We start from the raw sequence: 72089 nt of genomic DNA on the forward strand, positions 1-72089 counted from the left end.
TTTTGACCAGGATATCTTCAACGTCCACCTGAACAGGTAGAGACCAGACCTCGGCCTTAACGACTTCCCTGAAGGACAGAATCTCCAATTGCTTTGCCAGGTCCCTATCTATTGGTATCTGAGCAGAGACTTTAAAATGGGCTGTTGTGTCAACATAACGTAATAACCTAACAGATTAGATAAATGGGTGGCCTGAGAAAAATAAGATAAGCAACAGATTTTATTGTTGTGTGATCCTTTTATCACCGCAGATTGCTTGAGGTGGAAAAGCAAGCAACATCTCCCACTGCCTCTCACCCAAAGTCCTGGAAGGTGAGAGTGGAGTAATGCCCAAATACACCTTGTCATCTGTCCACAGCCACCTTTGGTTCATGGTTACGGGATAGACTCAATGTGTTTTGGGGATAAGGCTCCAACAATGTCGTGTTCACTTGCTACCAGGTTGCTTAAATGCCTCCTCAGTCACTGGAGCTGTCTACCAGTCAGAGGCTCAGTGTGTTTCTTCTTTTATATTCAGTCGAAGCATTTATTAGCAACACCAGTCAGCTCACGTATCATGCCACTGGAGAATGCCAACATGCTCCCGCACATCAGCAATATTTCCTTGGCTTCAAGTTAAAAGGGAAAACAGTTTTGCGTCAAAATCGTCTCTGTTGGAAACACAGGTTACATGTCTCAACCCTGGGAACTCACAGCCTGACAGGGAAGGTTGCGGTGAGTTGTAAGACTAGCTCTTTACGGAATAGATGGAGGGAATAATATGATTCATCGATACTAGTTAATGCGGGGATAGTGCTAAAGCAAAAGACTTTTTGGCCGATACATCAGGGAATCAGAGCGAATCTAATAATCCAGCACTTTCGGAAACTGTCTTATCTGATATTCAAGACAATTGCTTTTTGATTATGTATTTACGTATTCACTTGTTCCGACTGAGCTCTTCTGCCATGACCAATGACATGAACCTTTCTCCTTCTAACCTGCCTCCGAGCATCCATCAAACCTACCCACGAACTCAACCTTTATTTCTCCCAAGAATTGAACCATTAGGTTTTGTTCCACGTAAGGGCTTTTATTTTACTGAGTGAGCCTTGTCATTCTGGTGCGGCTGTAAACTCGGCGTTAATCTGACTCAGTTGTTGCAGAACTGGAGGTAATAGGGCTGCACTATTGCAGTGGCATTCGTGGTGTTTTGCAGAAAATAGGAGCTGGAGGAGAATAAACCGTTTAGTTCATTGGACTCGATCGCAGACCGTGTAAAATGTACTGTGCTGGACTCTGCCACAAAACAAGTCAACTAAATGCAGAGAAAACCTTACAGCCCATCCCACTTAAATCTGCCAATGTCACTCCATCAATGATACAGATACATTCCCAGCAGCAAATGAGCCCTCTTAAGAAAATAAGAAACAAGGATAATAATAATGGGAATAATGCTTCCAAACCTCCAACGTATGATTGTATTCCTTTGATTTAAGTTTTGAGAATTGTTTTCTGAACAAGAAAGGCTCGCAGAGATGTTTCACAGGTGCATAAAAACCAAACTAGATAGAGTTTTGTCCTCGGATCAGTATTACTTTGGTCTGACCTTCTCATAGCTAACATAATAAACACGATTTCATTGTGGAACTGAGAAGCAGCAAATTCTGAACTGATTTATGTGTTAGACTATCAGAGAAAGGAACCTTTCTGCCAATCCTACTCCGCGATCAATGTGTGTGAAGGACTCGGCTGGAAGCAAATAGCACAGGATTAAATAAACAAACTCCTACATTTTCAAAGTCTGAATAAGCGTCGAACACAATGTCGATTCATTTAAATAACAACTTAACAACTATCCATCAGATACTCCAGGGCAACCCCCAAAAATAGAGGGATTAGGGGATATGGGGATAGGGCAGGTAATTAGAGTTAGGTCTGAAGTTCAGCCATGATCTTATCGAATGGCGGGGCACAGGCTCGAGGGGCCGAATGGCCGACTCCTGCTCCTAATTCTTATGTTCTTATGTTCTTAACCGAGTATTTCTGCAAACTATTACTTCTGCAAATTATTTCTCTCATCTCAATACCATCAGAAGTTTCAATAAAGATTGAAACTAAGGCACATTTGAGAGTAAAAATATAGCATTGGCTGCATCGGCCACTGTGCCACTGCTCTCTGAACCTCTCTCCCCTGATCCCATCTTCTTGCTCCTTCTCTCCCCGCCTCAAGACCATCTTAAAATCCTAGCTCTTTGACCTAGCACCCTAAATGCTCTTTCTTCCTGCGCTACAATTCGTCAACTCACTCCATGGCCGTTGGCGGGGCATTGCTGTGTGCAAAATTAGCTCTTGCCTTCGCCACAACTACACAGTCACTACACTCATCGGCAAATCCTGTGAAGCACTTTGAGTGGTCTCCTGAGATGAGGTGCTACGTCAAATGGAAGGAGCGTTTTTGTAAATGAGTTGTTGTTGTTGTTGTGGTGGTGGTGGTGGTGGTGGTGGTGGTGGTATCTAACTCAGAGTGCTATCGTTTGCATCTCGCTAACCTAGTGAGTAGATTAGTTCTCCTGGAGGCCAGCTGCTCACCAAGAGCAAACTGTGAAAACAACCGTCTCTTATTGCTCTACGGGGCAGTTTCGACCCTTCCCTCGCACTCAAAACGCTTGCGATTCAAAAGTTATTTACGACTGTTATTTCGCATCGTATTAAACCTATTGAAAATAAATTCCGACAGCTGAACCTTTTAATGTTCGGGCTGCAACACGACGTTGCCCTAAATCATCTGCTTGGATTTGATTCGCACGAATCAGCACTCTTGACCGCTTCAATATTATTCCGTTGGCAGTTCCGTCGGGATCAATGACGTTCACGTGTCAGCGTGAAACACCACGCCGAAAGAAATAGCCTCAACCTCAAAAATATTCAATGCGAATTCTGTTCACTGATGTCTTTCCGTACCTCTTGACCAAAGCTGAGGAACTGTGATACATAATGAAGAAATGTGCTCTGGATATTCTTCTTCCTCATAATAATAATAACCCTTGCATTTGATACAGAGCCTCATTACGTCTACGGGACGTCTCAAAGCGCTTCACAGGATATACTGTAAAGTGAATTGACTGTATATATTTTGTGGGCAAACCGCGGAAGCCAATCGCACACAGCAGAGTCCCCACAAACAGTCGTGGATTGAGTGACCCAATTATTATCATTTTTTTTGAAGGAAATGCGATCCATCAATCGACTAACAACTGGTTCCCTACTTACTGCTGGGTAAACAGTGTGGAGTAAGGAAACTTGCCCAATCCAACCTCGTCCCACTCCCCCATCCTTACCCTATCAAATTCTTCAGCAGGGTGATGGGTTTCTGCAATGGCCAGACATGTCCAGCTGACCCCCAAAGGGTGGGTTGTGATGATATAGTGATTGAGCATCAGGATGCAGTGTCCAGTTCACATCAATCTCGATGTGAAAGAGATTCGATCCGACGAATCGTGAGTTCAAGTGCATGCGTTGGAAACGGAGTGCTCTTTCCGGGAACGCACGTCAGGAAAAAGAAGGAAATAAACTCTGCAGCGGATCCAGAACCGAGCGATGAGGTTAGCAGCGCCTATCGTCTCGTCTGCTTTATCTGCCCCGGCCCTCCTGCATAAGATTTCCGGACGTCAAAGGTTTCAGCGCATCGTAAAGAAATACCTCGGCAAAGCACAAAATTGCACAAGAAGAGAAACGCAGAACCCACAGTGTAACATCTACAAAACGGTTTAAGGTGTAAATATCTGTTCACTTTGTTCTCAGGTTGAACTAAAATCTCACATGTTCTAGGATAACCCAGATAATAATAAAATGAATAAATAATAATCCTTGCGTGTGACACAGCCCCTTTAATGTAACATCAGTAGGGTACTTCACAGTGCTTCACAGGATTTACTATATGGCAGTTTGTGGGACATTGCTGTGAACAAATTGCTGCGTTCACCTACAAATAATACAGTCATTACAATTGATAATAAAATTCTGTGAAGACTTTGGGGCTTCTTCGATTGACTATCTCACTCAGTCTTGCTCTTGAGCTAGCTCGGGTCATTAGATTGCTCACCAAGTTAAGTTAAGTTTCCTAACGCCAAAGGAGAACAAAGCAAAATTCCTGAAATGTTTTTTACGATTGAGATTCTCAGAAAGTTTTGCGGCTTTGCACACTGACTAGAAAGTGTGGCCTTAATCGAGTGATGGGAAGGGATTTTTTTTTTAACAAAAAAGCTAAAATAATCATGCATTTACCAGCCTGAATTCATGACAGCTTCCTTGTTGGCGAATGCATTGAGTTGTGTGGAATTCTGCCAAATGGAATTGACACAAGCCATTCACGTCAAGCCAAAGGTTAACATATTACACCGCCCAACATAGAATGAATCTGCATTCACCAGATATTTTATGTTCTGTGGTCTACAGTCAGTGTTAGTTATTTCTCTCTGTGTGTCCACATTTTCCGTCAATGTCACAATAGTTTCTGGTTCTAGTTTGAAAGCCACAATCAATCATTTTTCCCTATTAAGGTAATTGAATGCAAATTCAACCCACTTCCCAGGTACCTGCCAAGCTTTCCACTGAGTTGATTGACATGGCTCAGAGTTCAGTATGGTTTCAGTATCAAATGTTAACAACCTGAATAAAACTGAATTGCAGAGCAAACTCACCTCAGACCAATTCACCTCCCAGGTATGGGCGTCAGTTTTCGAGTATAGCGTTACTCCTTCATAAGCCTTCAAGGGAAGTGTTGTTACTGAAATCCTCAGCTTTAAGCGCTCTGAGATGCCGTCTGGCGTGAAGGGCGCTGTATAAATGCAAGTTGTTGTTGTTGTCTGTTTCGCCACTTGTACCAGTCGTGTTATATTTTCGATAGTCGATTGGCTTTTCCGGGGCTAATAATCCCTTCAAAATTAGAAAAAATAAAACAAAATAATAATAATTTGGTCACTTCAATCCACGACTGTTTGTGGGACGCCGCTGTGCGCAATTGGCTGCCGCCTTTCACCCGCAAAACACACAGTCACTACATTTTGCAGTGTATCCTGTGAAGCGCTTTGAGTCGTCTCGAAGACGTGATAAGCCGCTATGTCAAATGCAAGGATTATTATTATGTTACAGCCGCATTATCCCTGCTCCATGGAACTTCCTCTCTCCCTTCAATCCCGTTAGCTTCCACCCTCCCTCTCCACTGTCAAAACCCATCAGAAAAAAAATGATCCCTGACTGTGCCTTTGGCAGCCTCCTGCCTGCCCCCTCTTCCCTCCACTTTCCGCTCAGCAGAGACCACGCTGGGCCTCTGTAAAGCGTTTTGAGATATCTTCCGACGTGAAATTCACAATCTATGTGCAAACTGTCATAATTTGTGCCAACTGACTGCTCTGCAGATAGATCGCTTGTCCTGTGATTGAGATTCTGCAGCAGTGCCCAGCAACAGATCCCTAAATGTATCCTGTCCCGTCCCACATATCTTTTGCCCGTGACAGTAAAACGACGGGCTGCGAGACAACATTAAATACAACAAACCCTTGATTTTGGTGTTCTGCCTTGAACACGCTCCACTATAAGCGCGGGCTTAAATTACGCAATGATGGCCATATTTTGCTCTGCCTCCAAACAATGCTAAGTAATGGGAGAAAGGCACTGCAGACTTCCAACAGTCTGCATTTGACCCTTTCCACCTTGTCTCAGCCCGTAAAGACCGTTCCACCTTAAGCTTTAAAGGTCGCGCAGAATTGTGGAACACTTCTTAAACTCTTGGTCTTCATACAGAAGATGGTGCTGTCCAAGGCCGCCTCAGAACAGGACAAATTTCTGGATCGAAACTTTTTCCATGTGTTTTCTGACAATTCTACATTCGATTTTACATTCGCTCACAAAAGACACAGCCACTGCACTTTACCGTAAATCCTGCAAAGTGCTTTGAGACATCATCCCGACGTGAAAAGTGCTGTATCAAATGCAAAGGATCATTTATTTCTTGAAGACAGAATGCTCTTGTAGGCTATGAATATTTTACGGCTGAAGTCGGGAACTGAAAGCAAAATCGCGAATATTAGTGGCAAACGACGGCAGGTCTGTGCTTTTATTTCAACGTGAAAGACTTTGTGTCTCCCTGACAGCTTATATCTGATCATTTTTTGTCTCCGGTTTAATATAAGACTCCGGTCTGTCACACGCTTGACAGATTGTTTCACTTCAGTTAAAATAACTTCAATTAGAAAGAAGCAGTGATTTGTTTTTAGCGGTAGCTTCAATTTTGAATACAGGGAAGCCAAGAGGATGGGAATTCCCTTAATGTAAACACCAAGGGAATAATGAGTGAGCATCACTTATTACGGCAGCACAGATAGGCTCTATTACACGCCTGGAATTTACAAAGGCGGCACAATTATTGGCGAGGAACGGTAAACCTAATGGGGAAGCCGGGCCTGGAAACAAAAAGTAATTTCGACGGGATCGAGGGAAGGATGTTTGATTAAAGCATCACATTATCTTGACAGCGTATCGCAGCAACGGGTAAAATCCGAGATCAGGTGTGAAAAAGTAAATCATCTTGTTCACGCTCTGATCGAAAAGCTATTATGTTTGCGTTCAGCGCACAATTTTTGTTTTATTTCTTTAAAGGTTTTTCTTTTTTTTCCTCTCTCTTTTCGAAATCCCGACCCTCTCCGGCGTTGTTTGTCAGTAAAGTATCGGGTTTTATTCCGCCTGAGGTTAATTGATTTTTTTTCCCTTATTCGAAAAGAGAAAGGAGCATTTTTCTCTCTCCCGGTGTCCAGGCCAACAATCCCCCAAATGAAATTGGTCACTCACCCCACGGCTGTTTGTGGGACGTTGCTGCGTGCAAAACTGGCTGCTGCTTTTTTCTCGCAAAATACGCCGTCGATCCACTTTACAGCGTATCCTGTTGAAGCACTTTGCGACGTCTGGACGACATATCGCGTAAGAACATAAGAATTCACTGAGCAAAAGAAGACTGAGGTCCATCTAGTTTGCCTTCCTGGCAGTCGCTTGACATGTCACGTCCCCAAACTAGACACTGTACGTGTCCTGAGATATTATTTTCGAGCAGAAATCTATCTCATTTGATCTCAAAACGAAAAAATGCCAGGATTATTGTTATTATTAGTACTAGTATGTTTATTATTATGTGTTGGTCCAGGTGCCACATTCATTGTGTCAGGACTGTATTCACTAAAGTCGGGCCAATGTTTCTACTGTCCACTACACAATATACTGTAGTTGCACAGTTTGCTGTGCACTTTGTTCTGATGGTGCAGAGCTCTGTCTCCTTCAGCTCCAGACGGTCCCAGTACATCTGTACAGAGAAAGTGAAGTGCACACCGGCAGCAGATCACACCATCTCCAAACGCTCACCAGCAAATTAAGGCAACAGATTTACCGACAAGCAATTCTGTGCCGAAATGAACATACGCCAAAGGTAGCGCATATAAGGAAGTTCACCTGCTGATGATTAGAGTTCTCTGATATTGGGGTCCTAGGCCAAAACTTCCTCCGGATTCATTAGTTATTTAGTCAATCACCTCCTGACTGTCTGTGGGACCCACCGAGGCAAACTAACATCCGCCTCTCCCTGCAACAAGTCACTACACTTGCCAGGAATTACTTCTACAAGAACGATCCTTGCGTTTAATACAGCAGCTTATCGCGTCACCGAGATATTCTCAAGGCCCAGGTTCAGAGGATTTTTTTTTCCTGCGAGGTGTATTGACTGTGCATTTCTGGGCAAACCCGGCTGGCAGTTTGCGCACAGCAATATCCCCGCAAAGTGAATAACCAATTGCGAGGTTGTTGATCGAGACACAGTGAGAAACTCCCTCCTCTTCTCAATAGTACGGTGGGATCTTTAACGTCCGCTTGAATGGGTACATGGGACCTCAGTTTATCCTCTCATGTATCAAATGCAAGGATTCTGACGATTGCTTAATTCCCAAGCGAGTGTTTTTTGTAGGAGTTTGAGAAGAACGCCTTAACAAGAACAATTACCCCCGTCAGTTATCATGTAATGACTGTAACTTACTGAAACGGAAGACTGATTCGCAGCTCAATTTTCTCGTGCTGTCTTCTTAATTCATTTCCACCATAGTCAAAAGGGTCAACTTTGGATGAAGCGGTTTTACCATGCTTCTTCATGCTGAAAGCATTTTGGACGATTGGTCTAATAGAAACTTGGTCCCAAGCTACGGTTCAGGCGAGGGTGAAGGATTTGCTTTGTAAATGAACAGGAAATGGCAGAGAAGCAAAGTGAACAATCAGTCGACAAAAATTAACTGGAGGCTCCCTTGTTACTTTCGCTGTTGACATGTCCTCTAACAATCGGCTAAAGTACAAAATACTTCAATAACTTACGTGATACAGCACCCGTGCAGGAGAGAGCTTTGGAGGGCTGCACGGTGTTGGGGTTGGAACCCAAGGAGCAAGGGAATTGGAGGGGTGGGGTGGGGGGTGACTGTAGGTGCCGTCAAAGAGTTAAGTCTTAAAGAGTGAGGTGGAGGGATTGAGGCAGGGGAGTTCCAGAGGCTAGTGGCAGAGTGACTGAAGGCACTGATGGCGAGGAGGATATGGGTCAGGAGGTTGTGTTATCTGAGAGAAGAGGGCGAGCAGAGGAGGGGTGTCGGAACAGGTCAGAGATAGAAGCAGGTGCTTGGGTGTGAAGGGATTTGTGGGTGAGGATGAGGATCTTGAAACTGATCCAACAGAAGAAAGTGCAAACCCAATGGTCCGCCACACAAATGTCCATTAAATCTTCGTTAATTTCCTTGAAACCAACGCACGGTCTTTTATTCCAACACAAACTCCGAGTCAGAATTTTTATTCTTTTTAAGCAATTCAATACCGGCAAAGTAAGCGTCAGCCCAATGCTCCTCAAACTGCCTTCTCTCTTCGAGGGCAACTGTAACGGTCAACTGAACGGTCATCTAACACGAAAAGCATCACCTCCAGCAACACAAGTCACACCCCAGCACTACACTGGAGTGTCAGCCTTCGTGTCACGTGGGTTCAAAAGTCCCGATGTGGGGCTTGAACCCACAAGCTTCTGACTCAGGGGCGAGAGTGCTACCAACTGAGCCAAACTGACACACAGCACAAAACGGATAGATAATAATAATAATTATAATCCTTGCATTTGATGTAGCGCCTTATCACGTCTTCGAGACCTTCTGAAAGAGCGCTTCATGGAATATACCGCAAAGAGTAGTGACTGTGCATTTTGAGGGCGAAACGCAGCAGCCAATTGCGCACAAGATACGAATCAATTTAGATCAAAACCATAGCAGAAAAAAAAAGGCAGCACACAGTCTCTCAGGAGGCAGTGATCTATGACCCAAGTTGAAATAAAATGACAACCCCACCAAACAGATCTTAACCACTGTGTCCCTTGAAACCTATGGCTCAGTTAAACTTCAGACACAGATTTTGACATGGTGCCAGCAGTAGAGATTTGAGATCCTTTACGCTGAAGTCACACTGTTTGTTCCCTTTGAATCTATCCTTGCCTGATCTGAGTACAAATCCAGTTGGGCTGTTTGTTCACTGCAGCAGTAACAACAATAATAATAATAATAATAATAATAATGATAATCCTTGCATTTGATGTAGTGCCTTATCACGTCTTTGAGACGTCTCAAAGCGCTTCACAGAATATATTCTGAGGTGGATTGACCGTGTATTTTGTGGGCGAAACGCAGTACCCAGTTGCGCAAAGCATAAATTGTATTATATTCCCGTTTGCCTACGAATACACTGGACAGCAATTCCCTGTGAAGCGCTTTAAGGCATTTTGATGTTCTGTATCAACATAAGGTTTATTACTGCATCGTATCACAACATTAGTGTAAGTAGTTTCTGGAATAGAAATACACGTTTAATATCACAGTATTTGTTATTTGTTTCCAGGCAATGGCGTGTCAATTTCCCCTTTAATGGCAGAAGATGTCTAGGACCTTTTCCTGCCTCACCACTTTCCGTACTCATTGAGACTGAATATTAATTCAAACGATAGCTTATTTAATGTTTCTACGAAAATTGCTTCCACAGCTATTTGAAGAAAATGACTACCAGGTTAAGACACAGTTTTAATCCTACAAGTCTTAGCAAGGCAGCATATTTTGCACAACAAGCGACAATTAAAAAAGAACAGAAAGAAAGAATCTGTGACAAATCCACTTGTAATTTTACTTAGGCTTGAGCTCCTTTTCAGGTAATAGATTTATGCACAGCGTAAGGTCTGGTAAACCCATCAATCCTTTGGTCAAAACATTCCTACTCTGGGCCCCAGACAAATATACCTCTCAATAATATATTCATGAGAGTAATTCTGATGTTTGAAATTATTTTTTTGCTTGATTTTTCTCTTCCGAGCAAACGTCTATAGGGTACAGTCCAGGCGACTGCACATTGCGTTACGTTAATTCTCACCCGAGAGAGCCTTTCTTCTCACGCCAAATCTAAACCGAGGCACAAGTCTCTAAACCAGTGGAATATAAGATATTTAACATCTCTGCATTGCCTTTCCCATGTGGCGTTAACCTTTTGAACCCCTGGATTCCTGGAGTGAAATTTCGACATCACAAGTGTGCATAAGTGGCCCCAGCCGTGACATAAATTTGTTTAATATGCGCTCTCGCCAGTTCGTATAATGCGGGAAAGATTCCTCAAATCAAGCATTAATCTCAGAGCTCAGACACTTTCAAAGTGTTCCGCCCGATGAATAATGGATAAAAGAAAAGATTGGGTGTGAATGGCATAAATCTTTTTTTGCAATTAATAAGAGGCAGAAATCAGATCACAAGAGGGATCGAGAAGGCACTTTGACCTGTTTGATCTCATCCTTCCAAGAAGACCCACCTTACCTTCCTCCCACGCACGACACTGAACTATCATTTTAAATGAGTTCAATGTTGTGGCCTCAACTACCTTTCCTGGTCATCTTTTCCACTGTTTAAATTGTTGGATATACAGTCAATTCACTTTACAGTATATTTCTGTGAAGCGCTTTGAGACTCACGTCTCGAAGACGTGATAAGATTCTATATCAAATGAGAGGATTATTATTGTTATTGTTATTGCTATTATTATTATTGCGGTGCACAGTGATCTTTGCATCTCACGTGAGATTCCTTTGGTTTGAATCTCGCAACACAAATCCTACTTGACTTTAATGCCTCGAACTGAATGAGGGTAGATTGTTATTTTTAGGGTTCCCATTTGGACGGAGGTAATAAGAGTCGACCTTTATCAAAGCCTCAAGACCGCAGCCATGGGAAATTTTGTAGAACTCTTTCCTTCAGGGGAAATAAAAAAACACACACAGACAAATGCTTGTACCAGGAAAAAATTACAGCATTCTGGTCCATACGTTGCTTTGAAACTGCTTCTCTATCCTTCAGAGGACAGCAGAATCTTTTTTCCGGGGGTTAGAAATATTGTCATGGTAAATTTTTCATGTACCTTGACAGTATTGTCCTCACAGCAGACTCTGAAATGACTCTGCTTCCAGGTTGAAACCTCTGTTCATCTCTCCTCGCTGTTGCAGCAACCAACAATTCAGAGACGATTAACACTTCTTGGTTTGGGGCGAGATGTTAATTCATTAAGAACACGGCTGGAAAATGCTTCAGAAAATGAATAGCACCTCCATAGCTGTTTAGATGTTAAAAGCTTTGTGTCTGAACTGAAGACGTATTCACTGAGTTGTTCCCTGCGTCGCCCGGTAGGGGGTTAAATTCAGAACGAATCCGTGGAAACACTACTTGAGTGAAGCAGAAAGTGTTGATTCACGTTCAAGGACAAATGAGATAGATTTGCGTTAGGAAATAATATCTGGGGATACAGTATATAGTTTGGGAGACGACATGTGTAAGAGACTGCCCAGGATGATGGAAGGCAAACCGGGTGGACCTTGGTCTTCTTTCACCCGGCAAATTCTTACGTTCTTATGTCCTTAGGATAAACAAAAGCTGAGTACTTTTTTTTGCACTAAATTTTTTGTACTAGAAAGTACTCCTCTGCTGACACATTGCAGCCCCGTGTCACAGATTAATGATCCCTTAGCTCAAAGCTGCTTTGTCGAACAAGCAATTTAGTTTGGTTCCTAAACAAATAAAAGGAATCTTTTAAAGGAACCCCCTTTATTAAAAAAAAATGCCTCCTTTCGCCAGCCATTGGTAGCATCTGGTTTGCAAAGTGCCCTCAAGCTTAAACGCTTTGAGACGTCTTGAAGTCGTGATAAGGAGCTATACCAAATGCAAGGATTATTATTATTATTAAACAAAACATATCTTTGGAAGTTTGAATCCTTTTTCCCTCCCTTGGCTGATCTCCATTCTCCTCACTACCCAATAAACATAACCGCTGTGTAATAACAATAATAATAAATAATAATAATCATCCTTGCATTTGATATAGCGCCTTATCACATCTTCGAGACGTCTCAAAGCTCTTCACAGGATATACTGTAAAGTGAATTGACTGTGGAAAGAAGCAAATTAGGAAGTTTGAAGGCAAAGAATTAAATCAGCAACATGTGACATTCCCAGAACCAGAAACCATCCAAGTTATTGACTCGTACATCTAGGATGGGTGACTGGTTAACAGATAGATGAATGAAAGTGAGCTTGACTGTCCCAGCAATCAATTTCTTTGATCAACAAAGTAAATTGAGTCTGTTTTTAATAGTTCCTTGTCTGCAGATGCCTATCATGATACAAAGGAACATTTCCTTGTCTGCCCTGTGTCACCCTGGCTGTTGTTATCAGTATCTCATCCAAATGACTGCACCTCTGACAATGCAGTGTTAGGGAGTATTGCATTTTGTCAGAGGCGCAGTTCTTCAGATGAGACGTTAAACTGCCACATGGCGTTACAGTACATCGTGCCAAGCGCTTCGAGACTTTTCAACAACACGAATAAGGTGCCACATCAAGTGCGAGGACTGTTAGGATTCAATGCCTAAAACCCTTTAAATTTCGTGCTGTTTTGTAAACCTTAGCGCAGGACAGAGTTCTTTTTTTGGGGGCTCAGCCATTGCCTGAAGCACGAGGAAACCCATCACTATGCTGAGAGTGTCCCACATGTAAGCCACTCACTTATTGAAATGTACCTGTTTTTAGAATGGAACGGGCTCTCTCTCCCCCACCCTCCTACCAAAGGGTATCAGGTGCAGAACTCCATTCCACAGTTCCACCGCCTCACCCCCTCCCTCGCCTCCTTCACGACCCATCTCAAGAACCTCCTTATCGACCGCAAGTTCAATCACCCTCCTTTACCCCCACCCTTCCCACGCTTCGCCCTCCCCACCCCTGATCCTAACCACCAGCTCGGGTGCAGATCCCTGACGATCCACGACCTTGGGATGTCCTCATGACCTGAAAGGCTGTATACAAATGCCATTCCTTGCCGCTGTTGTAACGTTTTGCCGACCTAATAATTTCTGCCACCAGTATTTGATCGCTCGATCACTTAGGAGAGATAATGGACATTCTCTGTCAGAGTCTAGACTTCTTTTGTTCCGTTAAACACAATATTGCATCATCAAGTACGTTCTCCCATTTGGCATAGCGGAAAGAACTCACAAATAAGAAGTCTCCTTCCCCTATTTGCTTCAAAGGAGAGAAAAAAAATGATGATGATCTTGCACACATGCACTTTAGCTGCAAAGTACATTAGCGCTATACACACCTTTCCAGCAATTTCTCTAAAGGTAGAGAAATGTAATCAAAGAATCTACAATAATGACAACGCATTGCACTTCACACAAAGCCTCTCAGGCAGGAAACATGAACACATCTCAAAGCACTTTGCAGAGACGATAAGGTTATTAATGGGAGAGAGGGAGGGGTGGAGGGAGTGAGGGAGGGTGTGACTGGAGGGGTTTTGGGAGGGAGGCTCAGTGAGCTGACAACTCTTCTGCTGATGTTGGGGTGGATGGAACGAGGGGAGTGGAGTCTGGAATCTTCGGACACTTGATATGATAGAAAACCTTTTGTATTTTCCCTTTACCCTGGGCGCAAAGCTATCTGCTCTGGTTTACCCGCAAATTACACAGTCACTACACTTCACGGTACATCCTGAAAGAAACATTTTGAGATTTCCTCCCGACGTGACAGGCGCTATATCAAATGCACGGATTATTATTTATATGTTGATAGTGCTACCGTACAATATTAGGACATGTTATTAATGGCATTTTCGTCCCTGAGTAATGCAGCAATAAGTCATTCATCCGCTACAACTGAGACTAAATCTAAATGCAAACCTGTTCACTAAAGACTTTTCCCTTGATCGGTAGTTTTAATCTGGATTGATTTTCTTTTTACTTGTATTTTATCTCTCAGCGTTACACTTAATGATGCGTGGAGGTCATACGTTAGCAATCACCTTCAATAGTCTTCTCTTTCTAATTGTTCATTGGCTTTTCATTGAGAGTGAAAGTGACTGTGTAATCACGGAAACTTTTCAGAAGCACCCCAGCGCAATATCAAATGCAAGGATAATTATTATTATTGTTATTTATAATAATGTGGCGACAACATCTGCGGTCGGAAACAGCCTCGGAGAAGTTGTGATGAGACAATTCAGCACTGCAAAGATGTGGGCGCTCTACTCCGAAAAGCTGTAGGGGCAGAATCAATCGATATCCTTCAAAGAGAGATACTTGGATAGCAGAAACATTAAGGGCTATGGCAAAGGGCTGAGGCATTGGGATTAAAAGATCTAATAAACTGGTGTAACTGGCTCTCGAGTTTGAGCGACCTCCTCATCGTTTCCTATGCTCCGATTTCTCCTGGCCAACATTCCCTCAGATAAAACTGATCATTCCAATTACTTTGAGGCTTTTTTCTGCGACGTTAAAGTGCACAAATTGGCTCCTGCAAATAAACAGTTGCTAGATTTTGCAATAGATCCTGTGAAGCGCTTTGAGACGTCCTTTGGATGTGAAAGCGCTTTGGGACATCCTCCCGATGTGAAAGGCACTATACAACAACAACAACAAATTACATTAGTAAAGTGCCTTTCATGCTGGGAGGACGTCCCAAGCCGCTGGACAGACAGAGTTTCGGACCTGAGCTGGGGGTCTGGAGGTGGGGGGGAAGGGTGGGGGTGGGGAGGGTGGAAGACGGGGGGGAGCAGGGAGATCGAAAGCACGGTCGAAGAGGAGGGTCTTGAGATGGGTTTTGAAGGAGGCAAGGGAGGGGGACGAGGTGGAGGGACTGCGGGATGGAGTTCCAGAGGGTGGGGGCAGGGTGGCGGAAGGTCTGCCCGCCGATAGTGGGTCAAGCGAGGCGGCGGCCGTGAAGCCGGCCGGAGCCCATTGAGCGGAGGGAGCAAACAGGGTGGTAGGGGGTTAGGAGGTCGGAGAGGTTGTGGGGAGCAAGACCATGGAGGGCTTTGAAGGTGAGGACCAGGTCAAATGTAATGTGGTGTTGTTGCTGAAAGGCTTTATGTCGAATACGAGAATAATTTTGACTATTATTATGCAGTCACCTTAGTAAATTAAATTAAATTAAAAAATGCAAAGATTACGATTATGATTATGATTATTATAACAAGGGGGGGGGAAAGGGATCACAGACAGACAGACAGACAGACAATACTGACAATACAAACAAGTGGCAGCTTTTCTGTCCTTGTTATGTTATGTTGTTGTGTGAATGTTTGGGGTGAATATTTCCCCCTTTGAGTCCAGCAACCAGGCAACAGGGCAGGGCAAGGCAAAGCAGGGCAAGGCAAAGCAGGGCAAGGCAGTCAGGTGCCTGGGGCTGGCAGGCAGGCACTGGTTTACCATGTGTTAACAACGCCTGGAGATGATGATGCAGTGCATTGGGGATGGGAAGGCTCCTGCAGGCAGATAGATACCTCGACTCCTGACTGCCTCTTGGCTCATTCGGTCTGGGTTTGGTGGTGGGACAGGTATATTACTGCTGGGGAAGGAGAGAGAGAGGAGAGAGAGAGAGAGGGGTGTCTAGAGAGGAGGAGGAAAAGAAGACACATAGAAGGGGGAGATAAAAGAAAGAGAGGGAGAGGGAGAGAGAGAAAGGGAAAAAGAGAGAAAGGGAAAAAGAGAGAAAGAGAGAGAGAGAGAGAGAGAGAGGGGTTATAGCCAGAGATGGTTTAGTGCGTTTGAGATGATGCGACTGATGTGCATTTAGTTATCAGTGCATTTGCTGAGGTCCCTCTGTGTGTGTGTGTGTGAGTGTGGGAGAGAGAGAGAGGGAGAGGGAGGGATAGAAGATGCTTTAACCTCAACCAGCCACACACTCACTTGTTATTTGACTGTATTTTTTAAGAAGCAAACAGCAAAGGGGGTTAGGTAGGGAAGGGAGGGGAGGAGGGGGTTGGGGAGGAATCTAATATGCTGTGTATATGCATCTCTATCTATTACCATTTATGTATCTGAGCATCCAGAAATGAAGACCACAAGGAAATGCAGAGCTTTGCTGGCTGTGACCTTAAACTTAGTGGCTCTGTTTTTCTCCACCACCGCTTTCCTGACCACTTACTGGTGCGAAGGCACCCAACGTGTCCCCAAACCCAACTGCAGCCAAGCCAAGCAAGTCAACTGCATCAACTTCAATGGCAATGGTACCACCACCAACAGCAGCACCAGCTCCAACCTGGTCCATTACAGCTGGGAGACTGGCGACGACCGCTTTCTCTTCCGCCACTTCCACACGGGCATCTGGTTATCCTGCCAGGAGAACATAGATGGCACGGGTGAGTTGTTTCCTAACAGTAATAATAATCATATTAATCATCCTCCTCCTCCTCCTTGCATTTGATATTAGCGCCTTATCGCGGCCTTTGAGACGGCAAAGCATCAAAGCGCTCCGCGGAATATACTGTCCCGTGAAGTGTAATGTGCTGTTTAAAAGCGCACGGGGTGGGGGTGGGGTGGGGGGGGGCATATAAAAATGCAAGTTGTCGTCGTCGTCGTCGTTGTTACCTGGATTAATCGTTTTATTTTGTGGGCGAAAACGCCGGGCGTGTTTCTCTCTTGAGCTTTATTATTATTGTTATTATTAGTAGTAGTAGTATACGGTGTGTGTGTGGGTTTGTGTGTCGAAGGCTTTCTGCAGCTTTCCTGGTTAAGATTCAGCCCCGTCAGTTCACTTGACAGCATATCGCTTTGAGACGTCTCAACGACCCGCTGTAGCAAACGCAAGAGTCATACATTATTATGCGTCTGTTTCAGTTAATACAAGTGACCTGTTAGCGAGGCATTGCGAAACTGCTCCAATGGTTTGCACCAAAGTACAAGTTGATCTGCTCACACATATTGTTTCCCACCTGCCGGCACATTTCACACATTTCAAGGCAAATTTGCACTTTCAAAGAGGTTACGTGTCTCTGTTGGGTCAATAATCTGTTCGTGCTACTTTCCCCATTAAGGGGTGACAGACAGGCATGCCTTTTAACTGTGCAGGGTGTTTTTCTCGTGGGTTATGGTCGCCAGGCAAAGGGCTGGCAAAGAGTGGGTAAGTGGGATCTCGGTTAAGTGTTTAACTTGCTCTAACTGCCAACCTTTCCTAGAGACTGTGAGGTTTAGTGAACTCTGGGTTAGTCTGCAGCTCCCAAACTTCTTTACCTGCCTCCACTGAGTCCAGTCTAAGATTCTAAGTACTCGGTACAAATAATGATAATAACAATCCTTGCTTTTGATACAGCGCCTTATCAGGTCGTTGAGACGTCTCAAAGCGCTTCACAAACTGCATTGCAAAGTGAATTGACCGTATTTTGTGGGCGAAACAAAATTACGTGTTGAGTGTTAACAATCAGAAATATCAGACAGGGATTAGACGACCAGCCTAGGCTTCCCTACCCATCCAATGTGTGACATTCGTTGTGATATGCATCAAGTGATTGGGCTTTCCTTAACGCAAATCTGTTGAAAGTCTTCATTAAAACGACAGCTGTTTTCACGTGTTGCTACGGAGAGGAGGTCGACAGGGATTGTGAGGGGATTCAGGCTGTTAACCAGTGTCTTAAAACAACGGATGATTGGAAGCAATCTCTACAATCGTGGAGAGAGTCAAGTTAGGGAAAGAGTAAAATATCCTGCTATCGTATTTGGAAGCTCTCTTAATTTAACATTTGTAATTTTTCAGTACGTGTTAACTAGCGTCCACATTCCTTAATTTTTCCTTAATAACAATGCATCTAATCCTACAAAATACCTGCAAGATACACAGTGACTACAATTTACCCTAAATCCTGTGAGAACTTTGAGATGTCCCCCTGATGCGAAAGGCGTCGTATCAAGTGCGACGATCGATGATTAATCTAAGTGATGGCCATTAAAGCAGTAGTTTTGTTTTACTCCACGCTAAGCCCTTTGCACTGTTTCCTGTGATTATTGTCCTGATATGTTTTCACCTTGACAGGAATCTATAAGACTGACTGTACTGGCTCAGTGTGGTTCCTGACTGCTGTGTAATGTCATTGCCCTTTCATACAGCTACATGACTTTAGCAGTGCTTGGAAGATTTGCTTTCCCTCTCTCTCTATGTCCTTCATTAAGCTCTCATGCTTGAAAGTTCAAGATGGACAGCATTTCCCTGCGTTAGCAATCAGATGAGAGGTGCTCTCATGGACAACCTCTTACTGCGTCGTTGCAAATCATTTATTTTCTGCTGGATGCCACACACCAGGACATGTTATTGCAGTTTGATGGAAATAGTGTGTGTGGGGGGCGGGGGGGGGGGGGGGGGGGAAACAGCATGGAAACAACATCAAACATGCATAAGAGTAGCATAAGCCTCTCTGCCCCCACACTCTGGAACTCCATCCCACAGTCCCTTCGCCTCGTTTCCTCCCTCGCCTCCTTCAAGGCCGGTCTCAAGACCCTTCTCTTCGATCGTGCCTTTGGTCGCCCTCCCACCTCTCTGCCTTCCCTCACCCCTACACTACCCCTGCCCCACGCTCGGGCCCCGACACCTGAATGTTCAGCGCTTTGGGTCGTCCTCCCATCGTGAAAGGCGCTCTATAAATGTCATTTTGTTGTTGTTGTTGTAAGGCAAAACAAACCCCTATGAACTCAAATTTAGTCTACGGACTCACTCTGAAACATGTCATGTCTGGACCCAGGCTACAACAAGTGACTTCTACTCCTGCCACCATCCATCTGTGGGTTCCCCAAAGATATACAAACTCCACAGTGAATTTGTGAGAGAGATCTGGATCTAGTGACTGTGAATTTGTCAGATAAAACCAGCAACCAGTTTGCGCGCATCAATGTCCCACAAACAGCCGTGAAGTGAATGACCACTCTTTTGTATCTGGGGAATTGTTAGCCAGAACCCCAGAAGAAAGTCCTTTCTCCTTTCGAGTAGTGTCATGGATCTTGGACATCCATCCGAACAGGCAGACGGGACCTTGATTTTATGTCTCATCCAAAGGACTGGTGTGCCCCGCCACTGAATTGGAGTGTCAGCCCAGGCTATGTGAGTTCAAAGTCCCCACTTGTCACTTGAACCCCCCCCCCCCACCAAAAAAAAACCTGACTCAGAGGTGGGAGTGCTATCAACTGAGCCAGGCTGACACTGTGAACGTGCAAAAAACTATTCTTAAGCCAGAATACAGACCGGCATGTCCCACAGGGGAGATGACAAGTTACAAATTCTTTATTAGAATTCCACACGCGTAAAAGTTCCCGGTAAATAACCTCTCTGATATGAGCCCGAGCATCGAAATGATAAGATGGCTTGCCTTTCATAAATCTCGGAAGCATATTGATTGAGCGTCTTGCAATGCAGTCAGAGTAAAATGGATGAAAAGATTGGCGATTGACAGTCGCCGGCAGACTGAGCGACCACATCAAAAGCTGAAAAAGTCTGGCGGTGAAAGTCAGTTTGATCGTTGAGACAATGCATTGAAAGACACTATACAGCTGAAGGCTTCATGACTTTAGTCCTTCCTTCAACTTTTTGTAACTGAAAGTTATTTACACCTTGTAATCTTTTTGTTATCTTTATTATTATTATTATATTTGTTATTTCCAATCCCGCCACTGTGCTGCGTTCTGAGACACTCTCCTGCATAAAGAGCGCGACATCAATGCAAGTTGTTGCTACATTTTGCAAAGCACTTTGAGTCATTTTGCTCAGGCGAAAGCCTCTGCATAAATACAGGCGGTTGTGATCTACAATCTGCAAAAAATGTATTCTGTTGTGGGTAATTTTCAAATATATAAATGTACAAATATAGTACGTACACCACGGATTTTCGTAATTCATGAAACGCTCTCAAGTGTTAGCAGTTATCACGTGCTAAAAGGAGCAACTGAAATGTTTTGGACGGAAAATCCTTAGAATGGAAAGATTGTGTGAAACTTTATGTTAAGGTCCCGTTTAAGTTCCACTTTCAAAGGATGTGCAGAGGTGCAAACTTCAGCGAAGAGTTAAAATACAGCAGCTGCAACACATGCTGCTACCGCCTAACGCTGTGTTAACCAGAAAACAAACCACACATTCTACCAGTCACAGTTATCTTAAAGTGCTTCAGCTGATGTTTCACCGTCCATTGGTGCAGGTAATTTGCTGTCACTCTCTGGTTAGAATTTGGCTCCTTATTTAAGAATAGTAGTGCAGTGTAATATCACAGCAAACACACCCCAAAATTATAGAAACTTTTTACGTCCGCTTAATGAACATTTAATTTTTTTTCCGCACGTGAAACATGAAATCACACACTGATCAGATGACAGGACTTTGGAACCATTAAGACCTTACCTGCCGGGAAGACGTGGGTGCATTGTAACTAAATTAATAATAATAATAATAATCCTTGCATTTGATATAGCGCCTTATCACGTCTTCGAGACATCTCAAAGCGCTTCACAGAATAGACTGCAAATTGAATTGACTGTATATTTGTGGACGAAATGCGGCAGCCAATTGCGCACAGCAGCGTCACACAAACCGTCGTGGATTGAAGTGACCAATTGATTATTGTTTGTTTTTCTTGAGGGATTATTATCAGGTGTGTGGCGTAAGGAAACTTGCCCATGGTTCGCTCTGCCGGGAATCAAACCCAGGTCTCTCGCTTGAGAGGCGAGTGTTCTAACCACTAAACTACAGGACTGCACAACAGACAAATTGGTTGAGTTTAGCCTTTAACCAAACCTCTTAGTGTTTCTGACATTTGCTGTGTTTATATATTGCACATGCGGAGAAGAATTGGCTCCTTGCAAATCACTGGCAAACAGTCTCAATAAATAATGACTGATGCAGCAATGAAGCCTCACATCTCCCACCTCCTGGAGGAGACAGACCAAGGAGAAGAACAATTCGGTCTCCCACCAACATAAACACAGCAGGTGAAAATTGTACTGGGCTCACTTCCATTTGAAGGCTCTCAGCTTGAACTACTCCTCGGGAACTTTTAACAGACTGCATTATAATGTGGTAAAAGATTCAACGGCAGAAACCACTCTTAAATGATATTGACTGATTTTGGAGTTGTCGCACAATCACTCAGTCAGTTCTCTAGACCGTGGGCCGTTCCGCCCACAAATTACACAGTCACCCAACTTTACAATATATTCTGTGAAGCACTTTGAGACGTCTCAATGACATGATAAGTGCTATATCAGATGCAAAGATTATTGGATCTCACTCTTCCAGAGTAGGCCACTCTCCCATGACAGTATCAAGCTGTTTCTTAAAACAGCTTGAAATCACCTTTCTAGTACCCATTTGAAACTTTAATCACCCAATGTTTGCTACCAGTTTGAGGAGAACACGGACGAGAAATCAGTCTTTCCACTCCACCTCAATAACAGCAGTGGAAATCTATCAACAAGTTGTGGGCCATTGTGGCTTTGAATTGTTGACCATGAGATGATCATTTACTTAAGCGAATTAATTTTTCTGATTAGAACATCTTTAACGAATGCAAATTGTCTTCAGGAATTGTGTTTCGGTTATTGATTGTGAGCAAATTGAGTCAGGTTTTTTTGATCCATCTACTGATGGATTGCAAATCATCGTGATCTTGGGCAGCAAAACTGGATCGTACGAAGTTAACCTGGGCGACCTTCAATTTCCAGCTTCCCTTTGAAAAAATCATCGTCTTCAAACTCTTCGAATCCAAAGCTATTTAATAAATAAAATTAACCATGGTTGGTTGACCCTTTTGTGTTCACATCCCGAGTTTCCTTCGGAAAAGCGAATTATTTTATTCCTCCAGATTTTCTTGAGTGAAAGAAATCAGTCGATGATCTTATCATTTAGCCTCTGAATTTCTTGTGATATGCAAGAGACTCCTTGACAAAATTTATTTAGGAAAACTGGATATTCATCTACCATGTAATTGGAAACTGAATCGTCACCTACCATGTAATTGGAAAATTGCACATCAACCAATAAATTAATTTAGCTGGTAAAATAGAGAGCTTATGATTGAGGAGCTATGAGATGTCATTTATAGTACAGAAACAGAGGAATGCGCAGGAATGGGAAATACATTTGAGATATTTTGACCCGAGCAGGTCAAATCTAAGGACTATTTAATTACTTAGATTAGTTCCTCCCTTTGGAACAATGGCGGGACAGAATAGTAACTGAGATGTCTCAAAGGACTTCACAGGATTTTACTATGATGTGCAGTGACTACGTATTCCTAGGCAAACGCAATAACCAATTTGTGCACCGTACCAAATGAACAGTCCCCATACTAATCATAATCTCTGTGAAGTGCTCTGAAACATTTCAACGTTATAGGCGCTGCATCAAAGGCAAGGATTGTAGTATTCTAGAGAGAAGCAATAATGCAGAGGACAAGACTGAGTAGAAAAGCAAGTAAGTGTAGCAGAGATTTTATGAGTGGAGTGTGGACAGAACGCTATGTATGGAAGATAAGTTTAATTATGCTGTTTGTGCTTATGATGGGACTGAGGTATTACAGTGGGGTCGAATATATGTGTAAACGATTAATTATCTAAGAAATCACATGTAATAATAATAATAATTGAAGAAGAGACATCTATATGAGATTGAAAGCAAAGTGAACAAGTAATAAGACTTGGGTGACTGTAGCACGCTCTGATGAAATATTGAGCAGCAGAATTCGTCAGTAGATGGTTGGAAAGATAAGTGAGGTGAATAAAATTGGGACGCAATAAAGCACATTGAAATATTTGAACGAGTTTTGGTGAAAAGATTTCACGGAATGAATTGCGTCTTCACAGACACCTGCTGGGCAATTGGATCAGAACCCATATTGATTTCATACAGGAAATAATTAAACTAAAAGTTGAAGTGAGAAGAAAAGTTGTGATATGCAAGAGCTATATCAAATGCAAGGATTATTATTATTAAGAAGCTGGTATATGCAAAGCAAAGAGCAACAAAAGGGAAGTTGATGATTATTGGAGATTATTATAATATTATTATTACTGGCATGATAAGGCGCCACACCAAATGCAAGGATTATTTCTCAATAATCACAAATATCTCAGATGTCAAAATGAAAATTGGGATGCAAATTGAAAAGGAAATTAAGATGTACGTTTAGGAATGAAGGAAAAGTGTTAGCAATAAAATAGTCATTAAGACGTTGGAGTACTTCAGGGTTCATTTGAAGAACTCGGCTGAGATGCTGTGCATCTAAGACGAAAAGAGATTAGCCTAATGGTGCAATATAACTGCACCTATTGGACTTATGTTGGTACAATTGAAATAATAATAATAATAATAATAATCCTTTGCTTTGGATCTAGTGCCTTATCATACTGTCAAAGCATCTCAAAGGATTTGACTATAAAGTTTAGTGACTGTATATTTGTATTGTTTGCTTACAAATACTGTAGCCACACCACGCTCCAATTTAACATGGGAGCCTTGTTACGATGTAGTCTCCTGTTCTTTATGTTCTCATTTGAATGATGAACGGTGTTCTTTCCAGCCGGTTGCAATTAGACTAGAGCTGGTGCAAAAGCCAAAAGGGCGAATTACCACTTTTCTGAAGTGTTTGCACTCCCAAAGCCAAATTCAGGAATGCATACCAGCTTATTATTCTGCACCGTTTAAGTCATTGCAAAGCTGAAACCACTTCAGTGCAGAAGAAACTGTGCATTGTAGCTGCCCTTGAACAGCTATGGGGGAATGAGTGAGGGTAGCAGAACATTTCTCGAGATCATTTGATACTGGAGAGGTTCGCGAGAGACCCCCAAACAGGTAGCTGATCCAATTGTAAACTTCAGAAAAGGTCGGGAACGTAATTCAGGGAATTACAGACCTGGGCGTTTGATGTCTTTACTGGAAATATTACTGGAATGAATCATATAGCAAGAACACCTTCCGAGTGCAAAGCACCTATCTGAGTCAATGTGCTTTTAATGAAAGGCAGAGGCTGCTTATCACATTCATTGGAATTCTATAGTATTGCAACCGAATAGATACGACTAAGGCGATTGATGACACAGGACTTGTAGTTGGAGGGAAAACCTGATGAGGCTCTAAATTAATTGGTTGGGCAATATAAACTATTGGAGATATTCTCAATGGAAGTTGTCTTAATTGGGCAGATGCACGTAGTGGAACGTTTTGAGACATTTGGGCTAATTATACTAACTAATGATCTCAATGAAGTAGAACTTCCAGATCTGTGGAGTTGTGTGTGAGGAATTGAGGTGTCCTAAGGTGGTGAGCATTCCCCCAAAAGGGACTTGCAGATAAAACAGACGAATGGCAAAAAAAAATGCAATCTATGAAAGGGTAAGTTAATGCATACTGATGTTAAAATAATGGGAAAAATGATAATGAAAGCTATAGAACAGGCTGACGCTTAGTACAGCAGAAGGAATGATAATAATAATAATAATAATCCTTGCATTTGATACAGCGCCTTATCACGTCTTCTAGACATCTCAAAGTGCTTCACAGAATAGACTGTAAAGTGAATTGATGGCATATTTTTGGGCGAAACGTGACAGCCAATTGCGCACAGCAGCGTCCCACAAACAGTCGTGGATTGAAGTGACCAATTTATTATTGTGTTTTTTTTCTTGTGGGATTATTATCAGGGGTGTGGAGTAAGGAAACTTGCCCAAGCGTTTGTCCTGTCGAGAATCGAACCCAGGTCTCTCGCTTGCGAAGCGTGTGCTCTAACCATTGAGCTACAGGACGCCATGGTTGACAGCAATCCATGGTGAATAGGGACATGGTTGAAATTGTAACAAGAAACAAGCTGACAAACTGTTCAAATAACAAGTAAAAGAGCGAAAGACACCAAAGCAGGAGGGAAATAAAATTGTTCTTGTGGATTCGGAATATAAAGCAAATCAATAACACGTGCGTTTTTACTCACAGCGACAGATATCTCAGATTTTAGTGGATTAATAGAACTTTAGTGATGCATCCAGAACTGTTCAGTCTCTATCACGTCTGCTGTTGATAATTTGCTGTGGATTTACCAAGATAGCTAATGGCCTGTCGGGCGCATATCAACCCATAGGCCAATTAAGACCAGAGAGAGAGAGAGAAGAGAGATTGGTTCAATTGCTCGATTGGTTCAACCATCTTCTGCCACATTTTTACTGCTCGAATCAGTGTTACATCACTTCAGACTTCCGAACTGCTGTGATTGAGAAACCGGATGAATACTGTCCCCTTTGCTTCAAACGAGCTGAACTAGCATCCTGGTAACGCAGACGTACATAGACTCAGCTGTGCGATGTGTTGACAGGAGCATGTCTAGACCATCAAATACACACAGCATCTTGTTGTCACTTCTCCCGCTCCCTCTCTGCCAGCCACCGTGCTCTTACAGCTTCTGACTCTTGAGTTTTTCAGAAGCAGCAAAGACCCTGACTGTAATATAATCATAATCCTTGCATCTGATACAGCGCCTCATCACGTCATTGAGACGTCTCAAAGCGCTTCACAGAATAGGCTGTAAAGTTAATTGACTGTATATTTTGTGGGCGAAACCCGGCAGCCAATTACGCGCAGCAGCGTCCCCGCAAACAGTCGTGGATTCAGTGACCACGTGTTTTTTTTTAGGGATTATTATTCCCGGAAAGCGATCCGCCAATCGTCTAACAACTGAGTCCCTACTAACTGCTCGGTAAACAGAGGCGTGTGGAGTAAGGAAAGTTGCCAAAGTAAGGAAAGTTGAGAGGAGCTTTGCTGGTGGCATGTCACAAACCATCTCTTACAGGTTGAGATATAAAGTAGTACTTGCTTTTCCTTTCTGAAATGTGTTCTGAAGCATTCTACAAACTCGGTCTTGCTTCAAGTTACAGATTGCACAAATACTTGTAAGGTTATGCCCTACAAGTAATCCTTCTGGTTTCGAGTCAGAGTTTAAGAATTCAATTCCAACGTTGATGCTTCTGTATCTGTCTGTTGGCTTCGTCACTGTGTCTGCAATGCATGTGGCGCCGATTATTTCGGTGGTTAGTAAATGTCACACATTTCAGGTATTTGCACGAGGTTTGGGGAGCATTTCACCGAGCAAAAACAATGGAAATCTTCATAGCAGTAAGTAAGGAATTGAGACCGACCGCCAGTATAATCATTCACCTTGGTAAATTATTAAGTTCCCTCGAACCAAGTTACGTTTGGCAATTGGTGAGCCTTAATGTTCAATTTTGTTTCACTTGAAGGGTGTTCGTGTTGGAAATCTTTTCTAAAAAAAAATGGCTCGCCTCGGGAGACTGAAAATCCATGGAGCTTTTAGAATCAAATTAATCATCATTAATTGATCTACATTAAATTAATCAACATTCCCCCCCCACACCCCACTCCCAACCCACGCCCCCGATTTTATGGTCTCATTTCATTGTACTGTTGCTCTTTACCAATCAGACAAACTCAGATTGACTGTTAAGTTTCTTTTGCTCTTGAACATTGTAACATTGCTGAATCCATTAAGAATTATTATTATTATTATTATTATTATTATTTGCTGTAGTTTCTCTCTCTCTCTCTCCCTCCCTTTAGATCTATTTGTCATTCTCTTGAGAGCTATTTGCAGTTATTAATTTTCTTTCCTAACTCGTCAGACATAATTTTCCTGTGTTATTTTTTCTTTCCTCTCTGTCTCTGTCTCTCTCTCTCTCTCTCTCTCGGTTGATTGTTCCTCGTATCCATTTTCCTGTCCTTCATCTGATCCCCTTGAATAAGTCTTTCTCTCTTTTATGATCAGTCGTAAACTGAAATCCGCAAATGATATTCCCCTATCAAGGCCACTTCTCTTGGGCTGCACCATTTGCTGCCTGATTCCACAAGATACACAAGGTTAATTCAGATGTACAAGGCCCTTTGTCTCACCTGATCTCATCCTTCCAGAAAACCCACGTACGGTAGATTTTCCTTTTTACAAGGGCCAAAGTTACAAGACTCTGAAATTAAAAGGTGTGCAGAAACGTGGCTTTGTGTTTTTTTGGGTGGGGGGCTGTGGTGGGGGGGGGGAGAGGGGAGACGAGGCCTTAAGTTTGCATTTGAGCTGAAAAGGACTGGAAAGAAAATGCTAAAAAGTTACTTATTGCAAATCACTGTCCATTTTATACGCGAGCAAATGTAGCTTGTGATATCTGTCAAGAGAGGTGTTTAAGGACAAGTAGACGGATATTTGGGTATGAGAGGTATTAAAGGGCATGAGACAGTTCCAGTGATAAGTTAAACCGGAGTGGGGTTATCAGTTTGCTGTTATAATAATAATCATCATCCTTGGATAATTAGTGACTGGATAGAATTACTTACAGTTAGTAGCCACGAATCGGCTGGCAGAAAGAAAAATGAGGACCGTTGGCCCATTTAAAGTTATTTCTAGAGATATTTAGTCTGGAGACCTTTGTTTGATCCACTTATTTACCGGTGGCATTTATAATAGATAGCATTGGTATATGTGCTCAGCGTCCCTGTCGACCTTACTTTAAAAAAATGAGTTTAAAAAGTTTTGCTGATGACATTACTGTGGAGTCCTGCAGCTCAGTGGTTAGAGCACTCGCCTCGCAAGCGAGAGGACCTGGGTTCGGTCCCTGGCAGGCAGAAATGTTGGGCAAGTTTCCTTACCCTGATATCTAGCAGTAAGTAGGAACTTGGTTGTTAGTCGATTGGCGGATCGCTTTTCCGGGGGTAATAATTCCTTAAAAAAAAGAAGTCACTTCAATCCACGACTGTTTGTGGGACGCTGCTGTGCGCAATTGGCTGCCGTGTTTCTCCCACAAAATACGCGGTCGATTCACTTTACAGTATATTCTGTGAAGCGCTTTGAGACGTCTCGAAGACGTGATAGGGCGCTGTATGAAATGCAAGGATTATTATCATTATTATTAAAGTTCAATTTGGTTTTTCAGAGAGGATATACATCTCTGGAAATGCACTCCACTTTTTTCTGCAAAAAAGTTTCCCATTGCGGAACAACACCTATTTCTTTTTCTCACAGTATTTGGCAGTAATAATAATATAATAATACTAATCCTTGCACCTGATATAGCGCCTTATCACATCCTCAAGAAGTCTCTCGCTTGTGAGGCAAATGCTCTAACCACTGAGCTACAGGACTCCACTAATGACTAATGGAACATAACCAGTTCTAAAATGCTATTGATCAAGATTATGCGCCTAATTATCGGGCAGAGCCAAATGATCTCTGGCAGAACTTTTATATTCACTGAGAAACTTTGTGAAGGAATGTCAGATAATTGATGCCGAATAAATTAATAGACCCATTTTCAAATGAATTCTAATTTATGTTCACTGACAAGGCTGAAGGGTAGAAGTGAAGCGGTAGATATTAATGCGGTTGCAAAGCCTGCTGTAATTTCTTTGCTGAAATCCCATGTAACATCACAGTGATCCTCATTATTTTAATTGATTATTAAAGCACTCTGGGACGCTATCCTGTGCGAGACAGGGACGCGCTATAAATGCAAGTTGGTGTTGTTCTAAGATAGCAGTGAAGTGTTTTTCATTTGCACTTTAATGCTACGCAAGTTCATGTCGATAACAGCAACAACAACAAATTACATTTGTACAGCGCCTTTCACGTCAGGAGGAGGTCCCAAGGTGCTGGACAGTCAAGAGTTTGGACACGAGCCAGGGGTTGGGAACATTATCGTTGTCTAATATTTAGTATCACAATATTTTCTAAAAAATACTATTTAATAATTATTGGGGTCATTATTATTGTCAGGCGTTTAATATTTCATAATTGTGACCCAATAATTAATATCAGCCCCTTGAAACACGGACCTTGCTTTGCCGCTGAAAACATCATATGTCTGTCATATCCCGGGCATCATCTTATGCAGATTGGGAAGAAACGCGGGTGATTTCAGCAGCACAGCTCCGCGCTCAAACCGAATTCACTGACAGAATACTCGTCTGATTTGTTCAGAATAAAATGCAGTCTGTTTATTCCAGTAAAACTGACAGCGCATTCTTCAGCTGCATTCTGTCCAGATCCTTCTAATAAACGTAAATGAATATCTTTGCGTCACAGTTGGCCGTGATGAAGTGCTGCCTATGGATGCAAACAAAAGAAATACCAGCTGTTTTTGAGCAAATGAAGTGACAATAAATTGGGGCGTGTTACTGCTTTCGCAAGTTGTTCTGCTTCGTTGGTGTTTGACTTGGCGCTTTTCACGTCGGGAGGACGTGTGGAGGACGTGTCGAAGCACATTCACAGGACAGGAGTAAAAGGTAGTGACAGTGTATTTTGTGGGTGAAAGCTGCTGGTAATCTGCGCGCAGCAATATCCCACAAACAGTGATGAAGTGAACGACCAAGGTACGCAGTGCGATGAGTGCAACAAGTTACTAAAGGCTCAATAAACACACTTTCAAGATTGCAGAGCTTTGGTTTGGCAAACACTAGTGAATCCAGTCCAGGTAAGTACAAATCGCCCGAGGTATGATTTTCTCAGGGGCAATAGAAAATTGACCACACTCAGCTCACTGAGGTCATGTGGGCTTGTTGACTTCTTGTTTTGGACCCAAGGACTTTGTTGGGGTCAAACCTTCTGAAATGAGTATCTCCAAGAATGTTACTTTGTCCACGTATTCGTGATGTGCGCTACTTTCAATCTGAACCGTTTCGCCCACAAAATACGCAGTCAATCCGCTTAACAACGTATTCCGCGATGTGCTTTTTAGACGTCTCAATGACGTGATCAGGCGCTACCTCAAATGCAAAGGTTATTATTGTCAAATGTTCCAAAGTGGTGCTGAATGGGCCCCATCCTTTTGCTGAAAATTTCTGTTTCTGTGAAGGCGTATTCGGTGGTCTTGCTTGAAACCCCTCAGGGATACGACCAGGAACTTCATTAATATGTAAATTAAGTTGAAATAACTTGGATAGATATGCAGCCACTGCCGTTACAAGTTTCCCCCTTGGGCACTTAGCGGCAATTTGAAGCAGCTCCAGTGCTCACTGAAATGAATATTGTGCAAAGTTAAATTTCCCTTAATTTATGGATTGAAACTGACCCCCACCTCTTCCATATCACAGTCCATCTCAAGAATCCAGCATCCACTCTCAGGCTCCAGCATTGTCCTGTGACATCCTGTCAGGATATACTCCTTCGCAGGAGAAACTCCCTCCTCTTTTCTCATAGTGCCACAGAATTCGTATCACCCGTCTGAACAGCCAGTGTAACATTGGAAGGAACGGGAACCGGATGTGAACGGAAATAAAAAGTGATTAAGAACTGGTGTAAGAAAAAGATGCACAGATTTCAGACTTACTTGGCCCTTTTAGAAGTAAATGCTCTACATTCTTCACACAGGTGACCGTAACTTTGTTTGATGCCGCAGTAATTTTATTGGGTGTGTAACATTACTGCCGATTGGTACGTAGGTCATATTGAAGTGAATAAAATAATAATGCTACTCTTTTTCTTGTTTCAGGTGAAACTTGCCAAAGTTTTATTGACCTCGCTCCAGCATCAGAAAGAGGTAAATCACAAGTGGATGTTTTTAAACCAAGTGACTTAGGCTTTTCATTGTTACTGATCTAAGTGAGGGAACACTGTTTGCGGCAGTAATATTTATAGGTTCGACATACTGACGCTCACATAGTTCCTTACCACAAAGGAACTTGGGAAGGAAGTTAGAATGATGGAACTTTACAACAACAACTTGCACTTGTGTACAGCCCAGGGGAGGGTCTCAGAGAGCTGAACAGCGGCAGAAATCGAAACGTGAGACACGAGTGCTTTTTCGTTTTGTTGCTGGTGTTGCAGAGTTTAATTTAACATCATTCGAATCTGTACGACAAGCTCGGTTAATTCCGATTTCTTTTTTTTTTAAAAAATCCCATTCCGCGAACCCATCTGCTCGATCGCTTTGTTCTCCAGGCAGAACCTGCCAACGTGGTCTTAATTCCCCCCCATATTTCAAGACGACTCCATATCTTTCTACATGACAGTCAATAATGTTCTCGCTTGCCAATAATTCTGATGCATTAACTGACATATGACAGAAAGGGGGCAGCTGGTTTATGCAACAAAGCTCATTGTCCCCGTTGCTGACAGATGCACTGTCGGGAAGGGATTACAATTAAAAAAATAAATTGAAAAGAGTTCAACTTGTGGGAAATATACACAAGACATTGGCTCTTCTTTTTTTCTCCTCTACGACACCTTCTAGAACGGAGTTTCGAAAGGGAAGGTTGTGGTTAAAAGCAGCGCTCCGACTCTGACCTCGCTAATGGATAACTTTGATGTGACAAAAAAAATACAGCACCTGCATAATGTCGATAGGGATTACAATTTCACCGCACGATTGAAATTAAAACTGCTTTGATATTTGCTGCCCGAGTTTCACTGTTTGGCTTTCCCCATCTCGGAATAATTTTCAGACCTCAAGAATCTGAAATACCGTCACAACAGACAACAAAGGCAGAGAGCGTGTGGGATGGGGGGGGGGGAAATCTGAAACTATTTCAACATGCCCAACCGATGCATTAAAAAATAGTCCCATCACCTTCTTTATGCCTTTCGTTTTAATCCAAAACAAAGCAAAGGCGCTTGAACTCGATAAATTGATATGAAACAGACGACTTGAAATCATAAGCAAATTATGCCCCCAAAAAAGCAAGACAGCATATTATTCCTGTAATGACAAATGCCTGACTTTGGTTCCCACTGCTGGAAAGCTTTGAAATTGAATCATCTTGTATCACAAAGCTGTTTTCGCTGTTTGGCCTCCAGGGAGTTTCATAGTTATTGAAATTTATTTGTTGCAAGTTTGGCTCCCAAGGCAAACAAAGTCAGTGCGACTATCAATTATTTCCTGCCTGTGCTGAACGAGTTCTATCCAGAGATGCCTTTCCTTGTGTAACCCTGATTAAATTAAACCTAATCACTTCTCTGTAACGTCTGCATTAAAAAAAAGGAAAAGGCAGTCATCTGCTAATCACTTTACAGCGTGTCCTGTGAAGCGCTTTGAGACGTCTCGACGACGTGATGAGGCGTCATATCAAATGCAAGGATTATTATTATTATTATCAGAATCCTGGATGTTGGCCATTGAAGTAATTAATTTTCTGCCGGAGCTCTTCCAACGACAAACTTCTTAGGTGGAATTCAGAAAAGGCTCCACATGAAATTTGGACTTTATTAGCATAAGCGAGGCTGTGTTTGTACAAGAGGAAGTGCCAAACTCCTGAGCCAGCTGTAGGTTATCCCTTCCAAGAAGTTCAAAAAAAAAAGCAATTAAGTAGAGAACCAATGAAATAGAACAACAACAACAACTTGCACTTGTACAGCACTCTTGATTCAGGGTATGGTCCCAGAGCTCTTGACAGCGGCGGCGCGTGTATAAAAGGATATGTCGCCACGGTGTGGGTTTGTGACATGTGTGGTATCCAGTGCTCCGGGGGACACTGCTCTGCACGACAGGCACTTTATAAGTGCAATTTGTTGTTTACAGTTGGACTAGAAAAATAAAGGAGTTTCTTAGTACCCCTGTGTTCTGGACTGAGAATCGTGACCCTTTCATTACACTCAGTGCGAAAGCCTCATACTTTTGGAAGTTAAGATTGCTGATGTGGGAGGGGCTCGATCTCATACCAATGCGTTTTAAAAAAGGGTCGGGGATATTTTCAAAATGCGTTCAGTCAGGTAGAATCAGGTAACCTGAATATCTTGTGTTGCGAGTGCAGAGGAACTAACGTAGCTGATTTCTGAACGTTATGCCCCGTTGTGTTTGTTATTTAAAAAAACAGGGGGGGGAATTCTTGCAAGATTCGGTCAGTGCCTTGAAGCATCTCAAGAAATGTTGTATTCTCATTTGATTTTATAATGGTCTGTTTTTTGCGTGTAGAAAATATCAGTTACCAATGAGCCGTTAAGTTGCCACGACACATCTTAGTCTACAAAATACACCGTCCACAAAATATAGTCAATTCACTTTATAGTATAATCTGTGAAGCGCTTTGAGACGTCTCGAAGACGTGATAGGGCGCTATATCAAATGCCAAGGTGGTTCTCATGAGTAGTAGTATTAATGCTTGTTTCTGATCAGGATTAACGGATTAACCCAGGCAGAGCAACACACAACAACAACAACAACAAAATTACATATACACAACGCAACACAACACAACACAGGGCAAATTTGCTCTTTCGGGCCTTTAACCCACTTGAGACTCCTCTCAGAGAGTGTCTCCTCTATTGCAGGTGTCCTGTGGCTGTCAGTCATCTCCGAAGTCCTATACATTGTACTCTTAGTTGTTGGCTTCAGTCTGATGTGTCTGGAGCTCTTCCATTCAAGCAATGTGATCGATGGGCTGAAACTGAACGCCTTCGCTGCTGTCTTCACTGTTCTATCAGGTATGTACGACTTCACTTTTCTTTAACACTGACAATCTCCCCTTGACCAAGACACGCTCAGGATTTCTTTCAGAAATGTCAGAAGCCCTTGAGCACCAGATACCAGTGACCTGCCTCTGATCTTTCACTCAAGTGAATGAACAGTAACAGGCAGCCAGTGGCATGGACACGGAAGGTCATTCTACAAAGGTACCTTATTTTTTAATGCATTTCTGCAATGAATCACAAGACACGAGTCTTTAAGTGTTAATTAACTGGAGCTAATGTATTCCTCCAGTAGTATTGCAAATATCATTAATATCCTCATTAACAGAGTGTGGCAGTTTTTAACTGGGTTCATTTGATGGATCTGATAATCCTACAATTGCTAAGTGCAGTGGGGATGAGATCTTGTTGTTACTGTTATTATTATGAAGATTATTATTATTATATTTTTAGTGACCGAAATATACACAGCAATGTGCTCTCTCCTATATATATATTTGAACAACCGCAATGAAGGAAGCCTGTAATTACTGATCCTGTGGGTGGTGTAAAACAAAAAGGCCAAACGGCAATTTCAGAACACACATTGGGAAGGAGTTCTTTATTTGCAACTTGGGTAATTACTTTCCAGGATGGATGGTTGTTGCCTGGAAGCTGTGATACCGTGAATGTGAAGATAGTGAGACACATATTCCAGAAGGATGGGATCAAATGCACCCAAGGGCTTTCTTGATGTGATCCAGTCTTGTGATCAGTCAGTCATTCGCTTCAATACTGCTTTGTGGGACAATACTGTTGAGTTTTGCCTAAAAAACCCACACAGTCAAATAACAGCAATTACCCGCGAAGCGATTTGAGATGTTTCAATGTTATCGGTGCGATGTTAAAGGCAAGGATTATTATTATTTTTCAATAACCTGCTAGTCGCAATGCACGTGCTAGTTTGAAGTCAATCAGTGTGTTGGAGGTAATTCTCTGAGTATTATGGTATGTGTTTCTTACTTCTTTCCATGTTTGGTGACCGCTGAAATGGAGCACGTGCCCATTGTTTGGAATCTGCAGGTAGTACGGATGGACTTTCCACCACAACCATGATGGTTACCGATTGATTGTGACCCAGTGTGTCAATTAACACTGGTATTAACGCACCCCAGGAATACACAGGTCATTGCAATGTACAGCTCCATTCAGCCGGTACTGAAATGTACAAAACACACGCAATAACACTGTGCCAAGGAAATACGGTTGCGCCGTTTAAGTCAGTGAGGATCCACCCCAGAAACTATCGCTTTCATTAACAATTTGTGTCCTCTGTTTTTCTTATCTAAATACATAAGTAATGGGCGATTTTAAATTATGTAGAGAGCGACTCGAACAGGTGCAAAAGCTTTCTACTAAAAGAGTCAATTAGAGACATTGTTCAGAAACAGAAGCCAACAACAAATTAACTTAGAATCATCAAAGTAAATTATTCAAGCGTGAGAAAGTCCACAAATACCTCCACGAATGTGTAATTGAAAAACACACCTGCCACTTTGCTGTGTAATTAAACGTGCAGCTGCTGTGGAAAGAAATGCGGATAAAAGAACAATAATTGTATTTCTATTTTAAATCATACCGGAGTTATTTTTAAACCAAAGGAAGCCAGCATTTACCAAAAAATAAATTTTCTTCACATCTCGCTAAATGTGATTCAGTACGAACATGCAACGACGTCGGCGGTTTCACATCTCGGAAGGCAACCGTTGATATCACGTTTACACGTGGCGTATTTTTCCAGCTTAAGCGCTACCTCGCAACCTTTTTGTGCCTCGATAGCCGTAGCCCGAGGTCCCACCTGGGTGTTTGCTGGCGGAGAGTAAAGATTCCCTGAACCAACTGAGAAAGAGAGAGAAGTGAGGTTCTCCCAGTGTCTTAGCCCACATTCCCGCAGGTGACTGTACAGATTTACTGTACTGCAGTAACAACTGTTGCTGTTCCCCAGTCGTGCAGTTTCACGAAGTTTCGCCTTGGGACGTCCTCCCGACGTGAAAGGCGCTATACAAAACCCAACACCCACGTTCCTCCGCTGTCGCCTGTACCCTCATCCCTCATTTCCTTAAGCACCCCTGGGAACATTGCATCTGGTCCTGATGGATTGTAAATGTTTAAGTACTTTAGTTTCTAATGACCACTTCATTGACAACCTCCAATTAGCAAGAGAGAGACTAATGCTGACTCGGAAATTCTTAACTTAACCACTTGTTGCTCGAACATTTAACCGACCCACCCAGCAAAAGGTATGGCTCCGCACAATGTCTACTGTTAACTTGTAATGAGAGGTAAAATGTAAGTTACTTTTAAAGGCTATCCATTTTTAGCATTTCGCAGGAGGACAAATTTAGAGGGAACGGTTGATTCACAACAGTTTAAAATTTGCAAGCAAACTATTTTCGCACCATGTTTATAGAAAGTGGAATAAAGAGAGAAACTTTCGCAAAGTTCCTGTAGCTCAGTGGTTAGAGCACTCACTTCTCGAGCGAGAGATCTGGATTCAGTTTCCGGCCGGGTGAAACCTTGGGCAAGTTTCCTTACTCCACTCACCTGATAATAGTCCCTCAAGAAAACAAACAGTAATTAATTGATCTCTTCAATCCACGACTGTTTGTGCGACGCTGCTGTGCGCAATTGGCTGCTGTGTTTTACCCACAAGTATAGTCAATTTACTTAACAATACATTCTGTGAAGCGTTTTGAGACGTCTAGAAGACATGAAAAGCGCTATATCAGATTATTATTTTGTTATTATTTTATTTTGGGTTGGTAATGATATTGACATCGCTGACAGGTTAGGACGACACCTGGTAGTATTCATCTGGGCCTGAATTTCCATTTAGTTTTTACCATGCATTTTTTTTTACCAAGACCACTCGGTCTTAAACATGAGGAAGGTCGTGCAGAATTGTGAACTGTTCTTATGTTTTTGAGCCCGAATTTCCTGTTTATTTTTCGTGCACTTCTTCGAAATTAAGTTACTCTTAAAAATTTTCTGCAATTCGGTGCCATCTTAAATTTGAAGAGAAGATAGTCTCACGGACCAGGTGGAATTTCGGGTCTTCTGATTCCAGGTATTAATTACGTGGGAGATCTTTGGAGCCAAACTAAATCGCAATCGAGGTCCATGTGGTCTGACAACTTAATACATTTCTTATCGATGAGAGGCAGAGGCTATCCAAGGAGAGACCTTCCACTGTGCTTCTCAATCACGGAAAAACGTAGCGACGTTGAGCCTGATGTGAACCACCATTTAATTTTTACTTCAATTCTTGATATGTGTGATGAGCAAACACAATAGCCAGTAAAAGTTTCCGTGGTAATAGCAGGGGGCGCCTTTGTATGACCTGCTGGTTAAGTTTCAATGAACATCAAATGTGTCATTCGAAAGTTATCAGAAGAAACCTCTAAAACTAATCCAGAGTGAAATTAAAACGGGTTTGCCACGGCCCTGCCGAATGCTCAAGCGTTAAAAGGAACTTGTAGTTTGGGAATTAGAGGTGTCACCTCTCAATAGGTCAGAACATTAGTCAAGTCTGCCCCAGATGGTAAGTGACAGAAAATAACATTCTTCATAGTCCAAACTATAACCGCTCAACGGTACTTTCTTTACATCAAATAGGTTCACTTTTAGGTCCAAAAAAAAATGAGCGAAAATTACCTTTCTTTTTTAATGAACTGCAGTCATTCGATTGTCAAGCAGCTTTTTTTCATGATTAATCGCTGGGGGGGGGGGTGAAAAAAACCTCGCAAGCCCAGCAATAGTGTGGCGGTGTGAGTTACAGCTCCTGTCCTTCTAATCCTCCGGACCTAGGCATGAATCAAAATATACTGACAGGGTGAAAATCTCTCTGTGCGAGCTTGAAGGGGTGCTGTGTGAAATGACACCGGCAAGTCTTGATTTGAAATTGTCTCCGTTCTTTCCTTTTCCCTTGACGGGCAGTGACATTTTCTGTAGAAATGTTTCACAGGCAGCTCCATAGAACTTCAACCAACTGACTGCTCTTCTTGTGTGACCTCTGGCTGATTCGATGGCTATTACTGTGGGGTGGGGAGTAGGGGGGGGTGGGAACAGTGATCTGTGCACAATTCACAATTCCAAACATATCCGTCCTTCGGATGAGCTGTAAAACCAAGGTCCTGTCTGCTTGTCCAGGTGGACTCTAAAGATCCCATATAATAATAATAGTCCTTGCATTTTATATAGCACCTTATCACGTCTTCAAGACATCTCAAAGCGCTTCACAGAATACACTGTAAAGTGAATCAACTGTATATTTTGTGGGCTTATATCCCATGGCACTGCTCGAAAAGAAAAGGGAGTTTCTCCTGGTGTCCTGGCCGACAATCACCCAAAATAAAATTGGTCACTCATCCGTCTGCTGCGTGTAAATTGGCTGCCTCGTTCTCCCAGAAAACCACACACTCACGCCACTTTGCACTGTGTCCCGTGAGGCACTCTGAGACATCTCAACGATGTTATAAGACGCAATCATCAAATGCCAGGATTATTATTAGTTATAGAAAACTGGTGAAAGGAATGAACCTGGAAATGTTCCCACATGTGACAAAACCTATTTGCTGGCTGCTGCGGTTTTGACATACATACTGATGATATCAAACAGGAGCTTCACCTCTTGCTATTTAGTGCGGTCCCCTGTTGAGAGTTTACAGTGAAAACAAGAAAACTTGGCAGTGGCTGTAGGGAGACAGCAACTATTAGTAGACCAACTACCTACAAATCAATAATGAACGGGACAGTGGATGGATTCGGAAAGAGTTTCTCTGACCGAAATCAGCTGAGCCCTGTTTACCCACTTCACTTCTGCTTGCTTCAGAGATCTGCATTTTGAGCTCCAGAGAGGAGCTTCCAAACTCAAAATTTCTCTGCGGAAAAAAGACGCCGTATAAAAATAAATCGATTGTCGCAAGACTGAAGCAAGGTGAGCACTTTTCATATCTCACGTTAGGTCTTATGCACCAGTGTGAATTTGAGACCAGCAATAAGCTTTTTGGGGGCTGAGTTGGGCTGTAGCCAATTTGTGCGCTGGTGGCAACAGAAGACCATTTTTTGTTTGCAGCTTAAACATCATCTCCTCATTCACGCAGTTGCTCTTTTCCATGGGGGGGGGGGGGGGGTGGGGCACAACTACAACAACAACAAGATTGCATTTATAAAGCACCTTTCACGTCGGGAGGACGTCCCAAGGCGATGGACAGTTGGGGCAGGACCCGAGCAGGGGGGAAATGGTCAGGGTGAGGGGAGGCAAGGGGAGGGAAGGGAGGGAGGGAGCGAGGAGGGGGTAAAGAGTGAGAGGGGAGCTGAAGGCACGGTTGAAGAGAAATTAGGAGAATCTGCCCGATTTTGCGACCAGCCATAAATGAAGACTAAATTACTATGGAAGTGTGTGCGGGGGTGGGGGAAATGTGTAAGTATCGTGCTGTCGCGGAAAATCTTTCTGAGTCTTGTGACACAGTCACACACATAACTAGGGACTTGTGTCACATGATTGCGTGATCGGAGAGTATGAGCGGTAAAGTGACCTACATTAAGGTCCATTAGCAAGAATGAATGTTACCGAGGAAGTCTTTGAAGAGAGATTGAAATGTCTGCAACAACACTGTGTGAAGATGTACTATTGGCAGGAGGTTACTGATTCTGCCGTTTGGCGAATAGGAGACTTGGCATGAGCAGCGTTCATAAAAAGCAAGTAACCCTTAGAAACAGAATAAATGCTCAGTCTCCATAATGAAATCGAATTACACAAGCGCTGATAACAAGCCGGAGTCATCTTTATGTCATTGAGTATTCAGAGCCTCAGATTCACTTGAGAATCCGTGTCGATGGAGCCCGAGTTCTTCTGTAGAGAGAGAGAGAGAGAGAGTATGTGAGGAGACGGTAACTTTAGCAGAAGGTTCACTTATGTAATGAAACAATACCGTGTTCAATTTAGTGTTTTCACAAGATCATGTAGATTGGTTTGGATGGAGAAGACCCTTCTTCAACTCGTCTGATCTCATCCCTCCAGAAAACCCACCCTCCCATCCTCCCAATCACATCATCAGGCTGTTTTTTTTAAGTGTGTCCAAGGTTTTAGCTTCAATTACCCTCCCTTCGTTGCAACTTTCACTGTTGTTAATTATCCTCTGCCCGTCTGTCTTGACATTGGCCTTTGCACTTTAAACCTCGCATTCCAAACCTTATTCTACTCTTGTGGTTCACCCTAAAGTATTCTAGTTTACTTTTCCAATCCTATTTAAAATGGTGTAAACCTACCTCTACAAGGTCCCCTCTGAGTCATCATCTCAAGAGCCCTCATTCTACTTATTTCTTCCACTCTACCCTATAAAATAAATCTATTCGATCTATCACTCTCTCACAGCGAAGTTCGTAGAGGAAAGCTAACAATTGCTCATGTTTCTGGTATTAAGAATCGACGTTCCACACTTAACATTTCTATAACATTATAGGAAGGGGAACCAGTAAATAATAACATCGTGTTGTGCTTATAAAATTAATCTTGATGTTTTTCCTCAATTTTATGCATGTCACTGACCTACATGATATTGCAATGTTACTGACCTGAGGAGTTGTCCATGTATTGAACCCAATTCAAGGGGGAAATCTCCATCTGAGTCTAAATTTACTCTATTAACGTAACATTTCCGAGCATTCAGAAGTCAGCAGATTCATCAATACAGCTTTAGTTAGTGAACAGGTTTTCTTTTACTTAGAAAGAAAACTGTATTAAGAAATACAGGAAAACAGATTCAAAGATGCACCTGAATTCAACAATTTTCCCAAATTGTGGATGATGAGAATGGCTATTTTATTATAATCAGTGCTAATGAAAGGATTATTTATAAATCTAGACTCAGATGAAGTTTTACCCCCATCCAGACGGTAAATAATGTTCTTATTCCACACCTACCGAAGTTTTAACTTTCTCATTTCCAAAATTTTAGTCATGAAGGGCAGGAAGAAGGGATTGGGATGACTGTACTGTACATACACAGTTATGTACTTGGAAATGCAGTAACTTATTGAAAAAGAAATGAAACAAATGGACAGAAAATAATGATTATCCCGGTGACAAGGTTCAAAACGAAAGCTTACAGACTAAAGGAAACGGTGTTTTGGATGATTAAAGCATCTTGCTTGCAGCACAAGTATTTTCCATGTCCTATTTGCCAACCGATTTTTAACCATTTGTGTCTTCTGTGTTTAAATTCTAGGACTTCTAGGAATGGTAGCCCACATGATGTACACACAAGTGTTCCAGGTAACAGTCAGCCTGGGACCCGAAGAATGGAGACCGCACTCATGGGACTATGGATGGTCGTTTTGGTATTAAGCCTCTTTTCTTTCATTCATTTCCACTTAGTGTGAGCTCTTCACAGCATCAGCAAAGTCCTCAGCCACGTCTTCTGCCCTGTCCCATTGTCGAAGGCTGCCACTTGTTTGTGCGAACAGATTTTATTTGCAGACCTTGAAAAACAATCGAGAGAATAATTCATGTTATTTAAGAGATGATCGCACAAATACCTCTTTAACAACATCAAAAACTAACCTTGGGTCCCTGCCCTGTGGGCTTGTTTCTTTCTAAAGTAATATGTGCCACAAGATTCGGCCAAACTGAATCAATACATTCTATTTGGGACGTCTCTTGAGATGTTCCTGTTAATGAGCCTGTAACTGTAGTCACGATAAAGAGTTCAGCTCTATCATGTGTTCAATTTACCCAAGTCAATGCAGGCTGCTGAGGGCTAGTGGCCAGTTCAGAAATAAGTTCCGCTTGTTGAAGATTGGTGTCCACAGGTGTCTGATCAAGGACTCAGAGGTGCCTTGGGTCTAAAACATCCGGTTCATTCCAGTCGCTTCAGTGGTCAAAGCCCACGGCAGATAGAATGGACGATTGCTAACCACAGAGCTTTTGCAACATGGTCCGATGAGAGGCTTTTGAAGCGCGATCAACGCAGCTGCAATCACAGCCTGATGTTTCACAGCTCAGCTGCACCAAATCATCGCTTGGTACCATACGACACGGCCCAGAGAGTTCAATTCGCTTAGCTATCATTCATGGAGTATGAGTCGCTGCAGAGGCTCGAGGTTAGGGAGACCTTGGTTTGTCACCAACCGCACATTCTTATTTCTACTTCCCTCTGACAGTAACAACAGACATCTATACTGTGTATCGGCAAATTCTTGCAGGAGATTAGGTTTGGTTTGCAGGGCAGACGGTGTCTCCATCATAGATACTGAGCTTATATTAGCTCCTAAAAGGCCTGATAACCAATGCGAACAAAAAGCCTTTGTTTCCCCAAGCGTAAATGATTGATCAGGAGTATTTATGCGCTGGCTACCGTACTAATACCGTATAAATAGACTGACTGATTTGATTTCCGTTTGCTATCTTTATAATCAGCATTTCTGGCTTTCCTTTGCTATTTTCTAAAGTGACTCTTGGGATGGATCAATATTTATTGTGAAGCAAATGCAAGATCTACACTTCCTACTAAAAGCGGTAGAGTTTTTCTGTGTATGAACGACTTCATTTGCCGACGAAAATTAATGGGAGGAACAGCGCCATATTGTTTAAAGAACTGGTTGCACAAAAAAACTCTTTAGTAACTTTTCAAAAACTATAGCTGGTTAGCAAAGAGCTTTGGCCATGAGTTGAGTCATGCATGTCCGGAGCTCTCCTCGTTCCCCATTGAGAGCAATTTGGAGTTTCCTGGTCTGAATTCCTCTTGTATTAGATGACATCAACAACAACAATTTCCATTTATATAACGCCCCTAGCTGGATCTTGCTTCCCCCGTGTGTTTCGAACATAAATCTGGATAGAAAGCATCGAGAGTATCTCCAGAGGGAGTGGGGTGGGGGATAATGTCATCCTGGACTGGATTTGAACCCAGATCACAAAGGGGAAATGTCAGTATGTCAGTCTCATGCACCACTGGATTCCCCTTAGGAGGATGAATCTTCATTTCATGTCACAAAATATTGAACAAGTTTAATGCCATTTTGCATCGAATAGTAATTCTGGATATAAAGCAGTTTCATCAGATATTTTATCTGGTATCTAATTCTGGTGAAAGATGAGAGTCCTCAAGGTAGCAGTGCTGAATAGATTACTTTGCCCATCGAACGTGGTCGAGGAAATCCCATTTGTCAGCTTGAATTACTGTCAACACTCCATTCAGTTTTATTACTGAGTGAGTGTTGCTTCATTTCATTATTGTCAATGACTGGATTTACACCTTGCCGCCATTCTCAGATTGCAATGAGTGATGAACATTTCCTGTATGTACACAAACCGGTACTTATTCCTCGGAGTACAGCTGCTGTGTTTTTAAATGTGTTCGACAAACATAAAGCGCAGTTTAAATGACGAAGCTGTCTTGCCCCGCTTAAGATGAGATGTTAAGCCAAGGCCTATTCAGATGGTGTTAAGATCCCACGGCCCTCTTGTTCTGGCCAACTATCTCCCAGATACCAGTCTCACTTCACTATATATTTTATACCAGATAAAATTGGTCATTCACTTCAGACTGGGACATTGCTATGCAAAAATTGGCTGCCGCATTCGCCTACAAATACGCAGTCACTACAAGTCGCACTAAATCACGAGAAGCACTTCAGACAATTGAACGACACGATAAGGCAAGGAGCAAAAATTTTAAATGACTAATCGAGAACTATTTTTCGTACCGCAGAGACTATCCGTACTGATTCCCAGCTGTAGACTACAGTGTGTTACATTGACCTCTCAAAGTATTGTGCTGTGTGAGATCTCGAGTCCGTTTAATTGTAACGATATCCTTTTTGGAATTAACTCTAATTAAAACTCAGTCTCACTTCACTATATGAAGGACTGTTACCCGTATCAGCATGTGCTCTGAGAAGCCAAATCAATGATGTTAAACACGTCAAGTAAAGGTCATCTCACTGATGCTGCAACAGACCAGTGCGGCAGCCTTCAAAGGGGGCAGTTAAGTAGAATAAGATGGTTTATTAGGGATTGTAAGGCAAATTATTAGAGATTGTAGCTCTCTCCAGACTGCTGAAGTTACAAAGTTATTGGCCTGTCATATATCCTTGACTTCCTGCCTCGATTTCGCCGAGCAAAAAAAATGTGCGTGCATTGCCAGATGATAGTTCCCGAAGATTACATTTACTTGGTTTCTATTTCCGTGCTATACTATTTTGGTGCAGCTGTGTGATCAACGAGATATTGCACTGCCTGTGGAGTAGTTCAGGCTGAGGTGCTGGTACCTTTCAGGTTGGATTCACGTGCTCTCCGTGTTGGGGGGTGTTGGAAGCTGAAATCGCTTTTACTGAGCGGTCTGAAAGGAGGGAGAAGGAGTTCCAATGTTTGCTCTCATGTGAAGCCCTCGCAATTTTTTGCACCTTTTCCAAGTTAGAGCCCACAAATGCGCTGTTCGGTTACAGCAGATTAGGCTGGTTATGTTTTGATGACTGCAACGCGCTCTCGACTTCGACACTTGCTGGTCCAAAACCGGGCTCATATATTCTGTTAAGTCCGTTGATGTCTTCCGACTTCTGGCTCTGCTCGCTTGTCGTTTTTTGTTCCGAGGGGAGTGCATGCGTCCGCTGTGGTTCAATCGCCTGACGGCGGGGTAGAGCGAATTGGGCAGCTTCGTTCAAGTAGCGACAGCACCAACCACCCAGGGTGGGCGAGATGCCAACTTACAGGTGGCTCAAATGCTGACGATCAAGATGTTCCGACCCAAGGACTCGAAATCCAAAGGGAAATATTTTCCGATCGATTTCAACCCAATTCTTACCCAGGTCACGGGACCAACCCACCGACAAATCGTTACACGTTTTCACTCAATTGGAGTCGACCTGTGTGTGGGGTTCCAGCGATCTAGTTTTTTCTGAGTCTGTTGTTGAGTCTGAAGGGCGCACTCGGACCTTAACGCATCTTCGTCGCTGCTGTCCCAGGGTACAAAGCCTTGGGACGTCCTCACGACGTGAAAGGCGCTACGCAAGTGTGTCATCGTCAGCGTTTTCGTTTTTTTTCCCTGGATGGAAAAAGCAGAGAAAAAAAAAGGATATAATAATCCTCGCGTTTGATCTAGCGCCTCGTCGTATCGTCGAGACATCTCAAAGCGCTTCGCGGAATGTCGACATCTTTCTCATTCTGTTCTCTTTCCGCGCAGCCTGGCCTGGGGATCGTTCACTTGTTGTATGGCTGCCTCGGTCACCACGCTGAACTCCTACACGAAAACCGTCATAGAGTTTCGGCACAAGCGCAAGATCTTCGAGCACAGCCTGAGGGAGGAACAGACCTACATCGACCGGGAGGCCATCAACTATTTTCGAGAGCGGTCGATCCAGTCGGTTTCCAGCTCGGTCGAAGTCTTTCCCGATCCATCCCCAAGCACGGCAAAATCACGGATGCCAGAGACCTCCGTGGACTTGGGTGAAATGTCAGAGATATTAAGAGAAGAACAGTGTTAAGGCCACTTCCATTAAAGCTCCATTTGATGTAGCTGTTCAGAGAAGCAATATATATTTGCCGCAAATCATGTTTGTGCCCTATCCATGTGCACACGGTGAAGGAGAGCCGGCAAGTTTAGACAGCGCTATGCCTTTTGTTATCGTGCGTAGGTGGCATTGATGTTCATGATTATCAGAGGGTCGGCAAAGCAAATTAGACGCGTGAAACGTGATGTGACGTAACATTTCTACGTTTTTAATAAGTTGCCAAATATTTTGTTAATGATGTGAAAATATCCATTTGACTTCCAAAACATGTGCGCACGTGATAATACATCGTAGAGCTGAAGGTTTCAGGTACCGGTGTTGTATCATCACTTGTTGCTTCACCATCTTCACAATACGGGTTAAAAATCAGGACCCAACTCCGTCCAAGCACTGGGAAGCAGAGGGGAATCTGGTTCATGTTGAATGAATGGAATTGGCAAGATTTAAGGGGCGGGAGGATCTTTGAAGCTTTAAAACATCAGAAGATAATGTACAAGAAAGCCTGGGTACAAGAAACACGGTATAGATGTGATTGCTAAATAGTGGGGACCCTTTGCGCACAGCAAAAGGGATACTGTCTCTTGCACATGCCATCCAACAGACTTTGGAAAGGTAGAAGAGGAAGTGAAAGTAATAACTGTCAGATTATATATAGCCGAGTTGTATTGAAATTTGTACAAATGACCGATTTTCTTTTCCCCCCCCTTTTGTTTTCTCATCGAATGATACAGTCCTGTGAAACGTTGAAGACAGTTTGTAAAGATTCTGAAACGCAATCCTAAATACTCGTTGCAAAGTCTAACGTCAGGGTTTGTGGCCGCGGTGAACCCAACCCCTTGATATACGTCACAGTTTGTGCTCATCTTACAGAATGTGTGATGTGCTGAAATCTCCCTTTATTCAAGACAAACCGAAGAGCTGCCACAAATCTGACCCCACTTGATATCCTCGTCCTGTAAGCGATATTCAAACCTATCTACGATTTAATGCCATTCGGAGGGAATTCTGTTTAGTATCTGTTGTCCAAGATGAATGCAAGAAAACCTTAAGTACGAGAAAAAGGGACACCTGCCATAAATTTTAAACCGCCATAAAAATGAGGTAATTTGGAAGAATTAAGTCGCTATTATGCAGGTGCATGATTGCTGTCACACGGGGCAAGATGTTTCACAGCAGAATGTAAAAAAAGAACAATTCTTATGGGTTCAAAGCCTAAAGCATACGTACTGATTCAGCAACAGATAGTTGAAGGATAAGCACATTTTAAAGTGGAAAATTGGGAGTGTCTTATTTCCCTTTAAAGTCAACAGGTTTGTCAAGTTTGTAACTGGTTAACATGCTAATGAATACCCAAACCACTCATCTCACAAACAGTGCAGCTGAAATCCTAAACTGAAAGGCTAACGCTGAATAGGCTTTCAAACAACATTTATGCCGCAGGCCGAAGCTGTTCCCGATTTAACCACAAACTACATAAATCCTTCTTGGCAGTGGCACATTTGTTCCATTTTCACTCGGATTTGTTTTGCATCTCGCACTTATTGTTGTGGAGAAAGCCAGACAGGAAATTCCACGCAAAATGAGGATTAATGGGACCTGGGATACCCGGTTCATTGCACAGAGTAACCAGTGTATGTATATATGAAACGTTATTGTTAAAATCATTTTCAAATTGCATATTTCACTGTGGTGTCAACGTGATTAATTGTGGCTATTTTTTAAAAGTTAAATAATAATAATAATAATAATGAGAGCATATATCAATGTTAAATAGCAGCAGCAGGTACTATATTATATTTTGTAATTATGAAAATAGTTTTTCTACACAATGGAGATAGGATTGTGTATTCCACTAAATTTATGAATTCAAGCTGTGGGATTCTATTTCTCAGGACTCCAGTTTGGCGATTGCCATTGAATAATATTTTCCAAAGAGGAAATTGGCGCGAATACGAATGTGATTGGAATGACATTCGCAACAGAAAGTCACACGAGGACAATTTGCAACGGGGTTAATTGTTATCAGCTTCCAAAGTGGAATACAAATGGCTTGAGAAATAGAACTCAACAGTCTTGAAGACATAATTATTGTTGATCAGCTAATTTAGCTACAGTTTATTCAGTTAAAAAAAAAGTGGCATATGGAACAAACATATTGAATGAATTGAATTCATTTTTCAGTAGATGCCTCTATTTGCGAGATTTTGTTTTTGGAAAATGGTGAAATTTTCTAGGGTAATGCCTTATTTATTACTCAGCCGCTTCTCTTTCAAGAATACCTCCTTTCGATTTTTAAAACTTGAAACGCGCATACGTTGTAGCTGTATTTTCATTAAAAATCCTCAAATAATCAGACATTTCGTTTGACGTGTAAAATATGTCACAGGCAAAAAAAAAAAAGCTTTATTGAATATGAACGCCAATTTTCAGGACAAAGCTGCGATCGGAGCCAGCACAAAAAAGAATTGCGACTTCCCGAATGTTGAATGTTTTGATGCTACTTTCAATATCTGCAGTTTGCACTCTGCAGTTAAAGGGATATGAGACTCAAAATACCATCCAGTCTTATCCTGTAACACAGGTTCGCCTTATAACTTAAGATTGGGCGGAATTGTGGAAAATGCTTACATTTAGTCTTAAGTTGGAAGCCAAGTCTATTTATGAAACGTAGAATAAACAACTTCTAAATTGAGTTTGGATGTAAGAATATTCCACAATTCTGAACAGTATTAAACACGAAGACAAAATAGACATACAGGCAAAGACTAGGTGGAATTTGGGGGCCAAGGGGAGTTAAAAAAGATTGATTGATACCGACGAAAAAGGGCTGGTTAGACCTGTTCTGTCTCGTGATGCCGTTGCTAACTTTTATTCTGCGCATTTCTAACAAGAATCATTGTTATTGGAGAAGATCCAGATAATAGAAATCTCATAAGAATCAACTCCTGTTGATAATTATTCTAAATAATTTGTTAATTATTTGTGGAAGACAAGTTTGCAGGACTGTGGGGAGAGAGAGGGGGGGGGAGTGGGATTGAATTGGGAAGCTCTTTTCAAAGAGCCGGTACAGACATGATGGGCCGAATGGCCTCCTTCTGCGCTGTATAATTCTATGATTCTGTGGTGTGTGGAGAAACAAAGACAATCACTTGTCCGTTGGTTCAGCATCATACTTACGAAGCAACACCTCAACCCTGTTTTAATTTTAATTCACTCCTCAAAGTGATAACAATATCAATGCAAAAGCACAGAAGACATTTCTTCAGTCAAAGAAAATATGGACTCAGAAAGCTGCTCATTGCTGAACCTTCAAAGGAAGAGAGAAAGACACTTGGGAAGGGAGGTTATTAAGGAATGGAGAAGGAAATAATATATCTATTATTATACATGATAAGGGAAAGGGAAATGAAGAGCCTGAAGTACATTATTATTCTTATTCTTCAAGCTATCCGACTGTTAAACACCAATAACAATGGAAGCAGGTGACTGTTTGTGGGGCGCTGCTGTGCGCAATTGGCTGTCGCGTTTCGCCCATAAAATATATCATCAATTCACTTTACAGTATATTCTGTGAAGTGCTTTGAGACTTCTCAATGATGTGATAAGGCCCTATATCAAATGCAAGGATTATTATTATTAAAAGGACAGGTCAGCCTTATCTGATGTCGTTCAGTGAATGAATGGTAGGAGTTGGACATGGAAGCAGTCGTCTATTCCCTTCCCCGCTGGACTGCTGCTGTCATTCTGCGAAAGCAATCTTTCAGCAACATAAGAAATGCTGAAAATACATTAACCCTGAGATGTGGCAGATTCTGCTTTCCATAAAACATTTGCTCTTCCAAACTGCCACGTGAAACTTTTAGTAACTAATATCACTTAGCAGCTTATAGATCGCAGACTGCATTAACACTCATCAATGCGTCTCTTCACATATTGTTCTTTCCAGCAAAAGAAAATGACAAATTTCATTCTGAAACAGCGATGCGTTGAAAGAGTTCTGAGAGATTAAGTGCTTGCTGTTGGACACATCAGTCATCAGCCAATATGCCAGTATTTTTGAACTCAATGCAGTGCCTTAAGGTTCAGGGCCTTAACTCTGACGTTATCTCATAACAGCTGTGGTCTCTCTTCTACTCAATTGTTCATGTAAAAAAAATAATAAAACCTGCCCGTTAAACCATCAATTTCAGTTAACAGGATTTAAAAAATGGTCTTTTTCATTAACAAGCCAGAACTTTCATTTTAGGTAGCACCCTTCATGCATGATAATGTCTCACAGCGCTGTTCAGCAACCTTGTAAATGTTCCTATTTATTATTTGTATAGATTTCCCGCATTTTGGAACTAATGATCCATCATCAAAAATGAGCGCTGTGATGTGTAGCAGATATTGTGACCCAGTGCAATTAAATTTACATCTATAGCTACAAATGTCTTATAGTGGAATGCAATAGGATCAATTTCCAGGCATTAGTACATGTTAGGTTGGAAACTAAATTACAAAAATACTTTCCCATCCATCATATGTATAATAGTGTTTAATCGAAATTCAAATGACGAAATGATAACAATTCTTGCATTTGATTTAATGCCTTTCGCAATGGGAGGACATCTCAAAGGGTAGTGACTGTATTCTGTCGGCAAATTAACCAGATGTCGGCGCCGTGTCCCCAAATGGCCGTGAAGTGAATGGCCAATTTTATTTCAGGGGATCGTTGGCCATGAAACCTGGGAGAAACATTCTCGCTTGTCGAATGACAGCACCTCTGACAAGGGAGCACGCCCCCAGCACTGCATTGGAGAGCGAGTGTCAGGCAAATTCAAATTCAAATTCAAAGTCTCGACGTGAGTGGCTTGAACCCACAGCCCCCTGATTCAGAGGTGAAAGCGCTACCGACTGAGCCAGGCTGACGTGTCACAGTATCACGAGTTCCTGAAGTTATGTTTTCTTAAAACATTCACGGGAAATGAACCCAAACCAATTTGCTTGAATCAAAATGTAAAATAAGCGAAAATAAGCCGATAAAAATATAAAACTGTTCTCCTCTGGCACTCAAGAGTTAAAGCAATAATCAGCACAATTTCTAAAGGAAATGAGGTCTGCATAATTAAATCATTTTAATCGCTTTGATTAGGCAGCTTGAATCTTAATTTTAATGCCTCTCGAGAGAGTAAGGCATGGGACTGACTTTCAAGCATTACTAAACAATTACGGAAACAGGACCGATTGATATTCAATTTGTTATTTTGATTTGCTGAAGGCAGACTGTTTTCAAGCTCGGTGTATCTCGGAGAACTCATTGGAGGTGACACAACGAAAGAGTTTGCTTTGCAGGTTACATTGGTTCCGCATTTGGCTCCGAATCAGGAATAAAAAGGAGCCATGTCTGTGGAATATTACATTTCTGCAAGGTGTCACAGTAAGCGATCGAGGAGAAAAAAATCATCAATTTTTTTTTCCAATTACACTTCGTATGCTTCGTGTGGCGTAATACTGGAAGATGGAACATTGTCGAATGGAGATGACAAATAACATAGTTTTTCTTACGACAGCGCTAAACAAAAAAAATGCCTTTAATGATACTCCGTAAATTCAAACGGCTAATAACTGAGACATGCTAGTATTGAAAATATCACCCTGATTTATGCAACTTTTTAGCTTCACTGTTTATATGTCTTTTAAACCTGTGTTGCCCTTTTAGAAAGGTTTTCAGAGATACACTGAGGGAGAATGCCTTAGAAATACGACAGCTCTGTTCGGTGCCCAACACTCAGCGTATGTTGTTGTACATCATGTTGTTTTATTCATGGAGAGTCATGCCTGGTCACTGGTACGGTATAAATCAAACAATCATGGTTATTTTGGGACTGTGAGCGAGAGAATGCTGCAAGATTCTGTAGCAAAGGCATTTATGGTGAGGATCTTATTGGGTTTCAAAGTACGCTCACTCAGGGTAGGAGTGCACACACTGCAAGCTATCTGGCACAGATGGTATGCCTCGCCATCTAAGGATCCAATTTAATGGTGTGCTACCAGAAAATCCCCTTCCCCAAGTATGCAATGCAAACCGCAGATAGAATAAAGTCGAGAGCAGTCAGTGTGTTCGTCTGCCAGATGATCACAATATGAAAGCTTGCCCAAGACTAAGCTTCTTTTTTGCTGTGTTTATCTGAACTCAGAACCAAATTCACTCTGAAATCCCTGATTAACTGATCGCATTGCTTCTTTTTCAGTTTCCTGACGTGAAAGGCGCTATACAAATGTAATCTTGTTATTGTTGGTGTTGTTGTTATCTTAGGCAATATGTCAGGACAGAAAGAAGTCCCACCTATAAACTCTATGACATGATTTCGCTTAGTACAGGAATCCCTATTGTAGAAGCCTCCATCGGAAGTTTGAATGAAAAACTCCCCCGCTCTTACCCCATAGCCCTGCAAACCTTTTTTTCCTTTTCAAGCACAGATCCAATTCCAGTTTGAAAGTGAGTATCGAATTTTCAGACAGTGCATTCCAGATCATAGCAACTCTCTAGGTAAAACAAATTCTTCTCGACTTCCCTCTTGTTCTTTGGCTGTTTCCAAAGGTACTGATCTAATAATAGTTTACATCAGTGCCACAAAGGCAACACGGTACATAAATATTGAATCACTGCCAGTAGCCCGATATGCATTATGCCAACCGCTGGGAATTATGTTCCAATGCAATCTCCTTCAGTGTCAACCGGAGTAGATATGGTTTGTCATGATGCATATCCAACTCTCACAGCAATTGATGTGTACACCCTGAGGCAAATTCTGCATTTTTTCGTTTCCCAAGACTTTAGAATAAAATCATAAAAGCTCATCATCATAATAATAATCCCTGCATCTGATACAGCGCTTTATCACGTCTTCGAGACGTCTCAAAGCGCTTCACAGATTATACTGTCAAGTGCTTTGACTGTGTATTTTGTGGGCGAAACAATACGGCAGCAATTTGCCGCACAGCAGCGTCCCACAAACAGTCAAGGAATAAGTGACCAAATTATTATATTTTTATTGATTGTTTATTTTTTTTTGAAGGGGTTATTACACCCGGGTTCCTACTTACTTAGGTAAACGGAAGTGGTGGAGTAAGGAAACTTGCCTACTGACGTGAAAGGCGCTATGCGAATGTAATGCTCTTGTTGTTGTTGTTGCGTTGTTGTTGTCCTGCCCGGGAATCGAAACCAGGTCCTCTCATTTGCATTGCAAGTGCAGGAAAACGTATTCCATCTCATCAGCAACAGGTTTGTGAGTGGATCGAAATCGAGATCAAATGTGGAAATTTTAAGATCCTTTCCTGGCGTTTCCTCCAAATTGCTCATTTCAGATTTGCTTATAAATGGATCTGAGGCTACTTACCCACACACCAGGCAAGAGTAAACTCGATCAGCCTTGAAAAAGGTGGTTTGGAGCAAGATAAACACTTCCTTGGAATGGCATCGACACAGAGGAAGATTTTATCAAAACTCATTCAGGAAAAAAAACGACTTTATTACTTCCAAAATGATCGGCGGCTTTGATTGTGCTCTGAGCCAGGACTCGCTAGGAGTGATACACTGTCCTTCCTGATGATCCACACCACCAGGCTCAGCATGCCACGCTTCACAGCACTAAAATACGCCTCATGTTTAGTGAGATTGTTGAAACTCTTTGCAGTAAAGCAATGCCCAATCTGCCACATCACTTGGTAATTTAATTGAATTAACACTTGTTATACACTACTGGTATTTCCATTCACTTATTAGCAACACCACGGTATCAGTCTTTCACTCCGTGGATATATCGGGAGACATTTCCCGTGGGTCAAGGTTGACTTATACTTAATAATTACTTAGCATTTCTTTTAAGAACTACAGAAAACCATGTAGGTGTAATGTTCAGCCACCAAAAAAAGCGGTTTGAAAGTTAAGACTGAATTCAACAGTTTGCCAATATCTGGACACACTGAAATGTTAGATTAAATCTTGACCCGGCTGGAATTTCTCCAGGCTAAATTGAAGGGAATAGTTGAAGTCTCAGAATCATTATCCTTTCAGTTACTTTTTCAATCAAATTCACAAGTTGAAAAAGACAGCGAATGCAACATATCATTTTCGCTGTGTAATCTGAGTCTATTTAAGTGAATGCAGCAATCTCAGACTGAGCTGGTTGAGTCTTGTAATTGACCTGCGCTTTCTGATATTACGTTCATCAAATTGTCCGCCAGTAACCGTCAACCAGGCGGAACCTGGTGCAGTGAAATGTTCAGCAAATTAGATTTCACTGTAAAGAGCGGCTGTTGTGCATAAATAGTTCATGGCAGGCTCGTAGTGTTTCCTTAGTTATTTGGTTAGTGATTTGAGGCTTAAAATTAACAAACAGTTGCAATCCAGTGCTGGATAATTGATGATCTCGGTCGAGCCGTTTGACAGAGTGTTTTTACGAGGTTGTCCGTGTAGTCAGACAGATTCTCTGCATCCATTAATCTCCTCACCTGACGGCAACCGGTTAGTGACATGCAATAAATCCACAGCAACTGTGGGGCATGTCAACCAGTTGGATGAACTATCTGCATCCTCCAGATTTAATGATATCCAACTGGACAGCTGATGGACAATAAAGAGTGCCTTGGCCACTGTAGAGAGTTATGGGGTGAAGGATTGATACCTGCACACAAAAATTAACTACACCTGCTCAAAAACGAAACTGCTGCTTTTTTTTTACCGCTCTTCTGGTTTTAACAGCCAGCCAATGGGCCAAATTGTCTTTGTCATTAAACTCCTTGTTCAGGAACCTATGGACATGGTGGGTAATAGTTTTTCGGGGGTGGTTTCCACAGTCTGAGAAGGCCAGATAGTTGTGTTCATTTCGACGAGGAGATGTCTTTCATGAAAGCTTGAAGTTTAAGAAATTGTTGTCAGTCTCTGGTGACCCCACATGTCAACTCTTAGCTCTAGACAGGTCCAAAAATCTGTTTGTCTATACATATACATATACATATATATATATATATATAAAAGAATTGTCACCATATTTCCAACAATAATTTCCTGGCAAGAGGTTTGACATGGAATTGACATTTCCTCGGAATAAGGAAGGTTTTTTTTGCGAGGAACTTGTTTGTGTTTGAAGGGAAAGAGGTTGAAGACGTGAAGGAAAGGCACAACAATGTCAGGAACCTGGTGGTAATGATGTCTTTCTACAAGCCTCTGGAGAAGTAATCCAGAGCGCCTCACCTGTCTGATAATAACAATAATAATATTAGTCCGTGCATTTGATACATCGCCTTATCATGTCTTCTAGACGTCTCAAAAGAATATACTGTAAAGCAAATTGACTGTATGTTGTGCGGTGGTCAACCAATAAAAATATGCATATTTCACAGTCAACTTCATGGGAGAGTTTCATTCAAACTATTATGAGCTTCTGAATTGTAGAAGCCAATTTACACCAAATAAATAAACTTCGAATCTCCAGTATCCTGTGCGAAAAAAAACTCATACCATTTAAATTTTTGTACCCTTTCTCGATGCTAACATTAAAATACAACTACAGTGCTCTCTGAGGGATTAATTTGTTTTCAAGGAATTCATTGATTTTTTTTCTTCAGTCCGTGAACTGAAAAATGTATAAATTGCCTCCAGGGTGATACAGGATTTTTTTTGTCAATTGTTAATTCTGTCAATTGCAGAAAGCCACAANTTTTTTTGCATGAGGAATAAATTTGACCCTAATGTTCGGTGCTGCATTTATCTGGCGATACTGAATGGTATTAAATTAAAGTAACTTTTCTTAATTTTCAACGTCAGTGTTTAAAGTAATCATACAGAATTTTGATAAGGATGTAATATCAGAAAGCGCAGGTCAATTACAAGACACGACCAGCTCAGTCTGAGATTGCTGCGTTCATTTAAATAGACTCAGATTACACAGCGAAAATGACATATTGCATTTGCTGTCTTTTTCAACTCGTGAATTTGATTGAAAAAGTAACTGAAAGGATAATGATTCTGAGACTTCAACTATTCCCCTCAGTTTAGTTAGTGAAAAGCTGAGACGAAAGGATTCGGAATAAGCGAGTAGTTCTGTCTTTGTATGCAAGGGAGCAGGGTGTGCTATATTTTATCTATAATTACTTGTTGTCTGAGATAATATACATCACAGTCCACAGTGGCAGAATTCTACAAATGGCCTTGAGAGAAAAACATTTCATCAAATAATCCTGCTCAAGCAATTCAAATTCAAGTATTTCATGAGGCTTCTTGTATTACACTATATTGTTTCAGTCACTTAGACACGCCGAACTTCGCTTAAGTGTAATTGTGAAGTGCTTTTATATCAGACAGAGCTGTGATTCACAAATCAGAGACGTGTGTCTGGAGGATCTATCTTCTGTTTTACACGAGGATGATTCTTGGACCCTTGACCTGATAACCCATTGCCACCACTTCTCTCTGTTGCCACCAACCTCCTCAAATATCTATCATTTTGAAGCCTGACTCTATTTTTTGCTCAAAACATAAACGTGCTTGAAATAAATCAGGCAATCCAATTGATCCAATTTTAGCAAACTGGAACTTCTTTACGCAAAGGGTAATAGGAATGTGGAACTCATCGCCAGAAGCCGTTTTTGAAGTAAGAAATCATCAACATATTTAAGAGGAAACTTAATGCATACACGAAGGGGAAGGGAATGGAGGAGTATAGGAGTAGGGAGTAGGAGGGGTTGAAGCTAGTATAAACATCTACACTAACTAGTTGGGCCAGTTTCATGCCGTATCATTCAATAAACTCTATGTAAGGATATTTACATGAGCAAATAAAAATCCTAAACAGATGTTGAGCGCATGTGGCAAAGGGCTTCATGTATTTTTGAAACAAAATCTGAAGTTTATATTGCAGGGAGGCCCTTTGACATTTTCCCGAGACTTTCCCCAAAATAAAATATGGCATTTATCGCTGAACGATGACATTTTAGCATTGGTTCAAGCTCATGTTCAATATGAATCCGATTGCCCGAAGTAATGTGTCCTCTAATCCACATAAATGAGAAATAAATTAGATCCCGGAAAGATTTTTGAAGCCTAACTTGTGAAAGTGCTAATATACAAATGAAAGCATACTACGCTGTCTCTCTCTCTCTGCTGCTGGAAAGGTTATAAGTAACACGCATGCCTCAAGCTAATTCCTACGTGCATCGTACTTGTTGAATACAAAGACCCTCAGCACAAAAACTCGTCCCAATTCAGCAAAATTGTCTGTTTCAAGGAGGAACATCCCATAGAAGGCTGATACGGCAATTGAACAGTTTGCCCTGGTTCAGTAGGATATGGTCTTCTGAACATATAAATAATAATAATAATCCTTGCATTTGATACAGCGCCTTATCACGTCTTCGAGACGTCTCAAAGTGCTTCACAGAATATACTGTACAGTGAATTGACTGTGTATTTGTGAGCGGCCAATTGCGCGCATTCAGTGGCCCACAAACATCCGTGGATTGAGCGACCAAATATAAAGACACTGGGACAGAGCGTAATCGAGTTTTACTCTTTAATCTCCCAGACCTGCCTGGGAGATAACCCCTGTATAAAGAAATACTTCCCAGTTTCTGTCCTAAAATTGGCTACTATGACCCTGTTTCTTCTTGTCTTGCTGCCTCAATGCATCAGAAAGTATTGTTCTGAGTTTATTTTCTCTATCCCAAGTAGTCACTGACAGACCTCATTAAGGTCTCCTAATTTGGGACGTCCTCCTGACATGAAAGGTGCTATACAAATGTAATTTGTTCTTGTTGTTGAGGCTATGGAATCATTGTTCTTTCCCATACTCTGATCTGATTTCTTTCAAGTTCTTGCAAATACTGCGGCCAATACTGATTCCAACTGCTGACTGAGCTGTTCTGTGACGTCCATTCTTTTAATTCGTTCCTTCAGACCTTTATATAAAACACATTATTTTACATTGCAGTCGTAAAAGAAGCAGCGGTTTGCAACGGAATTCATTAACAGTGACTGAGCCCCTACCTGTGACTCCCCAGTGAACCACCACCGTTTGTCTGTGAATTGTGAGTGTTGACATGGTTTTGTAGGGCATGTAGAATATTCATAGTTTTGTCACCCTGCGTGAGCAAGGTACTTACACTGAATGACTTGATTGACAACTTATCAGAGACCATTCACTGGAGCGAGTAAACAGATCACATTCAGTGAACTGCACAGTTTTAATCCTGTAATAAGTAATGACATATTTAAGAGAAATAGCAATTTTTGACTTACTCAGCGAGTTAGTGTTGCTAACTCTCATTATATGCAATTAATTCCTTTTGAATAGTTTTCATTCAATAAATTTTGCATAAGGGAGCACTTACAGCTAGATTTTGTATATCACACTAACCCCGGAGTCCAATATCTTGCAAATGCTCCTTGAAGTTGGTAACTGTAAATCGAGTGATTCACTGAATTACAAACTCCAGAATAATCTTCCTTGAAAGCTTAATCTCGAGTCATTAATTTGTTGGCTGCCACGGTAATGTGCCGTTGCATTATAAAGTCCTACCTCAATGTAACCGTCATTATTTTAATTAACTATTATTTAACCAACCGAGCAGTAAAATGTCTTGTTATTAACTGCAATGAACAGCAAATGCAGATCCACTCTTAACTCAAGTTTAAATCAATACTTTGTTCTCTGCTTTAGCACAGAAATTAATTGAGACTTGGGAGGGGTGAGAGGATAGGACCTGATAGAGACAAGCAAACTCATTTCAGTTTGGCTGCATGTTCAATTTTGACTGCCACCTTCCTAACGCGTGGAAATGACCAATACGGACTAGAAAGATTGTGATTCAATCTCTGGTCTGCCACGTCGCTCCAAGACACTACCCAACGTGAAGGGGCCGATATAAATGCAAATTGTTGTTAAAATTGGAGAGAAACAAATTTTCTGCACTGTTTAGATGCTGCCATGTTGACAATCCAGTCTCAAGCAGTCTGTATAAATATTACAAAGTTGGCCTTCAGTCCATTCAATCTCATCCCTCCAGAATGCTACCGTCCCTTTATCACAACACCAAGCTGATTTTTAAGTGAGTCCAGTGTCCTGGCCTTAACCATCTTTCCTGACAACCTGTTTCCGTCGTGATTACCTTCTGCACAAAATAAACCTGCCTGGCTTATTGCTGCGCTTTATGGTCTGACTGTCTGTATTAGCATGCTCTACAGGTTTTATTATGCACGATGATTGTGTGCTCAAGATAGCTTGCTTGTTTACCTGTTTGAAGTAAGCTTTGATGATTAGTTTGAATATTTAATTCAATCTCTTTTAATTCTATGAATAGGATTAAGTCAGGTGCAATAGGATTCAGCCGTTTAGATCGCAAGCCATTAAAACAGTGATTCATCCAGGATTTTAAATACAACCTAATGCTTTGTGTGAAACTCAGTCATTTTAACTCTTTCACAATCAATAGCTTTAACGTGTTTTACTGTTGGAAGTGCCACCATTCAGAAGGGTTATCTAATCGAGATCCAGTCTGCTACGTTCAGGTGGATGTTAAAGATCCCATGGCACTCTTCGAAAAAAGTTCCTCTCAGTGTCCTGGCCAAGAAAACTCAGGTATAATTGCTGATTCGCTTGCTGGCAGTTTGTGGGACATTGCAGTGCCCAAATCGGCAGCTGCACAAATGGTTCCGAAAAAGCAGTCACTACACTTTACAGTAAAACCCGCGAAGCGCTTTGAAACGTCTTGACCGCATGATAAGCCGCTATACCGAAAGGCGACAGTAAAAATATGAATATGAGTCCCAAATAATTGTCATGTATCACCTTGTGTGGCAAGCAGCCCTGTTTCTCTTCTCGATCGACCCACCAGAAGAGAGAGAGAAGTGCAGGTCAGAATTTCCTGCTGCGAATTTTCAGGTTTGAATGATTCAGACAGCGACACACAAACACCATCTATCATGGTCGTCGGTTGTGAAGATTCTCCGAAAAATTATCAACCGCTCAGCAGGAACTGAATTGATGATTTTTCATACTGATTGGATTCGGCTGACAGAACAGTGGCAGGTAGTAAAGACCCTGGAAACGGCAGAACTGATGGGGAAAAAAAGTGTTAACATGGGGTTTGGACAGAATGGGAAAGAAAGTCCTGGAAATTACTAGAGTTGGTTCTGATTAAGGTCAGCGATTTTATGCATAGCTGTGCAAAGGCTGCCTCACCTGCACTGTGACATTGTGTGGATAGGTACCCGAGATAGCTTTATTCGCAAATTATTATCTTGTATCCTGTAAAACGAAAACAAGAGTCGCATTTCAAATGAGAAATGCACTGCAGTATATATTTACCAGCGTTCCTATAAGTAGCTCTACACATTTTTTTTTCAAAAAAAATGTGATAGCGGGGTAGATTTGCCTGTGACCGACAGTTTAAAGGCACTCCTCAGATTGCTTTTTAACCGTTCTGTCAAAGTGTCACAGCAAGTGCAGAATTTCCAACAAATAAAGCCAGATTCTCACGGCACTGCTTAAATCGGATGCTTTAAATCAATCTTGCACTGAATGAAACTTCAAATACTGCAGCTCGGTCAAGCCTGAAAGACGATCAGCCCTACTGCCACAGATTAAACTGGAGCAATAAAATAATAGGCTTGCTTTGTGAAATTGCAGGGAAGTGCTGTGTGATCCTCGCAATAGGTACAATCTACTAACAAGCGTCGATTTGATCCATCATAAGAGTGGACGATAAAGATCCCTTAAGAAACTGCAAAGGAAGCTCGAATGCTTCGAAGTTAGGTGAAGCACCCATTTGATGGGAACGACAAGCCTTTGCTGGGTGGGTTAAGCATGCCACCTGTCAATCAACTTCCAACTCGCAGAATGCACTTGCACAATTGGAAGCAATGCTACGCAGTGTTAGCGTTTGCGAATTTAGTGCCATAGTTCTGAGGTAATCATGTTACGAGACAACCGAGGAACATTAGAAGCACTTAGATATTACGAAGCTTCTCACAATATAATAAAGTCTTATTATCAGCGCAGATAATGCATCAGGGGCTTCAGTAAATCAGGGGTCAACGTATTGAGAATTCCTGATTTACAGTCTGAAGTCAAGAAAACAAGGAGTCCAGTTAAAGCAGATTTCTTTCAGGACCATTTTTTTCTCCCCCCCGTCCCCACCCCACCAAAGTATCAACCACTTCAGCGACAGGTTCAGACCGCAATCCAAATATAACATTGATGGCACATTTCATTTCAAGTTATTTCAGTCCTAATATTGATGGAAGCAACTGAACGAGACCTTAAAAAGTCGGCAAACGCGGGTCAATCAATGGCCAGAGGGAGATTAAGTACTTTACAACAGAAGACTTTGGCTTGACACGAGCAATCTGTGCGTTTACTTCCAATGTTTCAATGGGGGTGAAACAGTGAGATTTTCGGTTTCAGATTTCACCGATTGTTTGAGTTTTGAGTGAAAGTGCTTTTGACCTGGAAATGAGAACTCGGGCTCATTTTGAGACCTTAACTGTGGTCAACATTTTCGAACTGGCGATATTGTACCAAGGGCCTTTCTGTCCTGACTGAGCTTGTTAACGTGCGAGTGCAGTGACAGAAATGTGGGCCATGTCAAAATGTTGAACATGTACAACTCTTCATCGAGGCAAACACTGTGTCGTGTTAAATCCTCTGGTATAAATAAACCAAGGACAACTTCAAGGGAGCTAACTGAGCATAAATATATATATATGAGATTACAGTGAGTGTAACACACAGGGAAACCTATTTTGTGTGCTCTATTGGTGTTGAATTTGAAAACAATACAGTTGTTTTGTATTATTACAGAATAGAACCGGATAAGGTATTATTTTTTTTGGCAGCTGAGTTTAAGCCTTGCTGCTTTTTAGACACTTAAGCGTGCAATTTTTTATATTGCATTTTAGTAACGATTTGAGATCTATTCTCTACTCACCTGGGAAAGCATTTATTAAATAATTGTCATCACAAGTTATTGAATCTAAGTAAATGAGGCGTCTATTTGCACCGTACATCCAGCTCACATACTTTCCACGCAGCTCCCAAGAATTCAGTGAAATGAAAAACCCTACAATCAAAAATAATCTTGAAATCAAACAATTGTAGGTTGTTGAGTATCGCTGATTAACCCGGCAATATTGTATTTGCATTTGAATAATACTGACTTGCATTCCCGTCTCCGCCCAAATTCACTTCAAATTGAAATTAATTGCTTATTTCATGTCGTGTTTACATAGACAAACACTGTTAGCCACTGTGTTTGTCTATATAACTGGCACTCTCTTTTGCATTCTATTTTATTAAAGGGCTTCAAAACATTTATTTTAAGGTCGATATTTACATTAGAATATACAGCCCAGAAAGAGGCCATTCGGCCCAATTGGTCTATGCCGGTGTTTATGCTCCACATGAGCCTCCTCCTGCCCTTCCTCAACTAAGCCTTCAAACAGAACCTTCTATTCCTTTCTCCCTCATGTACCTCTCCAGCTTCCCCTTAAATACATCTATGCTATTTGCCTCAACAACTCCTTGTGGTAGCATGTTCCATATTTTCACTACTCTCTGTGTGAAGAAATTTCTTCTAACTTCTCTATTTGATCTAATTGTGACTATTTTATATTGATGGCCCCTGGTTTTGGTCTCCCCCACAAGTGGAAACATCTTCCCTATGTCTACCCTATCAAAACCTTTCATCATTTTAAAGACCTCTATCAGGTCACCCCGTACCTTCCTCTTTTCAAGAGAAAATACTCCAAGTATGTTCAGCCTTTCTTGATAGATATAACCTCTCAGTTCTGGGATTATCCTTGTGAGTCTCCTTTGCACCCTCTCCAGTGCCTCTAGTACCCTTCTATAATGTGGGGACCAGAACTGCTCACAATATTCTGTGTGGTTTAAACAAGGTTCTATAGCAGTTTACCATAACTTCCCTGCTTTTCATCTCTATCCCTCTAGAAATGAACCCAAATGCCTGATTTGCTTTTTTTTTATAGCCTTATTGATCTGCGTTGCTACTTTTAGTGAATTGAGTAAGTGTACCCCTAGGTCCCTTTGCTCCCCTACCCCATTTAGTGTTTTATTTTCCAGGATGGATGTGGCTTCCTTATTCCTTGTACCAAATGCACCACCTCACACTTTTCTACATTGATCTGCATTTGCCATTTAAATGCCCACTCAGCAAGTGTATTAGTGTCTTACTGTAATGTGTTGCAGTCCTCCTCTGTATTAACTACTCCCCCCAATTTGGTGGCTTCCGCAAATTTTGAAATTGTCCTGCTGATTCCCGAATTCAAATCATTAATGTATATTGTGAACAACAGTGGGTCCCAATACCAATCCATGTGGAACACCACTGCCCACCCCCTGCCAGTCTGAGTAACTGCCCTTTACCCTTACTCTCTGGTTTCTGCTTTGTAGCAGCTTACTATCCTTTCTGCTATTTTTCCCCTGACTCCACACGCTCCGACCTTACTCATTAGTCTATTATGTGGTACCTTATCGAACGCCTTTTGGAAATCTAAATATATTACATCTACCGCATTCCTCTTGTCTACTCTCTCTGTTACCCCTTCAAAGAATTCAATGAGGTTGGTCAAGGATGACCTTCGTTTTTGAAATCCGTGCTGACTATTCTTTATCATGTTTTCCGTTTCCAGATGTTTTTCTGTTACCGCCTTCAGTAAGGATTCCATTATCTTTCCTACCACCGATGTTAAACTGGCAGATCTATAGCTCCATGGGTTTGTTCTATCTCCCGTTTTAAAGGTGTTCTTGAATGTCATTAAATAAATATAAGTTATTATTATTAGTGTTCAGATTCTCACTGCAATCCAATATTATTTTGGTTAGTTCATTCATTTGGTTTGGATGAATATACATTTCAGTTCCGGGTTGGTCTTTAACAAAATGAGCCGAATGGCCTTCTTCTGTGCTGTAAATTTCCATGGCCCAACAGGGGCAGTTTTTGGCCATAAAGTTTTATTTTGCTAAATTCCTGTGTTGCCAAAAACTGCAGAAACTCAAGGCATGTTCAGTACGAAAGAACGTGAATAGTTTGAGAAAGAGTGGGAAGGAAATGGCAGAGAAACATTTAGAAGCAATGAACATTCCTGTTCAAACAACTAAGGCTTGAAAGCTAACTGGATCGCAATTAATGAGAACATTGTTTTAATTAGAATCTCCAGGGATTAATGAGCAATTCTTTTTTGTGTGAAGTCTTGCAGTTGAGTCAATGTTAGTGATGCCTTCATGAGGCGATGCAGTTGGAAAGTTCAAGTAAATATTTTAAACCAAATATTTTTTCAATGTTGAATACTACAAGTGAAGTTACAGTGATGTATTTTCTTTTGATAATGATTCATGCTCAGTTAGGAAATTAGGAAAGATCATTACAGTGTCAGGAATCCTAACTACCAGACCATATTGGAAGTTGTTTGACCTCATGGGAAGCTTACTAGCACCACCAAAATATTGCCTTTGTTTTCTTCCTGTTACATCAACCACAACAAATTACATTTGTACAGCGCCTTTCACGTCGGGAGGATCAGTCAATCTACTTTATGTTCTTGGGTGCCTGAATATTGTTGATGTCTTTGGAAAACATTTCCTGTTGCCTTGTCGGAGGTTCAGGTGTTATAGGTTCAGATATTATCAGCTATAACAAGGCCAATCAAATCACCCAGAGGATAGACTCCTCTTAGACAAATGCGGCAGAAATTATTTCAAGGCAGTGATGCCCTTCGTTGGGGTCAGTCCATCATGGTAAAAGTTACTTACGTTGTATCACTTTGCGAGGAAATAAAACAATCAATGCAGGCTGTAGCCATTTGAATAAAAGATGCGAGTTCAATTAAAGGAAGTAATACATCATCAGTTGATTGAAGTGGTGATGTTCTCTGAGTAATCCATCTCTCAGGATGGCATGTTCTGATGAATTAAGAAACCAAGACGCAGTCAGGCAATCCCGAAATATGTTTACATTAACACGTCGATACACATTTACTTAAAATAAAGACTAATGTGTTGCTGGCACTAGGCTGATTAGCTTTGGGTGATGTGTTTCTTTTGTTTAGTGAATTGGAAGCCAGAATTGGATTTTATAGCTTATTTGATGGCGTGCGACTATTTTTCATTTCAGTGTTGTGTTCAGAAGAGAACACTCACTCGTTTATCTTCCCTTCGAGTCACAGATGTGACCCAGTCTGGACTGTGCTGCCTCTAATAAGGGTCGCTAGGTACCAGAACACACATTTCTGATATAATTGATGGCTTGTATCAAATAGGGCTGTTAAATTTCCTGGAGTAACTATCCCATCTTGTAGATTATATCATAGCATTTGCATTAATGTAAAAGGACATTTATTCCGTTCATTAAGACCAAAGTAACTGCTGTCAGCAAAATGATCCAATTATCGGTGTCAGGTACGGAAAATGATTTTCGTTTTGCATTATTTTCCAATGAAAAGATAGTTTGGGTTTTAGGCAGAATTGAACTGGTCATTTCTGGTTAAAAAAATATTTCACAGTGATTGAAAACTGATTTAAAGAGAGTGAAAATACAGCACAGAGTTTAGAATCAACAGGATTTTCCAACGGAAATAACTGTGAGCTAATTCCCTTTTTTTTTGTACTGCTGGGAGCAATGTGATTGAGAAATGGAAGCATTCAGAATTCAGCAATGCAAATTTATTTCCTGGCGAAAATTACCGCCACGCGATTTGCTCCAAGATTGGGAACTACGAGGAGTATATTTGCGCTGCGTCCCTAGTATTATTTTAATCTTATTTTCTCATGTAATCGAAGCAAACAGCGAAGTTTAAAATAGGGTGTTAGATGATAAAAGGAGTACATGATTTCAATGAATACAGACGACATGAAGGTGTGATTTATCTGTGGAGGGACCGAGGTCAGTGTTAAATAGTGGTGATGTGTATAAGTAGTCTGGAGGTGTTTTGCTGCAATGCTACTCTGGGGATCAATGAGTAGCAATGCAGGAGGTAGAGTGGGCGAGATTGTATGGTGGTTGCGTCATTTGCTATAGTGTGATCAGTTTGTTGACTGGAGTTGTCACCTAAATGCTTTTCACATTGAATGAAACTGAACAGGATCCACTGCACACTTTGCCCCCCAATGAAACACATTCCGATCTCTCAATTCTAGACAGAACAGTCCCCGCTGCCCTTCACAGCCCAAATGTAACACAAGGCCGATTTGGGGACAGAATTGTGCATTAAGTCCTTTCCCATTAGGATCTATATTAAAACTCATTCATTTTACTTTGGTCTCTTATAGACAACGAGACTAAGCAGGCTTTCACCATGACTAGAATTGATCCAATGTCTTTCAAGTGAACTTAGTCAAAAGCAAGGATTGATTATTATTGCTATTAGTTGATCAATGTTGATGGTCCTCTGAGGATTTATCCATGCAATGAACTCCTGTTTCCTCCAAAATATGGAGTAGCTCATGAGAGATTCATTTGAAACGGAAAAATGAGATAAATGTGTGCGATTCACCCACAAAATATACAGTCAATCCACTTTACAGTGTATTCTGTGAAGCGCTTTTAGATGTCTTGACGTCTTGATAAGGCGCAATATCAAATGCGAGGATTATTATTATTTAAAAAGAATTAAGATGCACTTTCTTCATTAAAGGAAAATGAATAAGATGCTTTGCAATTATCGCAAATGTCATCCATTACAATACGTTCTGAATGTCACAGACCTTTTTTTCAACTGATGATTTAAAAAAAAAGATTAAATCATCTTGCTCCTCACAGCCTGGAATAGTGAGGATAATACCTCCCAATCTATCATTTTCATGCCACGTCAAATTGTCTCTTCCAGAAAAATTAATTTTCATTCAGTGTTGGAAATGATGAGGGACAACACAATGGCTGTTTCGACAATATTAATGACACCACATTGTTTTGTTTGCTAAACCACATTAATTATTCGGATTCTTCCATCTATCTTGACTTGGTGTGACTTCTTTCCAGGATTCAGCTTATTAACAGAATGCTTTTAATAAACTCTTTCGATTCTCGGTAGGTGGTGAGTTTTCTGGGCTTAAACCAAAGTTTTCAACTTGACTGAAGGAGCCATCAATCAGGAGAGATTATAATAATAATAATAATAATCCTTGCGTTTGATATAGTGCCTTATCACGTCTTTGAGATGTCTCAAAGCGCAGATTGAACACTATCAAGGTAAAACCCGGTGACCTCTCACAGTGACCTCCCCAGATGCATTGAATCTCTGTTCTCTTTACATTTGTAGCAGTCCCCTCGACACGAATAGATTTCTAAAAAGGCCATTTAGGTATAATTTAATCACTTGTAGAAACTGAATAGTTCAAAGTAATTCCATCAGTCTAGAGTAATTGGGTCTTCAATCCATCTTGCAAGAGGTCTGTTTTCTCAATCCCTTCTGCTACAAATCTCTTTCTTTTTTACTGTTATCAGTTTCTATTTATAGTCCCTTTTATCCTGAAAACAATCCCCATTTATTTTGATCTGATAAAGTTGTTCCTCCTTTTATTGTTGGCTTCTGGTCTCGTGTAACCATTAAAATGGTTCGGAGATTTTTTTTGTCATACTGTAGTTTAACTATGGAGTCAGTGGCCATGATGAGATGCTTGAATGGGAATTTTCAAAATGATTCATTCAGGTGCTTATTTAGGGATTATCCCATTTTAAAACCCAGTGAGGAAGCAAACTTTACCGATGAAAATTGCAGTGACTGACAAATCACACATTTAAAGCAATAGAAGTTATCCAGGAGATATCAGTTTTCTTTATTAGTCCGCAGTTTTACGTAATGCAGCCCGATTCATGTCTGTTATTCATCCTCGTGCACTTTAATTAGTCAGGTACTCAGTGTTCAAAGTTTCCACTAAAGGCAACAAAAAACCAAATAATAATCATAATAGTGCACTATTAAATGATGCAAATTGTGTTATACGCTTGTGTCCTTCCTGCATAATTTAATTTCTTTGATGACGGAGCACAAAGGATATTAAACGAGTTCAGTTATACCTTAGCAGTGAACATGAAAGCTGTTGAGATAAAATTTATCATCAATTGTAGAGACTGTTTTTCTCGGTAAACAAGGCTGCTATTTGTGAATGACCAATTAATCTAGAGAACTATTGTCCAGGATCTTGGGGGAGGAAAAACCTTCTTCCATTTTTGAATAGTGTCACAGGATCTTTAACTTCGCACAGCATCTGGGTTTAACATTTCAGGAATTGATTTTTCTTTCATCACTATATAACGGTGATGATTTATGTGGGATGTGTTTGCTCAAGGATGTCAATTACTGTAAAAAAAAAAGGAAACGTAGCAGGAGACTTCATTACGTCTGATAGCATCTAGCCACTCAAAGCATATTTGTTAGATCAAGGAATGAATGAGGTCTTGACTGAGCTTTCAGCTCAAAGGGAGAGATGGGGTGCGGGGAATGAGATATGCCTATGGGATCTGCGATGTAGCGAATAACACAACTAGGAATTGGAATTTGGACCCAATTTGGACCCAATTTGTAACTACCGAGCCTTGCAATCATTTTTGAGATTTTTCCTAATAAATGACTGGATCCTATTTACCATATCAAACGTTGATGAACATCATGCAAATTGCTCTGAAAATTAATTGATGGAAAAATTGCCGTACACGTTAGGTACAGTAATTAAGTTTGTAAATTAATGAAGATCTTTTCAGAGATGTCCTCTGAATTCAGTTCTACTACACCTGAGATTTTTTTTTCCTAAAGAAATTTGCAGACAAATCATTTTGTTGTTCTGTGTGTTCTGTGAAGCGCTTTGGGACGTCCTCCTGACGTGAAAAGCGCTATATCAAATGCAAGGATTATTATTATTATTATTATTATTATTATTTGTTAGTTATAATCATCCTTAAATATGACAGAGCACTTTTTACATGAGGACTCTTCAAAGCGTTTCACAGAATTTTGCTGAAAAGTGTAGTGACTGTGTATCTGTAGCAAAGCAAAGTTATTCAGACTGGATATTAATCAATCAAGTTTTACTTAATTTTGCATTTAAGTAGACACAATGAATTTTCATTGGTGCTGAAATGGACAAACTCAGAAGTCGGAACTTGGGTGGTGGATCCGCAAATGTATTTTAAATGTGTTACTATCGGGGAATGAAACTTTAATGAACTTTCTGTGTGGGTGGGTTAATTTTAAGACGTGCTCATTTGGCTCACTCATTGTACTGCAAACAATGTTTTCCAATTCAACAACATTTTGAGCAATGTATCATTGAAACACAGAACCTCGTAACCAGACGGTGGTCCATATGGCATCCCCCGATTGGTTTGATTTTGCTATTTCGGTGTGCTTTATTGAGATATATTGCTCGTGTGCGGCAAATGCATTTTAAACGATTCTCGTACACACGCCTGTTTGTGTTTCTGTTCATGCAGTAAATTGTGGCACCATGAAGGGTATGTGCAATAGGTTTTCCACTGTGTCTTATCTACCAACTGCACTGTTCAGCCTAACCGCAGTTGATTATAAAGCAACGAGCCATGCAATCACAGGGCCTGGATGACAGTAATTTAAACGTCGAGCACATGAGTCACAGCAGAAAATGAAGTGAGTGAGCAATGATGTCGTTGAGGGCACTTACGAAGCATGATACTTTTACGTTCAATGGTGATGGCACGACATGAAAGAAATGAACAGAGCACAAAAGATTTCGGTGTCCTTGCAATGAAAGTCCGTTCAATACAGATAAATTAGCCAGTAAATTTCATTCCATTGCTCATTTGGCCACAGTGCTTTAACTATTCTACGTAGCCTGCTACCTTAACATGTAGCCTGCTGTTAGCACCTCCGAGTCAGAAGTTTGAGGGTTCAAGCCCCACGTATGAACTTGGAATTCATATATTCCTGTTCAGCCGGACGTTAAAGATCCCATGATCACTATTTTGAAAAGAAAAGCGTCTTCCCAGTGTCCTGGCCAACAATTCCATCAACTATATAAAAAAATTGGTCATTCACCCCAAGGCTGTTTGTGGGACATTTCTGTGCGCAAAATTGGCTGCTGTGTTTCACCCACAAAGTACACACACTACAGTATATCCTGTGAAGTGGTTTGGGACACCCACCTGACATGAACCGGGCTTCAAATGATAATCCTTACGTTTGATATAGCGTATATTATCACATCGTTGAGCTGTCTCCCAGCACTTCAGCAAATACACTGTAAAGTGAATTGACTGTATTTTGTGGGCGAAACTAAACGGTTACAGTACTGAGGAAAAGCATTGAACATGAATGTCTGAGATACTCTTCTTGATACTTCGATGCACTGTTAATTTAACCACCTCACTTCACGTACAAATTCTAACACGATTTTATAGACGTCACCCTTCCTTATCGAGATATTTTTGGAATATTTTTGGAAAGTTTTGGAATCCTATTATTTTCTTCCGAGCAGATTTTAAGACCCAGCTGACTCAGTTCAAGAAGAGAGTACATTTCATTGAAATTTTATTTGGTGAGATTTTAGTTTCCCACCTTATGCACCTTAAGGAAACACATTTAGAGAGAGTTTATGTTTAATGTGTGCTGTTTACTGAACACCGAGTTGTCTTACAGATACGTGAAAATGATTAAGATCAAAAAATAAACAGAGACCAAGCTTTCAATCCTCTCACCAGTCTGGACTGGGTTCATAGTGTTCATAGTGTGTGTGTGTGTGAGAGAGAGAGAGAGAGAGAGAGAGAGATTTGGAACCGGAGAGAGCATTATGCAAAGCATTGGTTACAATTGCTTACACGTTTTTCCCACAAAATACCCAGTCACTACACTCTACAGTATATTCTGTGAAGCGCTTCAAAACGTCTCAGCGACGTGATAAGGCGCTACATCAAGCGCAAGGATTATTATTATGACGATTAATATTATTATTAGTGGAGACATGAACAGAAATGACCATCAAAAGAATGAAGCATCAAATAGCTGCTGAAGGCTGACTTTCTTGTACGAAGGACATAAATTAACGAAAAAGGGGAAAATACTAAAAGCATTTGAAAACAACGAGCTTCACGTCCCACCCAGCAAACAAAACACATAAGTTGTCTCTGAATGAATAATGTTCCCTTCTGCAGTTTAGATTTGAGATAGACATAGCTACATGGAAGTCAGCGCATTATCTATTATTGGAGCAAGAAATGTAGGATAAACGTGAGCTGAGACTATATCAATTCTGCTTCAATTCTATCCGCGATATCTTATTACTGTTGTACCATGATATGGCATAGAATTCCATCTAGAACATTACAGCACAGAAATAAATTGGACGAACTGTTCTGTGCCTGGTTTATACTCCACATGAGTAAGAATTTTACTTACTCCTCCGAAGAGTTTTAGATTAGGGTTAAGTATTAAGCATAGGAACATAAAGTAACATGAGGCAATCCTGCAAGACATAGAGAAAGAAACTTTAGCACAAAACCTTTTAGAGGGAAAGTTGAAAGAGCGGTTATCGCACATGCAATTCAATTTACATTTACTGTATGATGCTTCAAAACGCTTCCAAACAAATGGAAGTTTCCACACGAATGTGGAAGTCTCCCTCTGTGACGCGGATGCATTTAAGCCAAGTGATGGACCAGCCCAGTTCTTTCATTGCAGAAGTTAATTTGCACATCATTAACTGATTTTGACAGGGAGTCTATTTCACACAGAGCCACTACTCTGCTCAGAATTGTTTTTGTCTCTCGCTTTCGAGGATTGCCAGTTGAGTGTTTGTGTCGTCCTTTCCGCGATCCCTATCTGAAACTGGCAAAATAAAAGCAGATGATCATCTTATCGAATTGGACGCTGAGCTGGATTACTGCATTGCTTTCCATGCAGGAAGTGTTACAGTGTATGATAGACCATTTGATTCAATCTTCCAGCGATGATAGGTTTTATACCATTGGAGACTGAATGAAATTGCTGTCGGTGAATCACAGATACGAGGTGCAGTGAGTTTTGCTTCAGTTCAATGGCAGAAGTCCTGGGGCGTCGGAGGTGAATGAGCAATGAGGTCTGATATGTTGGTGTTCGATCAGAATCCCGTGAAAAAAATCAAACTTCTGGACCATCGAGTGCGCTGAAGAATCCAATCACGTTAAGAAATCTGTTAAGAAATATCGCAAGTTAGAACTAAATATTCAAACCCACTGCACCCCAACATTATCGCTATTTTAATGGATTAAGCAGCAGGTTTCTGGTTCCCGGGATTGATTTGGTTCTCGGTCACCTCTGGTCAAAAGAGTCCAATGCGAGTTTTCAACTTTATTCGCCACCTCTCCATGATACGCAGGAAACAGCTTTACAAAAACTAATAGGTTTGGCTTGCACATTCAACTCAAGTTGTTGTAAGACAGTTGTGTTCAGCCACTGATTCTCGGAAATAATTGCTCAACGTTTGCTTCAGTGAAACCTCTAATGTTATGGTCCAGATACAACTGGGCACCAACCACTGAACTTGGGATAGAAAATGCTTTTAATTTTTCCGTAGGTAAGCTTCAATTACGATGGTCTTATAATAATAATAATAATAATAATCTTGCATTTGATATAGAGCTTTTCACGTCGGGAGGACGTCCCAAAGCGCTTCACAGAACACACTGTAAAGTGAATTGACTGTATATTTGTGGGCGAACGCGGCAGCCAATTG

At 41.4% G+C, this 72089-nt stretch overlaps 1 protein-coding gene across 1 annotated transcript; it reads left to right on the plus strand.

Annotated features, from left to right (window-relative positions):
* Positions 1-16086: 16086 nt before the first annotated feature.
* On the plus strand, positions 16087-47709 carry gsg1l (gsg1-like). The gene is made up of 5 exons (XM_007893801.2): positions 16087-16752; positions 30893-30940; positions 33667-33819; positions 41073-41184; positions 45027-47709. The coding sequence occupies exons 1-5, from the start codon at positions 16446-16448 to the stop codon at positions 45325-45327; spliced, it is 921 nt and encodes a 306-aa protein (XP_007891992.1). The 5' UTR covers positions 16087-16445; the 3' UTR covers positions 45328-47709.
* Positions 47710-72089: the final 24380 nt, after the last annotated feature.

The sequence above is a fragment of the Callorhinchus milii genome, unplaced genomic scaffold (assembly GCF_018977255.1).
Source record: "Callorhinchus milii isolate IMCB2004 unplaced genomic scaffold, IMCB_Cmil_1.0 Scaffold16, whole genome shotgun sequence".
NCBI classification, from domain to species: domain Eukaryota; kingdom Metazoa; phylum Chordata; class Chondrichthyes; order Chimaeriformes; family Callorhinchidae; genus Callorhinchus; species Callorhinchus milii.

Bases quoted from the DNA above. Each gene is read 5' to 3' on its own strand.
- gsg1l (XM_007893801.2), top strand. From the start codon at position 16,446: ATGAAGACCACAAGGAAATGCAGAGCTTTGCTGGCTGTGACCTTAAAC. The intron at 30,941-33,666 runs GTAAATCACAAG...CCTCTATTGCAG, and splicing joins CGCTCCAGCATCAGAAAGAG to GTGTCCTGTGGCTGTCAGTC. The intron at 41,185-45,026 runs GTATTAAGCCTC...CTTTCCGCGCAG, and splicing joins GACTATGGATGGTCGTTTTG to CCTGGCCTGGGGATCGTTCA.